Here is a 70360-nt window from a genome sequence, read left to right on the forward strand (position 1 = left end):
TAAGCATACACAAATGTTTCTCAAAAACATGAAAAAAGGTCCACAGTATCAAAGTCCAGGAATAGATTTATAAGGTTAAAATACAGGGCAAAATGATACTCAGCAGAGATAGGTTAGCCAACCAAGAACTGATGTCCAGCTACCAGTGCAAAGGTAAAATTCCCCTGTGCTACAGCATGTGATAGGGAACAATGGCAAGGTGTAAGTGGGCAAGATGATCTTCTACATTAGGTTGCTGCATGGCTTTCATCACTGCTGGTTTTACCATGGCAGGAGCTAACTTCCCCCAAGGTCTTCAGAAGGCTATTTAGATCAGCCAATTGTAACCTTGACCATACTAAACACTCTTGGATAGTCCTCACAAACTCTTGGTATTTGTTGTATTAATGTCCCCTTTTCAGGGTTGCTTCTTCACATATTTTTACTGATAAGCCTCCAGCAGGGCCCTCAACAGCTGAGCTACTGAGTTTTTATTAGTGAGAAAAGATGAGATAATGACATCCTGAAACAACTTTTTTATTTTCTTTTATTTTTTTATCAAAACAACTTTACTTATGAAAGCAAGTTTTATTTTGTCTTGCTAGTGGATCTAAAATCATATTAAACCAATACATAAATCCTGTGCTTCTGACCCACTGGCTATAGCTTGAAGGTCTGCAACAACCCCTTCCTTGGATTTGAGTAATTTCCTAGAGCAACTACAAAACTCAGTAAAACCCTTTACTTACCAAACTACTGATCCATTAAAAAGGTTGTAACTCAGGAATAGCCAAATGCAAGAGATGCATAGGACAAGGTATGGGGAAAGAGCATGAAGGCTTCATGGCAATCATGGCAATCTTCCCAGATCTTTACTTGTTCACCTACCTAGAAGCTACCAGAACTCTGCTTTTGGATTTTTATGAAAGCTTCATTACATAGGCATGATTGATTAAGTCATTGCTCTTTGGTGGTTGAACTCAAACTAGAGCCCCTCTCCCCTCCCAGGAAATTGGGGAGGGGGGGTTGAGACTGAAACTTCTAACCTTCTAATTCCATGTTTGACTCTACTGGCAACAAGTTCCCACTTTTAGGTGCTTTCCAAACCTCACCTTGTAACATGAGACACCTATATTGTTCTTATCACTTGGGAATTCCAAGAATTTTAGGAGCTCTGTGCCAGAAAAAAGACAAAGACCAAATATGTATTTATTATAAATTACCATATCAAAAACTTTAAAAAATTTACAGAGAGTTGGTGGTTCTGCCAAGTATAGAACCCCCATTAAGTGCCCTGAAGATACCTAGAGTTGAGGAATATCACCTGCAGCAAGTTGGAGGAATCAGAACCTTGGAACATTCATCACCAGGCCTAGGAGAAAGATACTTTTATGACACTGTGTGGTTTTTATAAATATTTTAATATCTTTTTGCAATATGCCCTTATTGTTTTTTTTAATGAGTGCAAAACAAGCAAAAATTTTGCTGAGACAAATGATAATACAATTGAGGCAGTTGGAAATCTTTACAGTTGCTGAATTCAGCGAAATATTAGTTACCCTCAAGCTTTGCTTGGGAAGGGAAGTCCCAAATTAAAAATTATGTATGAAATGTTAATTCATTCAAGATTGTGTCTAAAAGATGAGGTGTACTGTAGATGGAGGAAACGAAGATATCTTTACATTTTGTGTTAAGGAAAATAATCAAAAATCATTTTGTGGTTCTAAACACAAAGAGAAGTTCACAGATTCACAGAACTGATGGAGGGTGCTATTTGCTACGGACCCCTTAGCACAAGAGGAAGAAGGGTATTGTTCAACTTGTCCTTGACATTCTTTGCAGGAAGTAGGTAAGTCAGCCTCAAAGCCAGCAATCATAATATTTGGCCCCGTTCCCTGCATCAGTGCCCTTCCCAGCTTCTAATTAATTTTTTCTATTCATTAAATATCAGCTCAAGTAAGTTGAGCTAAAAACTTTTGTTTAGAAATGATTTTATAATGATAACATGTATTTGACATTTCCAGTATTTTAAATAACTGTCACATGTATACTTAAAATGATATGCCATAGGTAGGGCCATTAAATTTTGCCTGGGAAACTATTTCTACTTCAATTCTGAATGTTAACATTGCTGGATAAAATATTCTTGTTTGGTTTTCTCTTGCTGCTTTCAAGGTTCTCTCTTTATTTTTTGCCATTTTAATTATTATGTGTCTTTTTTTCTTTTTCTGTTTTTCTTTTTTCTTTTTTTTATTATGAAACTTATTGTCAAATTGGTTTCCATACAACACCCAGTGCTCACCCCAACAGGTGCCCTCAATACCCATCACCCACCCACCCCTCCCTCCCACCCCCCATAAACCCACAGTTTGTTCTCAGTTTTTAAGAGTCTCTTATATTTTGGCTCCCTCCCTCTCTAACCATGTTTTTCTTCCCCTCCCTCATGGTCTTCTGTTAAGTTTCTCAAGATCCACATAGGAGTGAAAACACATGGAATCTGTCCTTCTCTATATGACTTATTTCACTTAGCATAACACTAAGTTCCATCCATGTTACTACAAAAGGCCATATTTCATTCTTTCTCATTGCCACGTAGTATTCCATTGTCTATATAAACCACAATTTCTTTATCCATTCATCAGTTTGTGGACATTTAAGCTCTTTCCATAATTTGGCTATTGTTGAAAGTACTGCTATAAACATTGAGGTACAAGTGCCCCTATGCATCAACACTCCTGTATCCCTTGGGTAAATCCCTAGCAGTGCTATTGCTGGGTCATAGGGTAGATCTATTTTTAATTTTTTGAGGAACCTCCACACTGGTTTCCAGAGTGGCTGCACCAATTTGCATTCCCACCAACAGTGCAAGAAGGTTCCCGTTTGTCCACATCCTCTCCAGCATCTGTAGTCTCCTGTTTTGTTCATTTCAGCCACTCTGACTGGCATGAGGTGATATCTGAGTGTGGTTTTGATTTGTATTTCCCTGATGAGGAGCGACGTTGAGCATCTTCTCATGTGCCTGTTGGCCATCCGGATGTCTTCTTTAGAGAAGTGTCTTCTGCCCATTTCTTTACTGGGTTATTTGTTTTTCGGGTGTGGAGTTTGGTGAGCTCTTTACAGATTTCGATACTAACCCTTTGTCTGATATGTCATTTGCAAATATCTTTTCCCATTCCGTTGGTTGCCTTTTAGATTTGTTGATTGTTTCCATTGTAGTGCAGAAGCTTTTTATCTTCATGAAGTCCCAATAGTTCATTTTTGCTTTTAATTCCCTTGACTTTGGAGATGTTTCAAGTAAGAAATTGCTGCTGCTGAGGCCAGAGAGGTTTTTTTCCTGCTTTCTCCTCTAGGGTTTTGATGGTTTCCTGTCTCACATTCAGGTCCTTTGTCCATTTTGAGTTTATTTTTGTGAATGGTGTAAGAAAGTGGTCTAGTTTCATCCTTCTGTATGTTGCTGTCCAGTTCTCCCAGTACCATTTGTTAAAGAGACTGTCTTTTTTCCATTGGATATTCTTTCCTGCTTTGTCAAAGATTAGTTGGCCATACATTTGTGGGTCTAATTCTGGGGTTTCTATTGGATTCCATTGGTCTATGTGTCTGTTTTTGAGCCAATACCATGCTGTCTTGATGATTACAGATTTGTAGTAGAGGCTGAATTCTGGGATTGTGATGCCTGCCGCTTTGGTCTTCTTCAAAATTACTTTGGCTACTCGGGGTCTTTTGTAGTTCCATACAAATTTTAGGATTGCTTGTTTTAGCTTCGAGAAGAATGCTGGTGCAATTTTGATTGGGATTGCATTGAATGTGTAGATAGCTTTGGGTAGTATTGACATTTTAACAATATTTATTCTTGCAATCCATGAGCACGGAATCTTTTTCCATTCCTTTATATCTTCTTCAATTTCCTTCATAAGCTTTCTAAAGTTTTCAGCATACAGATCTTTTACATCTTTGGTTAAGTTTATTCCTAGGTATTTTATGGTTCTTGGTGCAGTTGTGAATGGGATCAGTTTCTTTATTTGTCTTTCTGTTGCTTCATTATTAGTGTATAAGGATGCAACTGATTTCTGTACATTGATTTTGTATCCTGCGACTTTGCTGAATTCATGTATCAGTTGTAGCAGACTTTTGGTTGCATCTATCAGGTTTTCCATGCATACTATCATGTCATCTGCAAAAAGTGAAAGCTTGACTTCATCATTGCCAATTTTGATGCCTTTGATTTCCTTTTGTTGTCTGATTGCTGATGCTAGCACTCCCAACACTATATTAAACAACAGCGGTGAGAGTGGACATCCCTGTCATGTTCCTGATCTCAGGGGGAAAGCTCTCAGTTTTTCCCCATTGAGGATGATATTAGCTGTGGGCTTTTCATAAATGGTTTTATGATGTTTAAGTATATTCCTTGTATCCTGACTTTCTAGAGGGTTTTTATTAAGAAAGGATGCAGAATTTTGTCAAATGCTTTGTCTGCATTGATTGACAGGATAATATGGTTCTTATCTTTTCTTTCATTAATGTGATGTATCACATTGATTGATTCGGGAATGTTGAACCAGCTCTGCAGCCCAGGAATGAATCCCACTTGATCATGGTGAATAATTCTTTTTATATGCTGTTGAATTCGATTTGCTAGTATCTTGATGAGAATTTTTGCATCCATATTCATCAGGGATATTGGCCTCTAGTTCTCTTTTTTTGCTGGGTCTCTGTCTGGTTTGGGAATCAAAGTAATGCTGGCTTCATAGAATGAGTCTGGAAGTTTTCCTTCCCTTTCTATTTTTTGGAACTGCTTGAGAAGGATAGGTATTATCTCTGCTTTAAACGTCTGGTAGAATTCCCCTGGGAAGCCATCTGGTCCTGGACTCTTATTTGTTGGGAGATTTTTGATAACTGATTCAGTGTCTTCACCGGTTATGGGTCTGTTCAAGTTTTCTATTTCTTCCTGTTTGAGTTTTGGAAGTGTGTGGGTGCTTAGGAATTTGTCCATTTCTTCCAGGTTGTCCAGTTTGTTGGCATATAATTTTTCATAGTATTCCCTGATAATTGCTTGTATTTCTGAGGGATTGGTTGTAATAATTCCATTTTCATTCGTGATTTTATCTATTTGGGTCGTCTCCCTTTTCTTTTTGAGAAGCCTGGCTAGAGGTTTGTAAATTTTGTTTATTTTTTCAAAAAACCAACTCTTGGTTTCGTTGATCTGCTCTACAGTTTTTTTTAGATTCTATACTGTTTATTTCTGCTCTGATCTTTGTTATTTCTCTTCTTCTGCTGGGTTTGGGGTGTCTTTGCTGTTCTGCTTCTATTTCTTTTAGGTGTGCTGTTAGATTTTGTATTTGGGATTTTTCTTGTTTCTTGAGATAGGCCTGGATTGCAATGCATTTTCCTCTCAGGACTGCCTTCGCTGCATCCCAAAACATTAGTATCGTTGTATTTTCATTTTCATTTGTTTCCATATATTTTTTAATTTCTTCTATAATTGCCTGGTTGACCCATTCCTTCTTTAGTAGGGTGTTCTTTAACCTCCATGCTTTTGGAGGTTTTCCAGACTTTTTCCTGTGGTTGATTTCAAGCTTCATAGCATTGTGGTCTGAAAGTATGCATGGTATGCTTTCAATTCTTGTATACTTATGAAGGGCTCTTTTGTGACCCAGTATGTGATCTCTCTTGGAGAATGTTCCATGTGCACTTGAAAAGAAAGTATATTGTGTTGCTTTGGGATGCAGAGTTCTAAATATATCTGTCAAGTCCATCTGATCCAATGTATCACTCAGGGTCCTTGTTTCTTTATTGACCGTGTGTCTAGATGATCTATCCTTTTCTGTAAGTGGGGTGTTAAAGTCCCCTGCAATTACCACATTATTATCAATAAGGTTGCTTATGTTTGTGATTAATTGTTTTATATATTTGGGGGTTCCCGTATTTGGTGCATAGACATTTATAATTGTTAGCTCTTCCTGATGGATAGACCCTGTAGTTATTGTATAATGCCCTTCTTCATCTCTTGTTACAGCCTTTAATTTAATTCTAGTTTGTCTGATATAAGTATGGCTACTCCAGCTTTCTTTTGACTTCCAGTAGCATGAATGGACCTGACCTCCTCAGGTCTAAAATGAGTCTCTTGTAGACAGCAAATAGATGGGTCTTGTTTTTTTATCCATTCTGATACCCTATGTCTTTTGGTTGGAGCATTTAGTCCATTTACATTCAGTGTTATTATTGAAACATATAGGTTCAGAGTCATTGTGATGTTTGTAGGTTTTATGCTTGTAGTAATTTTTCTGGTCTTTTGTGGTTCTTGCATCATTTCACTCACAGAATCCCCCTTAGGATCTCTTGTAAGGATGGTTTAGTGGTGATGAATTCCTTCAGTTTTTGTTTCTTTGGGAAAACCTTTATCTCTCCTTTTGTTCTGAATGACAGACTTGCTGGATAAAGGATTCTCAGCTGCATAATTTTTTTCTGTTCATCACATTGAAGATTTCCTGCCATTCTTTTCTGGCCTGCCAAATTTCAGTAGATAGGTCTGCTACTATTCTCTGCTACTGTCTACCTTTGTAAGTTAGAGCCTATTTAGCATTAGCTGCTTTCAGAATTTTCTCTTTATCCTTGTATTTTGCCAGTTTCACCATGATATGTCATGCAGAAGATCGATTTAAGTTATGTCTGAAGGGAGTTCTCTGTGCCTCTTAGATTTCAATGCCTTTTTCCTTCCCCAGATCAGGGAAGTTCCCAGCTATGATTTGTTCAAGTACACCTTCAGCCCCTTTCTCTCTCTCTTCTGGAATTCCTATTATAAGGGTATTGTTCCGTTTCATTGCATTTTCACCTCATAGTCGTGGATTTTTTAATTTCCCTTTTTCTCAGCTTCTTCTTTTCCCATAATTTTATCTTCTAATTCACCTATTCTCTCCTCTGCCTCTTCAATCCGAGCTGTGGTCGCCTCCATTTTATTTTGCACCTCATTTATAGCATTTTTTTTTTTTTTTAGCTCTCATGACTGTTTCTTAGTCCCTTGATCTCTGTAGCAATAGATTCTCTGTTGTCCTTTATACTTTTTTTCAAACCCAGCGATTAATTTTATGATGATTATTCTAAATTCTTGTTCTGTTATATTGCTTAAATCATTTTTGGTCAATTCATTAGATGTTGCTATTTCCTGGAGTTTCTTTTGAGGAGAATTCTTCCATTTCATCATTTTGGATAGTCCCTGGAGTGGCGCAGAACTGCAGGGCACTTCCCCTGTGCTGTCTGGAGTAACTTGAGTTGGTGGGTGGGGCCACAGTCAGACCTCATGTCTGTCCCCAGCCCACCGCTGGGGCCACAGTCAGACTGGTGTGTACTTTATGTCCTGCTCTCCCAGGGGCAGGACTCACTGTGGAGTGGTGTGGCCCCTGTCTGGGTTACTTGCACACTGCCAGGCTTGTGGTGCTGCTTTGATGGGATCTGGCATATTAGCTGGGGTGGATCCCCTAGGTGTACAGGGGTGGGAGGGGCAGGCTTAGCTCACTTTGCTATCAGTGTTCCCCTGCACAAGGGGCCCTGCAGCACTGGGAGGGAGGCAGGCAGACCCGTCGAAGGGATGGATCCACAGAGGCACAGCATTGGGTGTTTGCGTGGTGCAAGCAATTTCAGTGACAGGAAATGGTTCCCTTTGGAATTTCGGCTGGGGGATGGGAGGGAGAGATGGCGCTGGCCAGTGCCTTTGTTCCCTGCTGAGCTGAGCTCTGTCTTCCAGGGCTCAACACCTCTCCCTCCTGGTGTCCTCTCGCCCTCCTGCTCTCTGAGCCGAGCTGGTGACTTATAACATTCCAGATGTTAAGTCCCACTGGCTGTCAGAACTCACGCAGTCTGGCCCCTCCACTTTTTCAAGCCAGACTAGGGGATTCCACCTTGCCAGGCAGGCTGCCCCTCCACCGCCCTGGCTTCCTCCCACCAGTCCGTGTAGCACACACCGCCTCTCTACCCTTCCTACCCTCTTCCGTGGACCTCTTGTCTATGCTTGGCTCCGGGGAGTCCGTTCTGCTAGTCTTCTGGCGGTTTTCTGGGTTATTTAGGCAGATGTGGGTGGAATTTAAGTGACCAGCAGGTGCAGTGAGCCCAGCGTCCTCCTATGCCACCATCTTCTCCTCTGTAAATCTAGGACTTGATTCTTGAGTGAGCTCTCTATCCAGACCTGTTAATCCCCCAGCAGCTTTACAAGGTACATAAGCCAGGCATTAGCAAACCTATGTTAGAGATGAAATCTGGGGCATGGAGAAAATCAGTGGTTTGTCCAAGGTTTATTGTGGATTAGGAATGGTGATGAGGGAGGCTTCAATTTCCTGACTTCTAACCCAGTGCTGGCTCTCTTGGTGGCTCCCTGTTGCCAGTTTAGGTTGGGCTGCCTCTGTGTGCCTGTCTATTCACCCCTTCTCCTTTGATGCTTTATGACTATTTCCTCATGTCATTAGTAATCCTGCCAAATATCTGTCTAGGCAGGAGTACTTCATCCATGGGGCAGGTTCTCCTGAAAAGAGAGGGTTTCTTCTCATGGCAAAAGTTAAAGAAAGCCTCAATTAAAAAATAGGCAAAGGATTTGAATAGACATGTCTCCAAAGATGATATACAAAGGACCAATATGCACATGAAAAGATGTCAAACATCATTAGTCATCAGTCATCAGCAAATCAAAACCACTGTGAGATACCATTTCACAGCCACTGGCATGGCTAGAATAAAAAGATAGATCATAAGTAGTGTTGGTGAGAATGTTGAATGTTTGGTATCCGTAAACACTGCTGGTGTGAATGTAAAATGCTGCAGCTACTTTGGAACACATCTGGCAGTTCCTCAAAAGGTTGTACGTAGAGTTACTGTATGACTCAGCAATTCCACCCAAGAGAATTGAAACCTTATGTCCACACAAAAAGTTATACATCAATGTTCATAGGGGCATTATTCATAATATCCAAAATATGGAAATAATCCAAATATCCATTAACTGATGAGCAGATAAATTCTGTTGTAAATAAATACCTATATGATGGAATATTACTTGGCCATGAAAGGAATGAAATACTAGTATTTGCTACAACATGGATGAAGCTTGAAAACATAATGCTAAGTAAAAAGAAGCCAGAAACAAAAGGGCACATATTGTATGATTCCATTTATATGAAATGTCCAGAATAGGTAAATCCACAGAGATAGAAAGTAGATTGGGGGTTGTCAGGGACTGGCAATGGAGGAAAATGAGGAACATGGGTGTGGGTGATAAGGGGTATGGGTTTTCTTGGGGGGTGATCAAAATGTTCTAACATTGATTTGGTGATGGTAGCATAACTCTGAGAACATCCTAAAACCACTGACTTGTATGCTTTAAAAGAGTAAATTGTATGGTGTGTGAACTATATCTCAAAAAGTTGTTACAACAAAAATGTCAAAGAAGGTCTCTACAGTTCTGTTACTTCCCAGCTACATGGTCTTAGTCATTACAATCTCTCTGTGTTCAGTTTCCTCATCTGTAAAATGGTGATAATAAGAGAACCAACCTCACTTGGCTGCTTCTGTGAGGATTAAATGAGTTAGTACATATAGAGTACATACATAGTATAAATATACACATGTGCCTGGCATATAATTGGTGTTACAGTATTATAATCAACTATTGTTAATACAGTTTAACAATGGGAGGGGTTCTAAATAACTTGGAATTTTTTTTTAAGTTTACTTATTCATTTTGAGAGAGAGCAAGAGTGAGGGTGTGCTAGTAGTAGAGGGGCAGACAGAGAGAGGTAGAGAGATAATCCCAAGCAGGTTCTGCATTGCTACAAGCTAGCAGATCATGACTTGAGCTGAAATCAGGAGTCAGACGCTTAATCTACTGACCCACCCAGGCGCCACTAAAGAACTTGGAAGTTTAAGAAGAGGGTGAAAGGCTTTGTTGACAATAACACCAGATGTCAAGAAACTGCATTCATTCCACACCACCTGTTTAACTTCACGTTGCTACAGCTGCTTAGAAGCATATCTATGAAAAATCTCAATTGCAAATATCACTTGAGTTATACCCAAGAGGGTATAAGGACTCTAAGAGGAGACCTTTCCAGATTTGCTGGCCCACCATGATTTCCCTCCTTCCCACCATGATGTATCCCACAACATACTTGACTGGGAAGGACTTACCCTGTTCCCACTGGGCCCCACACAAACCTGAGGATATGGTGGTAAGATCAGTTTTCTTGAGCATGAAGCCATTTGACTGGGTTTGTATATCACTTCCTGCCTCTTCCTTTCTAGACACCCTTAGTAATTGGTAAATTACTCTTTATTTAATATGACTATGCTTAATGTCTTCCAGTCCCAGCAGTGTCCAGAGATTTTAAAGGACACATTCTTTAAGGGATTTGTCATTACAGGGGCAATGGAAATAAAAGAGAAGGAATGCACAGGGGAGGCAAGTTTCCAGGGCATTTTATTATGGGTACAGCCACTTCCCATCCCTTGTCCTCTGAAGAGATATGGTCGCCCTTGGGAGCAAAAAGGGGCCTTGGGCATGGTGTCAGAGGATCTGATTTCAGATATGGAGCTGATCTCTTAAAGGTCATGTGGCCTTGGCACTGTCTGAAAAGTAGGAGGTGGGGTCAGATGAGCTCTGAGGTCCCATTTAGCCCTAATACTCATCATAATCAGTAACTGACTAGTGACTTTTCCAGGTGCTGTTCAAAGAACTATATGCATTAATTCATTTACTACTCACAGCTAAACTCTGAGGTATTATTATCCCCATATGAAGCATGAGGAAACTGAGGCACAGTAAGATCAGATCCTGGCCCAAGGCCTCATGCTCATGAGTGGAGGCTCCATAATTGAACCTGAGACTAAGTAAATTAATGAATGAATGAGACCCAGGTCGCCAGGCCAGCCTTTCAATCACCATGTCTTCACTTATGTCTTAGGGATCTTTCCTTTTCTTTAGTCATCATTGCCCCACCCCACCTCCTCTTTTTAAGCACTTCTGGTGACATCTTTTCACTACTCACCTCTTCTTTCTGTCTCCCACATTCATACCTTCCTGTTCCTCTTGTTGCTAATTTCCAACTCGTTTCCCTCACCCTCAACTTGACTTGCCGTTCCCTTTCTCGCCAGCGGATCTCAGGCTCCCAGCTCTCCCCCAGCCTCCAGTATTTTGGGCAGTCACTGAGTGGGGGTCAGGACCTTACCCTGGATGAACTGGTGGACCTGGCTGTGGGGGCCCAGGGGCAGGTGGTGTTGCTAAGGTGAGAAAGCCTTTCTCAGACACTTCCAGATGGTATCCTAAGTCCACGTAGGACTCCAGCCTCCCAATCCCCATCCCACGTTGTCTTCCTGGGATCAAGGGCCTGCCATCAGCTCAGTTTTCCACTCATAGGACCAGACCTGTGCTCAGGGTGTGGATGAATATCCAATTCACATCTGCAGAGATTGCCAGGTCTGTGTTTGAATGTCGGGAAGAGACAGCCTCTGTCAAGGCACTGGGTGATGCCAACGTCTGCCTTCGTATTTATGAAAGTCCCAAGGATCGGCTGGGTGAGTCCTCTCCTCTTTGACCCAAGATACCCTGACACTTGGAATCCCTCAGCTCAGGACTCCTGTCTCCTACCTTGAACCTTGTCCACCTGAGGCATTTCTGGCTCTCTCATCTCTCCTTATCCCCTCCTTTCCCCTGCAGGTGACCTCCAAAGCTCTGTTACCTTTGACCTGACCCTCGACCCTGGCCGCCAGAATCCCCGTGCCATCTTTGAGGAGACAAAAGCCCGGAATCTGACTCATATCCGAGTCCTTGGGCTGAGACAGTACTGTGAGACCGTGAGGTTGCTCCTCCTGGTAAGGGGACTTTGAAGTCCTGGGGATGGCAGAGATTCTGAGGCTGGCAGTGGGCTGGGCAGGGAAAGAACAGAGTGTGTTCTGATTCTCACTGTGGTTCAGCCCCAGCACAGCACCTGGCATACAGGAGGTGCATAACATTGTTAGCTGAATGAGTGAGTGAGCAAACGAATAAATGGATGGGTCACCTGTAATTGCTAAGGCTACATAGCTGGATTTTAGGATAGAACCACTGGTTTAGAGAGCTATGGGTTGATGTACTGGGATTCTTTTAGGAACTGCTTCTCTGAGACAGGCCTTGTCTGAGACACTGTGGACACAGCATGATCATGGGAAACTCTAGGGGAAGGCCAAAAGCAATCAAGTTCCTAGATAATAGATGTCAGATAGTGATGAATGCTATGAAGAAAGATAAAGTCGGGGCACCTGGGTGGCTCAGTCGGTTGAGCATCTGACTTCAGCTCAGGTCATGATCTTGTGGTTCATAAGTTCGAGCCCTGTGTCAGGCTCTGTGCTGACAGCTCAGAGCCTAGAGCCTGCTTTGGATGCTGTGTCTCCCTCTCTCTGCCCCTCTCCCACTTGCTCTCTCTCTCTCTCTCTCTTTCAAAAAAAAAAAAAGAGAATAAACATTTAAAAATTAAAAAAAAGGATAAAGTCAGGGAGGAGAGCAGAGAAGGTATTGGGGAGACCTCTTGAGCAGGTAGAGTTTGGGAAGATCCTGAATAGAATGAATGAGCTGTGTAGGAGGCTGGGGGTAAGGAATTCAAGGCAGAAAATAGGCAAAGCAGAGGTTCTGCATGGTGGAATTATAGTCATTGCACACAAATTTTACATTTTACAGATGAGGGAACAGGACACAGCTAGTGACTGTGAGGATGCATTCCTTAGCCACTGCTGTTTTCAATGTCCATTCTCTAGGCCTGTGTGGAGGACTCAGTGACCCCCATCACCTTGCGTCTCAACTTCTCTCTGGTGGGCAAACCTATCCCTTCCTTTGGAAACCTCCAGCCTGTCTTGGCTGTGGATGCTCAGCGATACTTCGTGGCCTCTGTGAGTCCTGGTACTGGAATCTTCCAGAAAGGAGTGGAGGGTGTGGACTCCAGAACTTGGGGAAAACCTCATTTGCCTTCCCTTTCAGCTTCCCTTTGAGAAGAATTGTGGAACTGACCATGTCTGTCAGGATGACCTTGGCATCTCCTTTGACTTCTCAGGGTGAGCTACCACTCCTTAGACCTGCCCTGGTTCCCCAACCCCTCTTCTTGAACCTGGAGCTCCTGCTCTGGCTCTCCCTAACATTTCTACCCTGTGCTCAGAAACAGACAACCTGTACCCCATTTCTTCCCTACTTCCTCACTCTGTGTTTTATCCCCAGACCATTTCTAGCCCCAGTCCCAGAATTATCTCCTGCCCTCTACCCCAACAACTAGCTTGAAGACTCTGGTGGTGGGGAGTACCCTGGAGCTGAATATGAAAGTGACAGTGTGGAATGATGGTGAAGACTCCTATGGAACCACAATCACCTTCTTCTACCCTCCAGGGCTGTCTTATCGTCGTGTGGCAGGGAGCCAGGTATCTGGGGAAGAAAGCAGCTGATGGCTGGGGGTCAGCAGAGACTCCTGTGCTTGGTTTAGAGCTCAGGCAGGTGCCACCATTGCTTAGCAGCCTCTTGTAAGCCAAGAGGACTGGGGTGATCATAGTTGGATGAATATGGTTATATTGCTGGAGCTTGCCTTGGCTCATGCTGTGTTCAACTCTGGGTATTGTATTTTAGAGATACTATCAGAAATTAATTCCCACAAGGCTGCAAATGTGGAGAGAAAGGGGACCCTGCCTTAAATTTCTTTGTTTTCCACACCATATAAGTATTCCTCTTTAAATAAAACATCTTGGCCCTCAAATAGTTTAAAACACTGTTCTGTAGAAGAAAGAGTTGAATTTATTGGTTTCTATAGATCAGGGCTTTGGATACTTTGGTAATCAAACCTCAGTCTGTATGCCTAGTGCACAGCAAAGCCAGTCACTGAGACATTGAATACGCAGCATGGGAAGGGTTTATTCGAGAGGCAGCCCAACCAGGAGATGGGAAATCCAGCCTCAAATCCACCTTCTCTAAGGGGGAGAGTCAGAGATTTTTAAGGCAACAAACAAAAAAAGAGTCTGGCTATAGGGGAGAGGAGCTACATGACTTCAAAATCAGATAAAGGAAATTAATAAGTAGGGGAAGGTTGAAGTCATTTTGTCATCTGTGCCTGCGAGAAGCTTCTACATATGTTTTCATGCAATCCACAACCAGAGATTGGTGTCCATAATATGATCTGAGAGTAGGGTTTTAGGCCCTTCTATGTCAAAAGTTCATACATTGGACATATGTGCATTCTCAGAGACAGTCAGTGGTCATGACTGGTTCTGGTCAGTTTCTTTTTCTTTTTAAACCTTTTATTTATTAATTAAAAAAATTTAAATGTTTATTTATTTATTTTTATTATTTATTTTTTATTAAATATAATTTATTGTCAAATTGGTTTCCATACAACACCCAGTGCTCATCCCAACAGGTGCCCTCCTTAATGCCCATCACCCACTTTCCCCTCTCCCCCAACCCCCATCAACCCTCAGTTTGTTCTCAGTATTTAAGAGGCTCTTATGGTTTGCCTCCCTCCCTCTCTGTAACTTTTTTCCCCCTTCCCCTCCCCCATGGCCTTCTGTTAAGTTTCTCAGGATCCACATACGAGTGAAAACATATGGTATCTGTCTTTCTCTGACTGACTTATTTCACTTAGCATAATACCCTTCAGTTCCATCCACGTTGCTGCAAATGGCCAGATTTCATTCTTTTTCAATGCCAAGCAGCATTCCATTGTACATATAAACCACATCTTCTTTATCCATCCGTCACTTGATGGGCATTTAGGATCTTTCCATAATTTGGCTATTGTTTCCATAATTTGGCTATATAGCACCCATAAGAGCTGCTATACGGGTACATGTGCCCCTATGCATCAGCGCTCCTGTTTCCTTTGGATAAATTCCTAGTAGTTCTGTTCCTGGGTTGTAGGGCAGTTCTATTTTTAATTTTTTGAGGGACCTCCACACTGGTTTCCAGAGTGGCTGCACCAGTTTGCATTCCCACCAACAGTACAAGAGGGTTCCCGTTTCTCCACATCCTCGCCAGCATCTGTTGTTTCCTGAGTTGTTAATTTTAGCCACTCTGACCAGTGTGAGGTGGTATCTCAGTGTGGTTTTGATTTGTATTTCCCTGATGATGAGTGTGTTGAGCATCTTTTCATGTGTCTTTTTGCCATCTGGATGTCTTCTATGGAAAAGTCTCTATTCATGTCTTCTGCCCATTTCTTGATTGGATTATTTATTTTTTGGGTGTTGAATTTGGTAAGTTCTTTACAGATTTTGGATGCTAAGTCCTTATCTGGTATGTCATTTGCAAATACCTTTTCCCATTCTGTCAGTTGCCTTTTAGTTTGGTTGATTGTTTCCTTTGCAGTGCAGAGCTATTTATCTTGATGAGGTCCCAATACTTCACTTTTGCTTTTAATTCTCTTGCCTTTGGAGATGTGTCAAGCAAGAAATTACTGCGGCTGAGGTCAAAGAGGTTGTTGCCTGTTTTCTCCTCTAGAGTTTTGATAGTTTCCTGTCTCACATTTAGGTCTTTCATTCATTTTGAGTTTATTTTTGTGTATGGTGTAAGAAAGTGGTCCAGTTTCATTCTTCTGCATGTTGCTTGCTGTCCAGTTCTTCCAGCACCATTTGTTAAAGATACTATCTTTTTTCCATTGGATACTCTTTCCTGCTTTGTCAAAAATTAGTTGGCCATACATTTATGGGTCCAATTCTGGGGTCTCTATTTATTCCATTGGTCTATGTGTCTGTTTTTTGTGCCAGTACCATACTGTCTTGATGATTACAGCTTTGTAGTAGAGCCTAAGTCTGGGATTGTGATGCCCCCCGCTTTGGTTTTCTTTTTCAACATTTTTTGGCTATTTAGGGTCTTTTCTGATTCCATACAAATTTTGGGATTGTTTGTTCTAGCTTTGAGAAGAATGCTGGTGCAATTTTGATTGGGACTGCAGTGAATGTGTAGATAGCTTTGGTTGTATTGACAGTTTAACAATATTTATTCTTCCAATCCATGAGCACGGAATGTTTTTCCATTTCTTTGTGTCTTCTTCAATTTCCTTCATAAGTTTTCTATAGTTTTCAGCATACAGATCTTTTACATCTTTGGTTAGGTTTATTCCTAGGTATTTTATGGTTCTTGGTGCAATTGTAAGTGGGATCGAAGTCTTGATTTCTCTTTCTGTTGCTTCATTATTGGTGTATAGAAATGCAACAGACTTCTGTACATTGATTTTGTACCCTGTGACTTTGCTGAATTAATGTATCAGTTCTAGCAGCTTTTTGGTGGAGTCTTTCCGGTTTTCCATGTGGAATATCAAGTCATCTGCGAAAAGTGAAAGCTCAACTTCTTTGCCAATTTTGATGCTTTCTATTTCATTTTGTCATCTGATAGGTGATGCTAGGACTTCCAACACTATGTTAAACAACAGTGGTGAGAGTAGACATCCTTGTCCTGTTCCTGATCTCAGGGGGAAAGGTCTCAGTTTTTCCCCATTGAGGATGATATTAGCTGTGGGCTTTTCATATATGGCTTTTATGATGTTCCGGTATGTTCTTTCTATCCCGACTTTCTTGAGAGTTTTTTTATTAAGAAAGGATGCTGTAATTTGTCAAATGCTTTTTCTGCATCTGTTGACAGGATCATATGGTTCTTAGCCTTTCTTTAATTAATGTGATGTATCACATTGATTGCTTTGCAAATATTGAACCAGCCCTGCATCCCAGGAATGAATCCCACTTGATCATGGTGAATAATTGTTTTTATATGCTGTTGAATTCAATTTGCTAGTATCTTGTTGAGAATTTTTGCATCCATATTCATCAGGGATATTGGCCTGTAGTTCTCCTTTTTTGTGGGGTCTCTGGTTTGGGAATCAGTGCAATGCTGGCTTCATGGAATGAGTCCAGAACTTTTCCTTCCATTTCTATTTTTGGAACAGCTTGAGAAAGATAGGTATTAAGTCTGATTTAAATGTCTGGTAGAATTCCACTGGGAAGCCATCTGGCCCAGGACTCTTGTTTGTTGGGGCATTTTTGATAACTGATTCAATTTCTTCACTAGTTATCAATCTGTTCAAATTTTCTGTTTCTTCCCGTTTGAGTTTTGGTAGTGTGTGGGTGTATAGGAATTTGTCCATTTCTTCCAGGTTGTCCAGTTTATTGGCATATAATTTTTCATAGTATTCTCTGATAACTGCTTGTATTTCTGAGGGATTGGTTGTGATAAATCCATTTTCATTCGTGATTTTATCTATTTGGGTCCTCTCTCTTTTCTTTTTAAGAAGTCTGGCTAGGGGTTTATCAATTTTACTTATTTTTTCAAAAAATCAGCTCTTAGTTTCATTGATCTGTTCTACTGGTTTTGTTTTTTTTTTTAAATTCTATATTGTTTATTTCTGCTCTGATCTTTATTATTTCTCTTTTTCTCCTGGCCTTGGGGTTTCTTTGTTGTTCTGCTTCTAGTTCCTTTAAGTTTGCTGTTAGATTTTGTATTTGGGATTTTTCTTGTTTTTTGAGATAGGCCTGGATTGCAATGTGTTTTCCCCTTAAGACAACCTTTACTGCATCCCAAATGGTTTTGACTGTCGTGTTTTCATTTTCATTTGTTTCCATAAATTTTTAAATTTCTTCTTTAATTGCCTGGTTGACCCATTCATTCTTTAGTAGGATGTTCTTTAACCTCCACGCATTTGGAGGTTTTCCAAACTTTTTCCTGTGGTTGATTTCAAGTTTCATGGCATTGTGATCTGAAAATGTTCATGGTATGATCTAAATTCTTTTATATTTATTGATGGATGTTTTGTGACCCAGTATATGATCTATCTTGGAGAACATTCCATGTGCACTCGAGAAGAATGTGTATTCTGCTGCTTTTGGATGAAAAGTTCTGAAAATATCTGTCAAGTCCATCTGGTCCAGTATATCATTCAGGGCCATTGTTTCTTTATTGATCTTCTGCCTATATGATCTGTCCATTGTTGTAAGTGGAATATTAAAGTCACCTGCAATTACCATATTCTTATAACAAGATTGCTTATGTTTGTGATTGTTTTATATATTTGGGAGCTCTCAAATTGGGCGCATAAACATTTATAATTGTTAGCTCTTCTTGATGGATAGACCCTGTAATTATGACATAATGCCCTTCTTCATTTCTTGTTACAGCCTTTAGTTTAAAATCTAGTTTGTCTGATACAAGTATGGCTACTCCAGTTTTCTTTTGACTTACAGTAGCATGATAGATGGTTCTCCATCCCCTCACTTTCAATCTGAAGGTGTCCTCAGGTCTAAAGGTAGACAGAAAATTGATGGGTCTTTTTTTTTTTTTTAATCCATTCTGATACCCTGTGTCTTTTGATTGGAGCATTTAGTCCATTTACATTCAGTGTTATTATTGAAAGATGTGGATTTAATGTTAATTTGTTATCTGTAGGTTTCATCTTTTTGGTGATGTCTCTGGTCCTTTGTAGTCTTTGCAACATTCCTCACAGAGTCCCCTTTAAGATCTCTTGCTTTTAGAATTCTCTCTTTATCTTTTCATTTTGACAGTTTCACTATGATATGTTATGCAGAAGATCGATTCCTGTTGCATCTGAAGGGAGCTTTCTGTGCCTCCTGGATTTTAATGTTTGTTTCTTTCCCCAGATTGGGGAAGTTCTCAGCTATGATTTGTTCAAATTGCTCCTATCTCTCTCCCTTCTTATCCTGAAACTCCTATGATATGGATATTATTCCATTTCATTGAATCACTTAGTTCTCTAATTCTCCCCTTATGGTCGAGAATTTTTTTTTATCTCTCTTTTTCTCAGCTTCATCTTTTTCCATAATTGTATCCTCTATTTCACCTAATCTCCCCTCTGCCTCTTCAGTGTTCAGTGTCAGCACCTTTAGTTTATTTTGCACCTCATTTACAGCATTTTTAAATTCATCATGACTATTTTTTAGTTCCTTGATCTCTGCAGCAATAGATTCTCTGCTGTCTTCTATGTTTTTTTTTTCAAGCCCAGTGATTAATCTTATGACTATTATTCTAAATTCTTGTTCAGTTATATTGTTTATATCTGTTGTGATCAATTCTTTAGCTGTCATTTCTTCCTGGAATTTATTTTGAGGAGAATCCTTCTGTTTCATCATTTTGGCTAGTTTTCTGTCCCTTCTGTGTTTTAGAAACTTTTGTGTCCTGCACCTGCGAGCACTACTATACACTGTCCAGGACCTGGACCTTCAGGAGGTGTTTTTTGGAGTGTGTTATGTACTCTCTGTTGTTGTGACTCTAGCTTCTTTATTTCCCTCCTCGTAGTGATGTTTTGGACTCTGTACCAGGTGTGCTTTGATTTGTTCATTAAAGTAACCCTGGAAAAAAAATTTTTAAAAAAGGGGGTGGTGGGAGTGGTGGAACAGGCCTTATCCCATACAAAGAGAAAAATGACCGTGGAAGGGAAAAAGAAAAGAAAAGAAAATTGACCAGGCAGAGAACTATATGGCTTAATTCAGAGAGAGAGTGAGAGAGAGAGAGAGAAAGAGAGAGGGGAAAATAAAGAGGGAGATATAGAACAGGTATAAAGAAAATAGATTAAATATGTCTGCTTAAACAAACCAACAACCTGAATACCCAGACTAGGGAAGGGAAGAAATAAGGAGAAAAGGAAGAAAAAATATATAAACTAAGAATTGTCCAAGAATTAAATTTGGAAAGGCAAAACCTCTGGGTGCCTTGGAACCGGTGGCAGCGCTCATCTGGAAGAGGGGGTGCCTGGTTGGTCAATGTCAATCTCTGGTAGATATGTAGTTATCTGGTGTTGAAGGGTATGGTTTGGTGTAGGTGAGTCCCGCCTCCACTGTGGGCCTGCTGTCCCTTCTCTGAAGCCCCACCTTGTTGGTGATGGGGAGAAAAATGGTGACACCCCAGTCTCTCCTCCCCAGACCAGGTGTTCCAAACCACTCTGCTCAGGTAGTCCTCGCAGCACTGTGTGGGCATAAGCAGGCCTATTTTTTTTCTTTGCTCCACTGACTCGACTCCTATGCCTCCCTAGTGCTCAGCTGGGATTCAAACCCTGATGTCTTAAAGGGTCCCACTCTGTGCACCTCAGTTCCGGGAGAAGTGCCGCTCCACCCCACCGATAAATGGTTTCTGGCTGGTGGGCACAGGCAGGGTGCTTTTTCCTTTGAATGGCTGTATACATTCTTCCCACAGCACATGAGGGAGGGGATTGCTTTCTCCCACTGTGGACTGTGTCGCTGAACTAGTTACTGAGCCCTGGGTGGGCTCCCCTCCTTTCCAGGTGCGAGAACAGGGCAGCTGACTCCAGTCCAGAGAAAGCCTCGAAGTTAGAAATTGGATATTTCTTTTTTTTTTTTTTTTTGATCTCAGGTCTGTGGTTTCTCTCTTGTCCAAATATAGTCTTACACTTCCACAGCCTCTCTTTCTCTCCCCTTTGTCTCTCCACAGAAGGGGATCCCTCCCCTTCATGCCTATGCCACCCATTTTATCTCTCCCAGTTCACAATCATACACCTATGGCCCACCAGTTTGTCCTTGTGGGCCCCTGGAGATGTCTCTGTCACTCTGTGGCCCGGACTCTTGGAATTCAAAGTCCTTTGGCCTCAACACTGCTGTGTTTGAGGGACTAGGAAGCTTTGGGTCCCCCTACCTCTCTGCCATGTGTATTCCCTGGTTCTGGTCAGTTTCTTAGTGAAGGCTTGAGTCTCTGCAGGACAACTAAATCAACCTTCTGTTATCATGGCATCAGGCAAGACTGTTATCTACAGAGACATGGTGGCAGGCTGCATTCTGAGAACAAGCAGATTTGGGTAAAAAGTTGCAGTTGCACTTATTAGTCCTGTTAACTCTTTGGTTACTGGTTTCCATGCCCACTGTCTTTTGATTATTCCTCATTCTTGAGGGAACTGGGATGATGACTACTCTAGCTACTTCCTGCTGAAATAGTGTGTAGATCAGGGTTAGAGGAATGGAAACTTTTCGCACTTATTTGGAAATATCCTTTGTTCCATGTTGTAAGCTAACATTTTGCATTACCAAAATTTTTGTACTTTGGTTAATAATTTTTGTACATTTTATACCACATTTTATGATTAAGTAGCAAAGGAGAAGTAGGAATATGAATAATCCTAGGGAAATTGATCTAATTTCTTGGAGGATCCAAGAAAATAACCTGGAAAACGAGTCCAAATCTGAGTCTGGGACATTAGGGGAGACTTGTTGTAACCAAGTAGCTTGTTGTCTTATTTTGTAAATACAAGCTTCAATTTCTGAGGAAGTGCTAATATATATGCTGCATGATGAATTAGCTTTTACACAAACACCTCCTTGCTCTGCTAAAATATAATCTAAATTATGTTATATAAAACTATTATATATTATATTATATAAAATTATATATTTTACAAATTATATTAATATTAAATTATATTATATAAAACTATTCCTGCCCAAGGCCTTTTGTTGGGCCGCTATGGCTTGGGAAGTTTTATTTTATTTAATAATTCCTAAAGTTACTGAAGAATTTCTTATCATATGTTCATGTGATGTCATTTCAACACCTTGGCAATAATGGTCTCCCAAACATGTACCAAATTCCATCTTCCTGACTTCTGGGAAAATAATCAGAATATTTTGTGATTTCTCTCTTTAACCTGTAGAACAGTTGAGAGGACTTGTCAAACGGCTGCTTTTATTAGAATTATATATGAAAAAAGGGGTGACCAAATGTCCTAGGAGACAAGTACCTCCCATGTGCTAGCCACATAAACATTCATATTGCCAAGGGAAGTGTTGATATCCACAAACAAAAATGTAACCTGGGGTTCACATAGCACTTCTCTTAGTTTATTGGGGTCAATACTTTCATTTTGCAGAATCATTGTATTATTTGAAACCAAGAACAAGTATAGTTAAGTTTGGTGTAATTGGTAAGAGAGTAACACAGAAGGGTGTGGGGGTCCTATGTTGTCAAGTTCTTTTAGTTTTCAGTATTGTACAGAGAGGAGCAGGACAAGATGAGTAACTTTTTTTTTTTCAATTTTTAAAAGTTTATTTGTTTTTGTTTTAAGTACACATTTTATTTTATTATTGTTTTTTAAATATAATTTATCATCAAATTGGCTAACATACAGTGTGTACAGTGTGCTCTTGGTTTTGGGGGTAAATTCCAGTGGTTCCTCATTTACACACAACACTCAGTGCTCAAGATGAGTAACTTTTAAAACAGCATGTTTCTCAAAAATCTCTAAAAGGTGATGAAAGGAAAAAGGGTCAATTAATTTAACAAGAGGTGAAATTATTAACTGTTATGATTATATTGTAAACAAAAGGAGAAATACAAGCTTCTGGGGTGTATTCCAATCATTGAATGTGAGAGGCCCATATTTTGGGATAGTTGGGAGAAAAATAAAGGATAAGGAAAATGAGGGAGGCCAAGTTGATTAACCTGACTCTAAGCTAATGGAGTGCATTGATTTAGATGTATTGAAAAATTAGGGATCAGAGAAAAGTTGGTTACAGGCATTACTATTGGGTCATTGTGGTTGTACACTGAGTGTGGTTTAGGGTGACATATCCAATAGGTATATGACATTTGAGAAATCCTAATCATGGAGTTATCTTTCCAAACTCGAGAGATTGTAATAGGAAATTACTTAGGAAATGTAAATAGGAAATTTAAATAGGAAATGTAACAGGAAAATGCAAATAGAAAATGGAATAACATTCATAGTGTATAAACTATTAATAGGTCATTTGTTACTTATCTATTGGTTTCTTTAGACCAGTTCTCCCAAGTAGCAGTTTCAGGTCCATCTCAGGCTTTCTGGTCCAAGCAGAGTTTTTCCCTATGTTCTTGTTGACAGGACATAGGGAACCAATGGATTCTTGTGGAACCAGCTTGAGTGTGGTAAATCTATGGCTTAATTCCCTTCAGTTTCACTGAAGAATGGTGGTCAACAGCACTTCATAAGGTCCTGTCAACTGAGGTTGGAGTTGATCCTCCAGGTGCTTCTTATTCAAGGTGTTTAATAACACCAAGTCTCCAAGATTCAAGCGGTGTAAGAATACATCTGTGAAATGCATCAACCTGATAGAAGCAAATGTATGTATAGCACTTAGAATATTTCCCAAAGAATCAATGTACCCGATAGTATCCAAATCCCTAACACGAGCCCCACCTGGAACTCCTAAGTCATGAAAAGAATACAGAAAGTGTCTTTCATAAAACATTTCATAGGGGATTAAACCAAGCCTACTTCTAGAAGCCACTCTTACTGAAGCAGGGCAACTGACAAGACCTTTTTTCCCAGTTAAGTTGGTTTCTTGGCAGATTTTTACCAAAGTTTTTTAAGCATATGGTTCATTTTTTTTCCTGTTTTCCCAGAATATTGGTGTCTCTAGGAAGTATGTAGTCTCCATCAAGTGCCCAAGGCGTTAGATACTGCTTGTGTGACCTTAGCCACAAATGCTGCTTCATTGTCTCTCTGAATTGTTAGTGGCAATCCAAACCTAGGATTGGTTTTAAAGTGTTTTGAAAACTTCTGAAAACTTCTCTGAATGGCATGAAAAAAACTCAACCCAACTTGTAGAGGTGTCTGTAAATTCTAGCAAATATTGAAAGTTACCTGTTGTTTTCGGCATCATGGTAAAATCTTCCTACCAATTTTCTCCAGGTTTGGTGTCTCTAAGTTCTATATCTTTTAGGACTGGTGGGGGTTCGGTCCTAGGATTTTTTTTTTTAGCACAAATGTCACATTTTTCAACTATTTTTGAACAGTTTTCTAAATATTGGGATCCATAATATATGATTGGATCCATTAAAGAGCAGCATTATGTCCATAACAGGTGCTTTGTGAATATCACTAATTATCTCTTCCATAAGATGTTCTAGGTTAAGGTTTATTCCTTATTTATTATATTTCCAGCCAGTTTCAATGCCAGAAATATGTCCAAATATCCATTTCTTAGCTCTTCTTAGGTCTTCAGAGGAAGGTTAGAGTTGGTATTTAGTTAAGTCTATGTCTGGTACTAAAGCTGTTATAGAGGGTTTTTGAAGTCTTTGTATGATCATGCCTGATTGTTACCTTTGGCAAGAAAACAGTCCAATTTCTGGTGTCCTCAGCAGGGGACAATAGCTACCTCCTTGAGTTCCAAAACAGCTTCTAGTACTTGTAAAGTCTCTTTGTCATGTTCAATTTCCCTATTTCCTGAATTTAACAAACCTCTTTCCTTCAAAATGGCTCTGCATGTGCATGGACTGGTAAAAAGGTGTATTTAGAATAAGTAAAAATAGTCACTGTCTTGTCATACCTAAATGGAGGGCTCTTATGAGAGCTATGGCTTCAGCTTTCTGAGTGGAGGTACCTGGTGAGAGAGCTTCTACTGATGGGTCATCACTGCATATCCAGCTCTTTATTGTCCGTGATCCATGATATACTGCTCCAGTCCACAAACATCTCAAAGTCTGGATTTTCCAGTGTCAGATCCATAAAATCAGGATGGCTGGAATAAACTTGTTAATTATCTGTATACAGTCATGTATGTGTCCCTCAGTGTTGTTGGAGAGCAATGTGGCTGGGTTCAAGGTGGAGACCGCTTTCTAAGTAACATTGGGGTTGTACAATAGGACAACCTGATATTTGCCTAATCTTCTAGAGGTGAGCCAGTAGCCACCCTTTTGTTCCAGTAGGAAGAGTACGTAAATGTGGAGTATGCAGTGTGGTAGGATACCCCAAAGCAAATTTTTCTACTTGTAATAGATTACAAGTGGCTGTTATTGCTCTCACACACATTGGCCATCCCTTGGTTGTTAGATCTAATTATTTAGAAAAAATAGCGACAGATCTTTTTATGTTGCCCAAATTCTGAGTTAGCACTCCCAAGACTGATCCCCTGACTCTCATGGACAGACAAATCAAAAGGCTTCCTGATATATGGAAGGCTCAAAGCAGGAGCTGTGAGTAGCTTTTCTTTAACAACTTGGAATGCCTAATGACATTCTCCAGTCCAATCAAGAAGTTCATTATTTCTTCCTTTAAGAATTTCATAGAGAGGTTTAGTGATGAATCTTAAGGACTGAGAAAAAACTAAGGGTAGATGGCGGTGGGAGAAAGGGGAAAGTGGGTGATGGGCATGGAGGGGAGCACTTGTTGGGATGAGCACTGGGTGTTGTGTGGAAACCAATTTGACAATAAATTATATTTTAAAAAATCAGGAATCCAAATGTGGAAAAATCCAGTGATGCCTAGGAATCCATGCAACTGTCTTTTGGTAATGAGCACTGTGACCCTTTGCTAATGCTTCCCTTCGGTCTGGAGCAGATTCCTTTGTCCCTTTGACAGTTTGATATTTAACACATGTTTGAGAGATTTGGGACTTTTTCTTTGAGGCTTTATAGACTTGCTAATTCAGGAAGTTTAGGGTCAAAATCATATTTTGGTCTGAGGTTTCTCTAGTCTTGCTTGCAACCAAAATATCAACTACATATTGAAGGAAGGTTCCCCCTTATAATTGGAGGTCCCTTAAGTCTGTGGCTAAGACTTTCCTCAAAATGCAGAGAGAGTTCTTAAAACCTTAGGGAAGGACCATCCAGCAATATTGCTGCTTATTCTTAGTCTCAGGTTCTTTCCAAATGCAAACAGTTTTTGGGAGTCTGAACTGAGAGGGATGTAAGAGAATGCATCTTTTAAATCTAGAAAAGTAAACCATTGAAAGTCTCCGGCAAGGTTGTTAAGAGAGTATATGAATTAGTTACCACCAGGTGGATATCTTCTACAGTTTGGTTAATGGCTCTTAAATTTGTACAGGCAAAATAGGTGTATTGTAGGGGTGCCTGGGTGGCTCAGTTGGTTGAGCATCCAACTCTTGATTTCATCTAAGGTCATGATCTTATGATCGTGGGATAGAGCCCTGTGTTGAGCTCTGCACTGAGTGTGGAGCCTGCTTGGGATTTTCTCTCTTCCTCTCTCTATGCCACTCCTCCACACTCACATGTGCTTGCATGCTCTCTCTCTCTCAAAATGAATAAATAAACAGAAAAAAATAGGTGCATTGTATGTGGACTGGCAACAGTGGAGAAGGCCAAATTCTAAGAAGGCAGAGAGGACAGGCTGAATTCCCCCTTTTAGTTTGTTTCTTTAATGGGTACTATCTGAAGTTTGGAATTCCCATCACAAAACTTAATATGTACAAGTGTCCCTGCTTTTGCTTGTCCTGGCTTCCTATCCATCCAAACATCTGATCTTACTTTTCAGATGACTTCTTCAGGCAGCTCTAATAGAACTTCTCTACCTTGATGAAGCTTGTTCTGGTGGTACCTTTATATCTATGGATCCAATAGCAAAATTAACTTTAGCATTCAGTTTAGTTAATAGATCAAAGCCCAGTAAAGGGATGGGACATTCGGGCATATTCAGAAATCTGCGTTTAAGGTGAATTTGTCCCATTTGGCAGTTTAGTGGTTGTGGGAAGGTTTTAGTCAATACTTCTCCCAAAACTCTTGGTACAGCTATAGCAGAGAGAACCCAGAGTACTGAATATGTGGCCCTCACATCAGTAAAAAGTCCATGAGTCTATTTCCCATTGCCATTGTTATTTGGGGTTCCTTGTGGTATATGATGATAGGCTTTACAAGATTTAAAGGAACCCCTGATCCCCTTCATTCTTAGTCACTATCAGCCAGTTAAGGTATCTGGTGGGCATTTTGGGACTCTGTCCCCTTAAGAGAACTCATGAGCCTAGGGCATTCTCTTTTCCAATGGCCCTCTTCTTTACAATAGGCATATTGACAAGACCCAAATTGGGGCACCTGAATTTCTTATCTGTTGTCGATCTCACCCTCTAGGGGTCCCTGGCCTGGTCTTGGATTTCCTTGAGTTAAGGCGGAAGTTAACAAGGCAACATGCTGTTTCAGTTTCTGGTGCTCTTTTATTTCTTGTGCTTGGTCTCTGTTGATACTGTTAAAAACTTCAAAGACAGTTTCAAACAATTGTGAAGGGCATTACCAATGCAGCTTTTGGAGTTTTTTTTTTTTTTTTGAATTTCCAGATACGTTTTGTTTGATAAACATCATATTGATCATCTTAAAAATTTCTGGTGCCTCAGGATCAATATCAGTTTATTTCTGATGTGTCTCAAAAATTCTTTCAGGAAATTCTGAAGGGTTCTCATTCAGTTTTAACTTCTTGACTCTTATTTACACTCCTTTGCTTAGGGACTCCTTTTCTTAATCCAGCTAAAATGCAATCCTGATAGTGTTCAAGCTAACTGCAGTCTCCAACGTTGACACTCCAGTTGGGATCCACAGCAGCAATGGCCATCATGGAATCAGCTCTTAAGGGGTTACTGGGGTTTCAGCATGTAGCTGATTAGCTTCTTCTCTAGCCTTTTCCTGGCCACATGCAGCATTCCTTAGAAGTGAGGAAAGTATTTAACAGATTTTGTACCTCTACCTAAGTGGGTTGTGAGTGGCAAAAATAGATGAAAACAAATTTTCCATCCTCTTGGGGTCATCTCTATAAGTAAGCATATTGTTTTTTCAATTAAACAAATCTGAGGTAGAGAATGGAGAGTGGACCCAAATCATTCTTCCAGCGTCTGAACATCCAATTGGGACCTGTGTTAGCAGATATTGCCATCCTCAGGAATCAGTGATTCCCTGGATGAATTAAACACCCTGCTGCATATGAGAAGGGGAAATCTTTCCAAACTCTGCCCCCCCCCCCCCGAAGGTAAGGGGACCTGGTTCAGGGTCCCTTTGGTGCTCAAGTTGTTGGAATGGAGCTGCTGTGGAGGGGCAGCTGCTCTGGCACCCCCTTTGGGGGTTTAATTCAATAATCAGTAAATTATCCTCTTTTCTCCAGTTGGATTCAGGCAACACAGATTTTTTAGTGTCACTATGCTGTTGAAGTAAAATTTTACATCTTTTCTGAGCCAGCTTATTCTGATACAAAATCATAAAAGACTGAACAGAAGGTATTTCATCCCATTTACCTTCCCTTTTACAAATATCTAACTGTAAAATGGTATTATAATTTATGAATCCATTAATTAATGGCCATTTTTCTCCAGAATGTAACATATCTTGGCCAAGCAGTTTGCAAAAAAAGATAATTTTTTCATAGTTTCATAACTAAACACTGCCCAATTTTGGAGAGTATAGCCCAAAGGGCTACATGCAGAAATCAAATAGTCATTTCTCATTTTCTAATTAGAACATGGCTGGTATTATGCAAAGATGCCAAAAGCTGCAGCAACAAACATACCAGATGAAGCTCAGAGAGTACTACTGTGAGCATTTAGTTCCTCACTAAAAGTTGGGGCTTCACCTACTGAACCAAATGGCTTCCTAGTCTCTAGTTCCTCTCTGAAAGTTGGGTCTTCACTGACTGAACCAAAAAGTTTTCTAGTCAACCTTTTCTTTTTATGTTTATTTTATTTTTTTCTTCCAAGATTTTATTTAAATTCAAGTTACTTAATATAGAGCATATAGCGTAATATTGGTTTCAAGAGTAGAATTTAGTGATTCATCACTTACATATAGCACCCTGTGCTCATTCCAACAAGTGCCCTCCTTAATGCCCATTACCCATTTATCCCATCCCCCCCCCATCTACTTCCCCTCCAGCAACCCTCAGTTTGTTCTCTATTACTTAAGAGTCTCTTATGGTTTGCCTCCCCCTCTGTCTTTATCTTATTTTATTTTTCCTTCCCTTCCCTTCCCCTGTGTTCATCTGTTTTGTTCCTTAAGTACCACATATGAGTTAAATCATATGGTATTGTCTTTCTCTGACTGACTTATTTCACTTAGCACCCTAGGAAACTTTTCTTAGTTAAGCAAGAAAAGGAGGCTAAGAGAACCAAACCAAATGCCCCTACCTATTTTGAGGCAACTGAATGAGAATAAGAAATAAGCTCACATGCTATCATACCAAAATACTCTTGAAAAGATGTCTGTCCAAACCAAAAGATGTTTCCTTGCCACAGAGTTAAATTAAACATAGAAAGTCAGTGGTGCCAAGTTGGGGTGGTGCCCCTGGGATGGTCTCTAGAACAAAAGAGCCTAGGACACTCCTTGGACTTATCACCAACCTCCTGTTACTTTTACTGGCTGGAGAGTAGACAAATCATAGGCAGAGTTCCTGGCTGGTTTGCCAAATTTGTAACCAAATCCAAGTCCATACCCTCAATGTGCAGTAAAGCCAATCACTGAGACATTGCATAAGGAAAGGGAGAGTCAGGGATATTTAAAGGCAAATAAAACAAGGTCTGGTTATAGGGGAGAAGAGTGATATGACTTTAGAATCAGATAAAGGAAGTTAATAAGTAGGGGAGGATTGCGGTCATTTTGTTATCTGCACCGTGAGAAGCTTTTGCATAAGCTGTCATGCGTGTTACGTATTACCAGAAAATGGTTTTCTTAGCATGATTCAAGAGTGGAGTTTTAGGCCCTTCTATGCCAAAAGTTCACCCCTTGTGCATTTGTGCATGGTCAAAGAGGCAGTCAGTGGTCCTGATCAGTTCTGGCCAGTTTCTTGATGAGGCCTGAGTCTCTGCAAAACACCTAAATCAAGTGTTTTGTTATCATGGTTTTAGGCAAGACTGTTTCTACAGAAACGTGGTGGTAGGCCACATTCTGAGAACAAGCAAATTTGGGTAAAAAGTTGTAGTTGCACATATTAGTCTTGTTAACCATTTGGTTACTGATTTCACTTTTTCTATGAAGGACTAGATGATAAATATTTCAGCTTTGTGGGTCACACAGTGTCTGTCACATCTATTCACCTCTGCTGTTGTAGAATGAAAGTAGCCATTGACAATGAAAGTATGTATATGAATGAGCATAGCTGTTTTCCAATAAAAAATTATTTATAAAAATTGATGGTGAGCTGTCATTTGGCAATCTCTGTTCTAGAAGATAGAACTAGGACAACAGGGAGTCAAAGAGAAACAGGTTGTTTAATGAAAATTTTATTATGAAATGTTAAACATTTACAAAAATAAATTATCCTCCCCAATAAATTGTGGGGAGGTTCAACAAACCTCCCCACAATTTATCATCCAAATTCAACAATTATTAACATTTGACCACATTTATTTCATCTGGGTTTTTTCCCTTTGCTGATGTATTTTAAAACAAGTCCCAGACAACATGTCATTGCATTCCTCCCACACATCTTACATGACCCCAATCTCATGATCACATCCAACAAAATGAATGATTCCTTTGTATTTAGACCATAGTCTAATTTCCTTAATTGTCTCAAAAATATCTTTTTTACAGCTGGTTTATTTGAACAAACATCTAAACTAGGTCTATACTTTCCATTTGGTTGGTTGGTCTCCGATGTCTCTCTTAGGCTAGTGATATTCCCAATGGGAGCATATTTTGATTTATGTATGAAGGAATGCACTAGGAATGGCAAATTCTGGCTGTGTGAGGGTTGAGCACCCTATCATTGAATGTACTACTAGATGTGTCAACCAAATGCAATATGTGAACCTTCGTTGGATATTGATTTTAAAAATAGCTGTAAAAAATAAATAAAAATGAGCTGCAAAATAACATTATTGGAGAAAATGTGGAGACTGAACATGACCTGGATATTAGCTAGTATTAAGGAGTTATTTTATTGAGTGTGATTTCTTAAGTCTTGTGGTTATGTTAAAAAATACCCTTATCTGTTAGTGGCATACACTGAAGTGTTTCTGGATACAATGGTGTGATATCCAGAATGTGCTTTAAATTATTCAGAAAAAATTGTCAAGCAGCTGAATAAAACAAGAGTAGAAATTTAAATTGAGTGATGGAAACAAAGAGGGTTGACTTATCTAGTCTGTCTTTCTACTTTTGAGTATGTTTGAAAATTTCCATAATAAAAAGCTCTTTTAAAAGAACAAAAAATAAAGAGGGTAAACTCTAATAAATCTGGCATTTCTACATTAGGAAGAAATTTGACCAGACAGTGTCTGAAGATATTTTAAAAAACATAACGTTAAGATACATACCAGGAAACTCACTACTTCATGGAGTCTCTTTAGAATATTAAACAATGCTCACCTGCCTTTTCTTTACTTGCCCTTGCCTAGAACCAGCTGCAGGCACACTCCCCAAGCCTGACCTGTGATGGCACCCCAGCCCAGGGCCAGAGTACTCAGAGCACCCGTTGCAGCATCAACCACCTCATCTTCCGTGAGGGTGCTAAGGTCAGCCTTGCTTCTGCCCACCCACTGCTTACCTGCCCCTACCCTGTCTCATTTCTTGGTGACTCCCTCATTCTTGCCTCTTCCTCAGATGACCTTCATGGTCACCTTTGACGTCTCCCCCAAGGCCATACTGGGTGATAGGTTGCTTCTGACAGCTAATGTGAGCAGGTGAGCTGGGCCAGGCCGGGGGCAGTGCCTCCTTGCCCCTAGCCTCCTCCTCTGGGGTCCTTGCCAATTAGGCTCCTCCTCTTTCTCCAGTGAAAATACTACTCCCAGGACCAGCAAGACCACCTTTCAGATGGAGCTCATGGTGAAGTATGCCATCTACACTGTGATCAGCAGGTACCATACCACCAGCTCAAAAGCGTTCTTCTCTATCACTCTGATGGGGCTAGGAAAGGATTTTATCCCCTGCAGCATTTCAACATCTGGAACATTCAGGTTTTATCACCACCTTTTCAATTGGTAGATGATACTGCTAGCACTTACTAATTAAATATCGAGTGTTTATTGCGGGATAGCTATGATAATAATAATTGTAATATTATTATTGTTATACATTTAATAGAGGTTACAGTTCTCAGAAGGCTTTTTTAGAAACACCAAGATTTTCCTGGGTTTCCTGAGAAATATGAGACATTTCCATGTCTCAAGATTCCTACAGCTTTATTTGGAAGTGAGGTTACTCTGATCCAAGACAGAATCTCATCAAGGACCTCTCCATGGTTCTGTACTCTGAGGCTGAGTTTCCAAGAGCAGCTAGAGCCTTCTGTCAGGGGAGGCCTCTGCTAAATGTGAGAGTCCATGGCATTGGGATTAGCCAGCAGTGGTTCTCAAAGGAGTCATTGACATTTGGGTGAGACAATTCTTCATTGAAAGGAACAGATTTACACCTGCAGGGCGTTAGACCTGCTACTCCTCCTCTTCCCAGTCCCTTTTGGGAGGTATAGAGACAAATGACCTGCTTGCTGTAGAGGTCAAATTTCAGGGAGAAGTTAGATAAAAGAAAAAGAGCTTAAAATGCTGCTCCAGGAAGGGTAATAGATGAGGTGTTTAAAACTCAGGAGTCAAGTCATGTGTTGGAGCAGACACCTTCTTTCAGTAAATAGCTTCCTAGCATTTCCTGTGTTCTAAGCACAGTGCTCTGGCTGCTTTCCATAAATTCATTTGAAATTCAACAAAAATTTATTGAGTCTGTATTGTATAATCAAAACTAGACACAATCTCCTGCCCTTGTGGGATGTATACATCCATGATATGCAACAAGTCTGTGTGGCTTAGCCTGGGTACCTTTCCCTGTGCTAGTTCTGCCCTTGTGCCTCATTGGACACCCTCCTCCTGCCCAGTGTCACATTCTAATTCACATCTCCACATTGGGAGGTCTCAGCAGCCCAGCCAGGTGCATGCTCTGAGCTTGTTTGCTGGAGTGTGTACTGGAAACCCATGGGCAGGGCATATCTAGGCATATTTGGCCCTACAGTTCAGCTGTACTCAGCTGATTTGACTCTGTGGGTGGGAGCATTCAGAGAGGCCCACAGGATGAGGCTGGGGCATTTTGGGGAAGCTCCTCACAGAGGAGGGATGAGAGTTTAGAGTGGAAGTGGTCTAGAATTAGGACTGTGTGGGCAAAGGACAGGTACCCAAGAAGTGGAGCAAGAAGGGCCAGAGGTGAGCCCACCCACCTGTGTGAGGAGCCAGGCTGGCCACTGGGTCTCCACACATGGGCTTGGGTAGGGCTCAGGAGGAATTGTTACGCTGAGATCCAGTAAAGAGTACTGTTAGGCCTTCCCTCGCCTCTAAGTCCCAGGACCAAGAAAAGCCAAGGAAACAGGAGAGGAAGGAAGGTCTGTGGGAGGCCAGACAGTGGTAGTGTCCAGTAAACATTTACCAATAGTATAAGTCCAAGTCTCCCCAAAACTTTGCTGGGTCTCACATGCATATCCTGTATCCTCTGTGCCCATGAAGGCCTGAAAGGAAAACAGAGACACAAAGAGGGATGGTTTGGCCCCTGCTCTCTAGTGAGTCAATGGCATAGCTCTGGGTCCCTTTCACGGTGCTCTCTGCCAGCCTCCTTGGCAGTTTACTCCATTGACAGCTTCTGCAAGAAGCTTGCACCCAGCTTGAAGCCCAGCCCTGCTCCCTAAATCCTCCCATTACCTCAGATCAGTCACAGAATTCATTGAAGGCCACCCCAAGGCCCCACTGGCTACCTATCCTGTCATGATGCTAACTTGAGCCTCTTTAGGAGTCCCTCAAGGAACTTCAAATCCATCTGTGCCTCTTTTCTCCCCAGCCATGAACAGTCCACCAAGTACCTCAACTTCTCAGCCTTGGACTGGGAGGAAAGCAGCCAGGCTCAGCATAGATACCAGGCAAGTGATACTGACTCAAGAGCATGGGCTGTGGCAGGGGGCTAGCAGCCAGCAACTAGGGAGGGATATGGCATTTGGCATGGTCTTTGCTCTCACTGCCCTCTGTGCAGGTGAACAATCTGGGACAGAGGGACCTGCCTGTCAGCATCAACTTCTCTGTGCCTGTGGAGCTGAATGGGGTGCCTGTGTGGACAGAGTTAGAGGTTTTCCACCCCCAGGTACTCAAGGACTGTGTACAGCTCCCCAGCTAATGCCCTTTACTTGGATCTCTCTGTCCCTCATGAATTCCTGATGCCCAACCCCCTTAGATGCTTGTTCTCTGTGTTTTTTCCTAGAACCCCTCCATTCAGTGTTCTTCAGAGAGAATGGTGCCCATAGAGTCTGACTTCCTGACCCACATTCAGAAGAATCCCGTGCTGGTAAAAGGAGGGCTCTGGGCCATTTCCACTTCAAACCACACACCAGAAGAGTTTAATTCAAGAACCTGTATTACATTCAGATGGCTGTCTGCTGAACAGCCCTCTTGAATTCAATTGTGACTGCTCCTCTCACATCAATCAGTTTTATGCTGTCATCTGCCTTCAAAACCACCTTTCTCTGGCCTAATGCTACTTCTCTGTCCCTAGAACTGCTCAATTGCTGACTGCCTGAGGTTCCACTGTGACCTGCCTTCCTTTGGCGTCCAGGAGGAACTTGACTTCATCCTAAAGGGCAACCTCAGCTTTGGCTGGGTCAGCCAGGTGTGTAGGCCCAACAGCAGAGTCCACCCACCCCCCGCCGCCCCACCACAAGATTCAGGTGCCACCAGATGATGTCTGTGTCCATCCTCCAGCCAGGACATTTCTTGAACTCTGTGCCTTTCCCAGTGCTAGTTCCTCATCTGTGCCCCCTCTGTTTTGTAGACATTGCAGAAGAAGGTATTGATTGTGAGTGTGGCTGAAATCATGTTCAACACATCTGTGTATGCCCAGCTTCCAGGACAGGAGGCATTCTTGAGAGCTCAGGTAGTGACTGTGTGGTAGGCAGTGGCCAGGCTGGTAAGAGGGCTCCTAATGCAAAATCTGTGGTGCTGTGAGGCTCACAAGCCTGGAGGGAGGAAGGATGAAGGTCCCTCAGCAGGAGAGGTGTCCCCAAGCCTATGAATTTTTCTCTTTGTCACCCCTTGGAGTAAAGGAAGGAGGGGAGAGAGTTAAAGGTTGGGGAACCTGGGAAGAGTCTGGGACAGCAAGAGTTCTGATACTTTCTGATGAGGTCACCTCCACTCCAGATGGAGATGGTACTGGAGAAGTATGAGGTCTACAACCCTGTCCCCATTATTGTGGGCAGCTCTTTGGGAGGACTGCTGCTGCTGGCTCTCATCACAGTCATTCTGTATAAGGTGAGTATTTTCATCCTGCTCTTGACACTACCAGGTTTTTTTTTTTATTTTAACATTTTTATTTATTTTTGAGAGACAGAGACAGGGGAGGGGCAGAGAGAGAGGGAGACACAGAATCTGAAGTAGGCTCCAGGCTCTGAGCTGTTAGTACAGAGCCCTGCGCGGGCTATAACCCATGAACTGTGGGATCATGACTTAAGCCGAAGTCAGACGCTTAACTGACTGAGCCATCAGTTTTTGATCCCATTCTTTCTGCAGTGTAGGGAAGAACTCACCTTGGATATAGATACACATTCTTGCTAATGCACTGCATATGAGAGATCCCCTCCCACATATGACATCACCAGTCCCCAACACTCCCTCATGCCTTCCTGTCTGATTCTCAGGCCTCCTTATGTGTTTTTCTTCCAAATTTTTATTTAAATTCAGGTTAGTTGATGTATGGTGTAGTATCGGTTTCAGGAGTAGAATTTAGTAATTCACCACTTTCACATAATACCCAGCGCTCATCATAATTCCTCCCCTTAATGCCCATCACCATTTATCCCACCTCCCACTCACCTACCCTTCAACAACACTCAGTTTGTTCTCTATTGTTGAGTCTCTTATAGTTTTCTTCCCTCTCCTTTTTTTCCTTTCTCGTATGTTTATCTGTTTTGTTTCCTAAATCCACATATGAGTGAAATCATATGATATTTGTCTTTCTCTGACTGACTTATTTCTCTTAGATTAATATACTCTAGCTCCATCTTGTCATTGCAAATGGCAAGATTTCATTTCTTTTGATATCTACAATCTTCTTTATCCATTCATCAGCCTATGGACAGTTGGGCTCTTTCCATAGTTGACTATTAGTGATAATGCTGCTGTAAACATTGGGGTGCATGTATCCCTTTGTTTTTTGTCTTTTTGTTTTTTCTTTCAATTTTAATTTTTTAAAGTTTTTTATTTATTTTGAGAGAGAGAGAGAGAGAGAGAGAGCAGAAAGAGGCAGAGAGAGAGAGAGAGAGAAGGAAAGACAGACTCCCAAGCAGGCTCCACGCTGTCATCATGGAGCCCGATGTGGGGCTCAAATTCATGAACCGTGAGATCATGACCTGAGCCGAAGTCAAGAGTCAGATGCTTCACTGACTGAGCCACCCAGGCGCCCCTTGAATCTGTATTTTGTATCCTTGAGTACCTAGTAGCACAATTGCTGGATTAGAGGGTAGTTGTGTTTTTTTTTTTTAAATTTTGGGTAACCTCCATACTGTTTTCCAGAGTGGCTGAACCAGTTTGCACTCCCACCAACAGTTTAGGATGGCTTCCCTTTCTCTGCATTGTTGCTAACATCTGTTGTTTCTTGTGTTGTTAATTTTAGTCAGACTGCCTTTAATTGCTCTCCTTGTCTTTTCCACTCTCCTCTTTATCACTACATGTTTCTCTTCACAGCAAATTATAAAATAAAGCACAGCACTGGATTGGGTGCTGACACTGCCACTGATTCTTTCTGTGACTGTAGGCAGTGACTGGTCCATGCTGGGTCTTGACTTCTCATTCTGAAGGTGATTTCATCCAACTCACAGAATTTTGGTAAAGGCTAAATGACACAGTGTGTCTAATGTTTCTAGTGTAGTGCTGGAACATAGTAGGGGCTCCAGCAATGGTGATCCCTCTCCCTCCTCAATCATCTCTTTTCCTCTCTTCCACTGGATTTCCTAATTCTCTTTTCCTTCCTCTCCACAGGTTGGCTTCTTCAAACGTCAGTATAAGGAAATGATGGAGGAAGCAAATGGACAGACTATCCCAGAAAATGGGACACCAGACCCTCAAGCTTCCCAATAAGAAATTACCTCCTATTCTCCCTTGAACCTGTTCTCTTCTGAGAGGTTTCCTGGCCCTCTTACTCTCAGCTAAGTTAGGCCAGCAGGGAGAGAAATGCTCCATGTGAGGGAGGCCAGCTTTCTCCCTTTGGGAGGATGCATTGTGTTCACTGAAAGTTCTTGCCAGGGAAGGGCTATTTGTTTTGTCAAGTCTGCAACTGGAAACCCCAGAACAGGATTTTCACCATGCCCTTGATTTTTACCTAGAAGTACATGAACAATAGCCTCAGGCTCCAGTCTCTCTTCACTAGCTACCAATGATCTTTCTAAAATACAATACTAAACAAGCCACAATCCTCATCTATCTTTGGTGGCTCCCTATTAACATAGGATAACTCCTGAACTCTCCAACTTGAAGTTAGGAATCCAGTTGAATTTCCAGAAGGTGGGCTTTGATGTACACACCATGAGTTGCTTTGTGCCTTCCTATCATCCTCATTCCTAGTAAATACTGTCAAAGCAGCTTTTTGTCTCAGAAATTTCAGCCCGCATTTTGAAACTGAATTGGGAATAAAATGTCTACACATTGAAATTTGTAAACATGGCTTCCAGCCTTTGTCAGCATTGCTGGCTTGGAAGGAGAAGTAGAACCCCAGCAGGGGTATTGCCCCAATGTCACTCTGGCTCAACTAGCTCCAGCATCTCTCAAGAGATCAAGATGCCCAGGATACTTCCATTTTTTTGAGGTTCCAAATATAGCGAATGAAGAAACGCTAAAGCATTATTCTAAAAATTGTGTATTTTAAAGTTTGCATTAACAATTTAACACATTGCACAAAAACAATGCATGCACCTTCATTGGAAAATATGTCAAAGGTATAAAATTAAGGCCTTTTAGGGATGTGAGTCATGTATAGTGGTCAGTCCATGGTGTCCCCTAACCATGGTGGACACCTGCCAGCCCTGAAGCCTGAGGCCAGGACAAGTAAGTTAAATAGAGTGAGGATTATTAATGTTCTTGTGTTGGATAACCTGACTTCTTCATCTACTCACTCGATTCTCAAAGCTGTCACTGATGGGAGGCTGATGGGGCTGTGACAGGGGCATGAAGAAGGGGCTTACCTGGAAAGGTCATTAGAGTGGATCAACACACAGGTGTTTCTTACAAATCCTAGGATGTAGTGAAGGGGACATTGTTTGCATATGGTAAGTGATTGGAGAGCACTTTGAAGTCTTATATCAGAGACCTGCTGCCCCAAATAAGGCCATTCTTACTATTATGCCACCAATCTTAGCATAAAGCACAAAGTGGTGCATGGCACTGAGCTGGGGGTCAACACATAGCAGGCCATTCCTTGCCTGGAGAGATCCCACTGCTGCTGCCACCCCTTAGGTGTTTGGGCCATGTGTATGGTTGCATTAGAAACACAGAAGGGTGAAGCAGTTGATGAGTGATTTAGGAGAAGCTGGAAAATAACCCTTCATAGAAATCCTTTCCATGAATAGACTTTCATGGAAATCCTGCCATATACTTAAGTAATTATGTTTCTAAAGGTGTTCCTAGACTCTAAGGACTGCAGCAATCTCTTGTCTAAAATGAAGGCAACAGGGGCGCCAGGGTCGCTCAGTCAGTTGAGCTTCCGACTTCAGCTCAGGTCACGGTCTCACAGTTCGTGAGTTCGAGCCCTGTGTCGGGCTCTGTGCTAACAAACAGCTCAGAGCCTGGAGGCTGCTTAGGATTCTGTGTGTGTGTGTGTGTCTCTCTCTCTCCCCCTCCCCTGCTCATGCTCTGCCTCTCTCTGTCTCTCAAAAATAAATAAATGTTTAAAAAATTTAAAAAAATAAAATGAAGGCAACAGGTGTTATTTTCACATATTTTCTGTGCATATTATTGCTTACATTAATTTTATTAACATTTTTCAGGGTTGCCATTGTGTTGTGTTATATCCCCAAATCATAAAAATGGATCAATGGCTTAAAAATTTTTCTTTGAAGCATAAAAGTTGAGGTTCCAAAAAAAAAAAGTAAATTGCTTCAACTTAGAATAATATCATCAAAATCAATGAGGTTCCAGTGCACATTTAGTATCGGGATGTGTAAATGGTGGGATGAGTGGTTCTGAGCAAAATTTAAATATACCTAGAATATATTATACCATTGAAACTGTATTTTATTGGCTCACATATCTTTTTTCTCCTAGGGTGTTGTCCATTATGAAACTTTGTTAGATGGCTTGAAGCTATCAAAGCTTTTGTGTCATTTTCACACATGACATAATGACCTCACAGACAAGGCAACAGAGACTTCTTAGAATGATTGCAACATATTGCTTTCCCATCCCAAAGCAATAATTTTATCATTAAATACAGAGAAGACAGCAAAACTACAGTGGCATAAATCAAAGTTGCTCTTACAGCAAAAGTATGTACAAGTCACATAATTTCAAAGAAGCTTATAAAAGCAGCAATAAAGTTAATGTTTATGCTGGAAGGTTGCTCTTGGCTATAAGTAACAGGGGACAATCCAAAGTCTTCCCACATGAAGTTCAGATATAGTCATTGGTTAATTCAGTTCCTCGATAATGACATTAAGATGCAGCCATCTTGTGATGCTTTTGTCTTAGACCATGCCCCTCATTGTTGCAAGATGACTGCCATTGTTCCAGGCATTTTGTCCTTGGATAATAGCACCTAAAAGCAAGAGGAGCGGTTTGTTGGAGGAGGTCATCGAGAGGACATGACCATTGGTTGGCTCTGGGTATATAGAGGCTTCTCACTCCCTGCCCTGTCCTTGGAATGTATACTCTGCCTACCATTTCCAAAGTGGGAACCATTTTGAAAGACACAGCCCTGAGAGAACAATGCATTATTGAGTCTATCTGGATGGTACATGTACCTGAACCTAGTTAAAGCCTCTATATAAACTTAAGATTCTAGTGGGCCAGTGTAAAGATCTACTTTTCTTGAAGCTGCCCAAGTCAGGCCTCTTACTTCCCTCACTTATTAACCCTGCTAAAGCCTGCCTCTTTCTGTCTGCTTTCCATATGGGGGCTGGTTTCAAATTTCATTCTGGGAATACCTGAGGTTGCAAACCAACAACTTGCTAGCCAGCCAAGAGACTGAAAGATGGGTCTTGGGAGTTGTTCGTGACCTTTTTGTGGGGAGGGATGAGACATAGATCAGAGGCTTGTGGACCAGTGCATGAGTACAAGGATGTTCCCTAAATGGTGACTGGTCTGATACTTTTGTTTGAGGAACCGTGCAGAGTGCAGTGCAGCAGAGAAGAGAAATGCACAGCTGTGTAGTTGGCTGGCTTCTACTGTGGGCTGGCCATTAGTACCCAACTAGAGGCTGAAACTTGTGTTATAAAGTTGGAAGAAGAGCTGAGGTTAGAGAAAGATGGGCAGGTTTCCACTACTCTGCTGGCTTTGAGGGCTGGAAGACAGGATGCAAGAGCAGGATAATTAGTTGGAGATCCTAGCATTCTTCTTTACAAACTAGGAGATGACAAGCTGCAATGGAGTAAGGTCCAAGTGCTTATGACAAAGCCTGATTGGGACACAAAGAGGTGGAATACCTGGGAAAGTGAGGAAAATGAGGAGGACGATTTTATGGTGATTAGCAGTGAAATGAATGAAACACCTGGTGCTGTTTGATCCTTAATACACAGGAAAGCAAAAGCAGAGCAACAGCAATCCCAGGCAGTGGGGCAGCCCACAGTTCAGGAAACATTCATGATGAGAGAATATACTCCCCCTGAGCTTATTGGTGTAGCTGCTAAGTTTAGGAAAAGACCAGGGAAACTATCCTGGCATGGTTACTGCAGCTATGGGATATGGTGGGTGATGGCATTTCTCTGACCGGGTAGGAGACAGAGAAAATGAGCAACAACAACACACACACAGTCTTCCAGCAGTGCTGGCCTGGTGCTCAGGGGTTTAAAGTTACTCATTCCCTTATAGATTGGATTATTCTAGCCTGCAGGGAGGCTTGGCCCAATGAAAGGGAATCTCCCTAGGCATGTGGGATCCTGGTAATCTATAGATCTATGGAGGAGTTACAACAAATTCGTAAGGAGTTGGGAATGAGACAGGCTGTTTTTGACCAGTTTTTAAAAGCTCTGATTAGGTGACATTCACTGCAGGAACTAAAACCAGGATAACACAGTCCACCCTCAGTGCACCTGGTATGGGACACTGATATCCATGCAGAGTCCAGTCATAAGACAAGATATTTTGATGATGTTGGACAATCTATTGCTGATCTGGGGAAAACTGACAAATCCTGGGAACAGGTACAGTTTATGGGAAAGACCCAAGACAGAGAGGGAACTCAGAAAGCAAAAAGACTATCCCAATATAACCATAGTGACTCTGACAAAAAATAACCCAGAAACAAATGTGGTTTGATCTCACTGCTGCTAGGACCACACCTGAAAAGAGACTGGAAACCTCAGGAAACATCATACTGTGCCTTAAAACCTGGACACCAGTTAAGACCTGTCCCCTACCATCTTTGAAGCCCTGTCTACTCTAGTAGAGGCCTCAAGAATATTGTCATATTCAGGGTTGATGCATCCTATTCTCCAGGTATAGGAATCAGGACAAGACTGCCTCCAGGTCAGAGCCATTGGAGGCAATTGGAGACCTCATGTTGAGCTTACAATAGCTCCCCAGAAATAAACAAAAAGTGTTGGCTCTAGTTATAGTGGAGCTAAATGTATTTTGTTACATGGTAACCTTCAGGAGTTTTCTGCCCCACCTCAGCATCCTTGATGGATACAGAGGACAAATCATTATGGTCAAGAAGGTCTCCTGGACAGCAACATGCAGAAGGATGAAACTAGACCACTTTCTTACACCATTCACAAAAACAAACTCAAAATGGATAAAGGACCTGAATGTGACACAGGAAACCATCAAAACCCTAGAGGAGAAAGCAGGAAAAAAACCTCTCTGACCTCAACCGCAGCAATTTCTTACTTGACACATCCCCAAAGGCAAGGGAATTAAAAGCAAAAATGAACTATTGGGATTTCATGAAGATAAAAAGCTTCTGCACGACAAAGGAAACAATCAGCAAAACTAAAAGGCAACCAACGGAATGAGAAAAGATATTTGCAAATGACATATCGGACAAAGGGCTAGTATCCAAAATCTATAAAGAGCTCACCAAACTCCCCACCCGAAAAACAAATAATGCAGTGAAGAAATGGGCAGAAAACATGAATAGACACTTCTCTAAAGAAGACATCCAGATGGCCAAAAGGCACGTGAAAAGGTGCTCAACGTCGCTCCTCATCAGGGAAATACAAATCAAAACCACACTCAGATACCATCTCATGCCAGTCAAAGTGGCTAAAATGAACAAATCGGGAGAATACAGATACTGGCGAGGATGTGGACAAATGGGAACTGTTTCCACTCTTGAAAACAGTGTGGAGGTTCCTCAAAAAATTAAAAATAGATCTACCCTATGACCCAGCAATAGCACTGCTAGGAATTTACCCAAGGGATACAGGCTTGCTGATGCATAGGGGACACTTGTACCCCAATGTTTATAGCAGTACTTTCAACAATAGCCAAATTATGGAAAGAGCCTAAATGTCCATCAACTGATGAATGGATAAAGACATTGTGGTTTATATACACAATGGAATACTACGTGGCCATGAGAAAGAATGAAATATGGTCTTTTGCAGCAACGTTGATGGAACTGGAGAGTGTTATGCTAAGTGAAACAAGTCATACAGAGAAAGACAGATACCATATGTCTTCACTCTTATGTGGATCCTGAGAAACTTAACCGAAGACCATGGGAGAGGTGAATGAAAAAAAAAAAAAAAGAGAGAGAGAGAGGGAAGGAGCCAAACCATAAGAGACTCCTAAAAACTGAGAACAAACTGAGGGTTGATGGGGGTAGGAGGGAGGGGTGGGTGCGTGATGGGTATTGAGGAGGGCACCTGTTGGGATGAGCACTGGGTGTTGTATGGAAACCAATTTGACAATAAATTTCATATATTGAAAAAAAAAAAGAAAAAAAAGAAAAGAAAAGAATAAAATAAAATAAAGGAAATAAAATTTAAAAATTTAAAAATTTTTATAAAAATAAAAAAGAATTTGCTCTTTCCATATCCAAGAAAGAAAGAAGAGAAAGAAAAAAGAAAACAATTTAAGCAAAAACAGAAATAAAGAAAATGAACAAATAAATGAACCAGCAAACAGAATTTACAAACCATAAGAGACTCTTAAATACAGAAAACAAACTGAGGGTTGATGGGGGGGTGGGGGAGAGGGAAAGTGGGTGACGGGCATTGAGGAGGTCACTTGTTGGGATGAGCACTGGGTATTGTATGGAAACCAATTTCACAATAAATTTTATTAAAAAAAAAAAAAACAGAATGAGACCTGAATGAAGTTACATCCAATTTCCCCTAGGACTGAAACTTTGAAGCACACTATAGTCTTAGACTAAGCAGGTGGGAGGGATTTGTGCTGGTTTTCTGAGGATGTGCTCAGAGGGTGAAGTTGGGAAGGACTTGGTGTAACAGCTCCATCTTCCACTTGGTGGCACTGCTTAGCTACTGTGGTGCATCTGTGTGTGCTAGTACACATGTGGGTGCACATGTGCCCACATGTGCTCAGGGTGAAATTTGATTCACTCAGCCCCCTAGTCTCTGGTACAGGAACTTTGTGCTCTCACTGATCTGTGATCAAGCACCCCTCGCTTGTCTCAGACCGCCACCCACTCCCCGCATCTACCTTCTCCATGTCCAAGCTGTCTCCCTGCCAAGTGGCACCTCCCTCCAGAATTTTATCTCAGATGGGGCTGTGTTTCAAAACCCCACACTTTAGAGCCACCCGCATCTTAGACCCGTGCTGATTCTCTGGGGGAGGGTCTTGTGGAGCAGTGGCCAGGTGCCAGCTTGTCCCAGAAAATATTTGCATGATCGTGCAGTGGCAGAGGTTCAGAGTTCATGGCAAATCGCAACACACAGCTGGCACCAAGTTTTGCCACACTCTGACGTCTTTGTCCCAATATCAGCAAACGTGGTCCTTCTCAGGAGTCCACCAGGATTTTGCCCAAGGGGAGGATGTATGGCCTCTATCAAATGCACTCTAATCACTTCCCATGTGACACTTGGACCCCTCAGACTACACTGCCTGCTCCTGGGGATTCAACCTATTTCCTTACCAGAGCACTGCCAGGCACTAAGCTCTGAACCTGAAGACTCTGCACTCCACTGCTTATAGAACAATAATAATAGAACAAAACCTGGTGGTATTGAAACCCTCTCCTATATCCCCATCACTGGACCCTTCTTGTCCAGTCCCCTGCAAGTGCTTTCACTCTTACTTTCTCACTTTCTCTCCAGGCACTATTGGGTGGAGTGATTTTCTTGCACGATCCTGATACACTGCATTCCCCCTCTTTCTCTTTCTGTCTCGTCCTCTCTCTGGAAAAAACAGCTCCCTACCCTCCGCATCTTTGTGGCATTTCTCTCCCCCAACTCACCCTTCACACCACATACCTGTCAAGTTCTGTGACTCAAATTATGCAAGATTGTTGTGTTAATCCTTGGATAAGTTTCCTAAGTGTTCAAAATGGTTTGATGCTGATCCAGCCATGTTTCAGGGACAAGACAAACTCAGAGTCCCTGTACAACTCCTCCATCTTAACTCCCTCCTCTGTACACAAACTCTTAAATCATGGCAGGTGGGTGTGGAGATATACTTGTCCTGTGGCTGCCAAAACAATCTCTTGCTTATTAACCCTGCCACCTACCAGTCTGGAGCAGCCTACCTCTTTCTTCAGTCTCTCCTGACCCTCTGTGCACAGGGGCAATTTTCAGAGTTCATCCTGGCGATTCCCAAGTTTGAAAACCCATGCAGTTTCTCCTCTCATCTTTATTACTAGGGAAATAAATCTTTTCCGTAGATCCTCAGATTCCCCCTTAGGTCCTGTGGACCTTGATTCAAGTAAGTTCCATCCCTAGATTACATGAGTGCTGAGAGAGTAGTCACCTGCCTTTTAGAAGCCTAATAATAGAAGTAATTGTGCTAGCCAGGAAGAAATAGCAGGACTGATGGCTATTGGATAGGCTACCCTGAGCATTTGGCAAATGTTATGCCTGAAGAATAAGGTAAGGCCAAAATCCCTTTACCAAGGAACAGCTTGGACATTGTATAGTCTCAGAAGTATATGGTGGAATATCAATGACTAAATCATGTGTGGCAGAATAGACACACCACTTTATACTTGGATTAAATCAATGATGATGAAAGTCTGAATCAGCCCTAGGTTCTTTGCAGTGCATATATGAGGGAGACGTGCTTGATGAATTTTTGTTTATTGCTGAAAACCCAAGTAACAGAAAATGAGGTTTGGTTGTTTGTTTGCAATTAATGCTCACCCTGTGAGTGGCAGAAAACTGGGTGGGATCACTGCTGATGGAGCATTTCCCTAAAGAGGTTGGTCTACATATACTTTATTTGTTGCGGATGGTGCAGTTTGTAACAATATACCTTTTAACCTTGATTAAGTGCTGAAGGAGAGAGAGAAAATTTTAAATCTGATAAAATCATGGCCTCTTGGTGTTCATCTTTGCAGCGCTGTATGGAAATATACGTTAGTAGGAGACTCCTTTCACACTAAAGTAATGTTAGGGAGAAATACAGTCCTTTGAATTTTTTTTTTTATGTTTATTTATTTTTGAGACAGAGAGAGACAGAGCATGAATGGGGGAGGGGCAGAGAGAGAGGGAGACACAGAATGTGAAGCAGACTCCAGGCTCTGAGCTGTCAGCACAGAGCCCGACGCGGGGCTCGAACTCACGGACCATGAGATCATGACCTGAGCTGAAGTCGGACGCTCAACCTACGGAGCCACCCAGGCGCCCCCAGTCCCATGAATTTTTATTTTTATTTTAAATTGTGGTAAAGTACACATAAGATGGAATGTGTCATCTTAATCATTTTTACGTGTATAGTTCAGTAGTATCAAGCACATTCCCATTTTTGTGCAACCATTCCTCCCATCCTTCTCCAGAACTCTCTTTGTCTTGCAAAACTGAACCTCTATATCCATCAAACAATGACTCCCTATTCCCATCAACTCCCAGCTCTTAGTAACCACCATCTTACTTTGTGTCGCTATAAATTTGACTATTTTAGGTACCTCACCTAAGTGGAATCAAAGAGTGTTTGTCTTTCTGTGCCTGGCTTATTTCACTTAGCATAGCGTCCTCAAGTTTCATCCACATTATAGCATATGTCAGAATTTCTTTCTTTTTCAGGCTGAATAAGCACGATTTCATTAGGATTTTATTTATCCATTGATGGACATTTGGATTGCTTCTATCCTTTGGCTATTGTGAATAATATCTCTATGAACATGAGTGTACAAATATCTCTTCAAGATTCTGCTTTCAATACCTTCTGGGTACATAGCAGAAGTAGAATTCCTATGTCATATGGCAATTCTATTTTTAATTATTTGAGGAACCACCAAACCGCTTTCCATAGAAGCCACACCACTTTACATTTTCATTAATAGTGCCCATGGGCTGTAACTTTTCCATATCCTTCCCCAAACTTGTTATTTTCTATTTTAAAAAAGACAATGTTCATCCTAATGGTTGTGAGGTGGTTTTTCATTGTGGCTTTGATTTGCATTTCCCTAATGATTAGTGATGTTGAACATCTTTTCATGTGTTTGTTAGCCATCTGTATATCTTTGGAATATATATAATATAATATAATATAATATAATATAATATAATATATATATTATAGCCATCTGTATATCTTTGGAATATATATTATATTATATACAAATTATATACAAATTATATACAAATTATATAATATAATATAATATAATATAATATAATATAATATTTAATGTATTTAAATATATTTAAATTTATTAAATATATAATATATATTTATATATTATAAATTTTAAATATATTTATACTATATATTATATTAAATATATATATTATAAATATATTATATATGTATATTTATTTAATGTCTTTTGCCCATTAAAAAATTGTGGTTATTGCTGTTGAGCTGTAAGAGTTCTTTATATATTCTGGATATTAACCCCTTATCAGATATATGATTTGCAAATATTTTCTCCTATTCCATCTTTTCACTCTGTTGATGGTGTCCTTCAATGCACAGAATTAATTTTGATGAAGTTCAATTTATCTATTTTTTGTTGTTGTTGTCTGTTCTTTTGGTGTCATATCCATGAAACGATTGCCAAATCCAATGTAATGAATTTTTCAGGAATCCAGCTTCTCCTATTTTCAAAGGGTGTTGTAGGTTAACTAACTCACTTAGGTCTTTGAGCCATTTGAGTTATTTTTTGTACATGTTTGAGCCATTTTGAGCTAATTATAAAGATATACAATAATTGTCTCCTCGGCATTGCATCTGGGCACATGTTTGTTTATTAAATAAAATATATTTTTTCTTCTTAAGGCTAGCTGAAGAAATATTCTTGAGTAGGGTTAGTTTGTAAAGCAATAGACAGACAAAATTTGAGTATATAATACAATCAAAGGATGATAGTATGTCAGAAGGGGAAAAGACCTTGCACCATGGTCTTCATTTATTCCAGCCAATCTTTGGCTCTGAGAGCACACTCCCCATCAAGTTCACCCCTTTTAAGGCCACTTAGGCAATGGTAAGGGGCCAGCTTCAAGCTTTTAGATGTGGGTATCCAGTTTTGCAACCTTGTGCCTCTTTTTAATCCTCTCTCTTCCATCCTCAGGCAACCACTGATCTTATTTCTGTTACTATATGTTAGTTTGCATTTTAAAAAGACTTTCTATACATCATATCACATAGAATTTGTTATTTTTCATTAGGCTTCTTTCACTCAAGATAATTACCTTTATTTATTTATTTGTTTGTTTATTTATTTATATTGAAATTAGTTAACGTACAGTGTAGTATTGGTTTTAGGAGTAAAACCCAGTGATTCACCGCTCATATAACACCTAGTGCTCGTCCCAACAACCTCTCTCCTTAATGCTGTCACCCAGTTAGCAGATACCCCCCTCCCCACCTTCTCTCCAGCAACCCTGAGTTTGTTCCCTGTATTTAAGAGTCTCTTATGGTTTGCCTCCCTCTCTGTTTCATCTTGTTTTTTCTTCCTTCCCTTATGTTGATCTGTTTTGTTTCTTAAATTCCACATATGAGTGAAATCACATGGTATTTGTCTTTCTCTGACTGACTTACTTTGCTTAGCACAATACACTCTAGTTCCATCCACGTTGTTGCAAAAGGCAAGATTTTATTTTGAGATTCGTCCATATTGTTGTCGGTATCAATACTTCTTTCCTTTTTATTGCTGAGTAGTATTCCATTGTAATCATATGGGATTTAAAAATTAATGCGGCTTAAAGCATTTTATCAGAGTCAGAAGATAACTTGTAGGTCCAGTTTTAAAATTTCAAGTAGTTTTTTCAAGCTCCACATCTTAGCAATATATTGTTCCACATATTAAAGAGACTAAACCTGTCCCGCTAGGACCAAAACAGCACAATTTTAAATATTAAGGAAAAGCTTTGGGAATTTCTTAAGACCAAATTGTGTTACAAACTTTCCCCCTGACTTTAAGATGTTCTTTACTCATCAAAGAAAGACAAAGAAACAAGTGATGCATTGTTAGACATATTTTAACACACATCCAAATGGTGCAGCACAGCATAGAATCTTTGATCAAATGCAATCAAAGACAGGGCTAGGAATCCATTTGCTACTATCCTTGAATCTCAGCACCCAAACTTCTCTCTTTGGAATTCTCATTGACTTAAAGCCTAAGAAAATTCTGAAAGCGATCTGAGAGACTTCTCCATAACTTAGGGTTTACATTTTATCTGAAAATATAGAAATATACACAGCTGTCAACACATGCTACTATCCTGTTGACTTATAATTTTCATCAGGATTTTCTCGTTTAATCAAATAAAAAGTAGGGACCAACCCCCCCCCCCCCCCCCACATACACACACACACTAGATGTGGAAATTAAGTTGTGTGGACCTGCGGGCATGATTTCCATTACTGAGGCAGGCAGAAATCATTCTGGTGAAAGATGGGAAACACATCCTCCTTCACACTGATTTGAAAAAATTATTAAATGTGTTGCTTAATTATTTTTTAAGTGTAGCTATAATGGTTCTGAGCATCCCAATCCCAATGAAGTTTGTGTGTGATGTTTTCCCACAAATGAGCAATTCTTCAACACCAACTGTGTGCCCTACAATTCAACTCAATTTGACACTATCTACCTGGAGATTCCACAGATTAAGGATTCAGTCCTACAAGACTGCCCTCTACTGCCATTTCAGATGCCAACTGTAGGTCCGGTTTATCATTTGTGCTTCTGACCAACAGACTATAGACTGGAGGTTTCAGCAACCCGCCCCCATTGGGTTAATTTGCTAGAGCAGATCACAAAACTCATAAAAACATTTTACTTTCCAGGTAACCAATTTATTATAAAAGATATGAAGAAGAATAGTGAGACAGGAGAAATGCATGTGGTAAGGTTTGGGAAAAGGTGAGAGCTTCTATACCACCTCCAACTTCATCACTCTCCCTAAATTTCTGTGTGTTTACCAACTAAAAGCTCTCCAAACCCACCCCTTTGGGTTTTTCTGGAGGCATTGTTACATAGGCATGATCAAATCATTGGCTGTTGGTGATTGGTTTAACCCTAGCCCCTCTTCCTTCCCGGGATGTTGTTATTTCAGGGTGGACCTGAAAGTTCCGAACACATTGTTGTACCTACTGGCAACTAGCCCCTACCCTTAGGTGATTTTCAAAGTCACCTCAGCAACGTAACAGAAGATACCTTTATCACTGCACAGTGAAAGTGTTGTAAAACTGGCCAAACAGCACAAACTTGTCAAACCCCCTGACCGGTTAAATGGGTTCCCTGATCACCATGAAGTTTTAGAGGGGTTCCCCAGGTAGGGATAATTTCTTCTAACAGAATTTTAGCCACGGAAGAGATGCAAGCCTATCCACGAAGGAAAAGATTTGGTCCAGTGAGAAAACATACAAACTACGAGATGGAGAAGTTGTATGAAATCCATCCGTATGAACAGCTTTTCCTGGATTATACTTTGGACAAGTGGGACAAGTAAGGTAGGCCCTTCTTATGGTCTTATTAACTGTTCCCCAGCAATATGGGTCCACGAATGCTGTCATTTTGTCAGTACACCAATGGCTTAATGCATGTTACAATTACAAGTATTGAGAATTTTAGAATTACTGGAATGACCAGATTGTTATCTGGCTGAAACCAGAGTTCTCTCTCTCTCTCTCTCTCTCTCTCTCTCTCTCTTTCTCTTTTTATCAAACCAAAAAATAATAAATTTCCAATATTGCTTCTCCTTTTCTGTGGTCATGTTTCCCCAATTTTTTTCTGGTCAATTTTCCCAAAACTTATCATTTGGGAGAACATCCCTTTGGAACATGACAGAGATTTGGCTATTGGTCTCATTATAAGCAGCATTTTTGGTACATATATCAGTGAGGTGGCTTCTGTTGGCATCTATGGAGTTGAGTCTGGAATACCCCAGAACCTTAATAACAGCTAGAGCCACATGCGAAAGTATGACATCTAATAAATGTTGTACATAGGAGCCATTTTAAATCTTATCCCCATTGGGGGTGAAGAAACCTCATTGTTTCTATAATATTTGAAAATCATGAGCTACTCCAGAGGCATACTGACTATCAGTATAAATATTTGTGGTTTGCACACTTAATGGGTAAGATGACCAAATACATTTATCAAGTTATTTATTTTAAATACGTGTAGTTTATTAGTTGTCAATCCTCTTTCAATAAAGCTATTTTTTAAAAGTTTAAAAAAAATAAATATTTGTGGTTTTATCCTTGGCTAAAGTATAAGCTTGAGTAAGGGTGTATAATTCAGCTGTAATAGCCAAAGGTAAAAGTGCTGCAATGACTGCAATGACTTCAAAGAGAGTTGCAATAGCATACCCAGGACAATATTTACCATTTTTATCCTTTAAATAAGAACCATCAGGAAACTATGAACAACCTGTATTGGTTAGAGGAGTTATCTGTAAATTTTCATTGGGATTGAAAAGGTAACCTGTCAGTATTAAGCAGTTGTGAGGAGTTTCTTCTGGATCAAATGCAGTCCTTGTTTTGAGATCCAATTCCCTAAGTATCTAACCTGAGCCTGAGTAAACTGTAATCTTTCTTTGGAGACTTTGTGTCCTTTAAGGCCAAGAACTTTTCTTTTTTTTTTTTTTTAAATTTTTTTTTTCAACGTTTTTTATTTTTGGGACAGAGAGAGACAGAGCATGAACGGGGGAGGGTCAGAGAGAGGGAGACACAGAATCGGAAACAGGCTCCAGGCTCCGAGCCATCAGCCCAGAGCCTGACGCGGGGCTCGAACTCACGGACCGCGAGATCGTGACCTGGCTGAAGTCGGACGCTTAACCGACTGCGCCACCCAGGCGCCCCTAGGCCAAGAACTTTTCTGTGAAGAGGTTTGAGGAAGGGGAAGGGAGAAGCAAATCATCTGTATACCGTAATAAATTAGAGACTGTAGAAGACTTTATATCATCTAAATCAGCTTTTAAGATTTGTAAAGGTGGGAAGGACTCTCTGTGAATCCCCGGGGCATTATTGTCCAGGTGTATTCCTGTTCTTTCCTGTAAAAGACAAAAAATATATTGGTTATCTTTATCAACTGGAATACTAAAAATGCACTGCATAAAACAATTATAGTGAAGAGTTTGCTCTCAGTGGGAATGGATGTTAGCACACGGGAGTTATGAACTTTAGGGTACTGAGGGATAACTGTGGTTATTTGTATTTATTGCTCAGAGGTCTTGGAGAAACCTCCATCCGTGGCCATGGGGTTTTCTCACAGGTAAAACAGAGGTGTTGCAGGGACCATTGGAAGGGGTAATTAGACCCTGAGCTTTATAATCTTTTATAATGGGCCTGATGCCTTGAAGGACTTCTTTATAAGGTATTGATTATTATGGCAGGAGGCTTTAAAGGATCTATTTAAATCCTGATGGGAGATGCAGTGTAGATTCTGCCCATATAAGTTGAGGATTTTCTTGCATAAAGAGGATGGTATCAGATCTAATAAGAATAAATAATCAGTGTCCGCAGACTCAGCAATAGTGCTGTCAGAGACAGAACAAACAAAAGATGTCGAATGGTCATTTAATTCCCCTAGTTGGCTATTTTGGTTACAACTGTCAAGTTCTGGAATGATTTCCCCCTTTTGGGAGAGATTTTGCTATGATACTTTTCTAAGAAATCTTGGTCCGATAAATGAACAAGGGCATAAGAACAAAGGAGAAAAAAGGATGGGTGTCTCTCAAGGGGCCTAGATAAAAGAAAATATGCTCAGAGGCAGGAAACTATTGACGCTTATTAGACACCCCCAGTATTTGAGCTGTTTTAGTGCTCCAAGACAGGGACTGCTTTATATCAGGGGTGTTAAGCGCTGAGAGTGTAGGTCTGATGTCAATAAGGACAGGGAGAGATTAATTACCAATCTGAAAAGTGTTTTTTTCTGAGCTGATTAAGAAGAAGGATTGGGAAGAGCCCTTGTAGTTCCCTGGACCATGTCACCGGCAATTCAGAGGGCTTTGGAAAGACTGACCAGAGGGCTGAGGATGCATGGAACATTTAAATTTGGAACAATCTCTCTCTTTTTTTAAATTCAATAATAGCAGAAAGGCTATTTGGTTTTGTTCAAGGGTCTTCATTTTCTGGAGTTGAACATTGAGAATTTTAGCAATCTTTCTTCTAGTTGCCTCATGTAGGGCGTGAGTTGGTTTGCCATATTAAGTATATTTGGAGTGGGTTACTTCCCATTCCATTCTGCTCCTCTTTAACTAAAAGAGAAAAGCTTAACCCTCTGATAAACATAGAGTTAAATGCTACCTAGGTGGATTCAACATCTAAAAGAAGATCAGAATTTTACTTAAAGACAATTTGGAGTTGATTGTAGTAATCATTAACACATTCATCAAGCTTTGGTGTGCAAGCCTGAATTTTGTTCTGATCAACAGGCTTAGGAAAAGTTATTGTTTTTTTAATATGAAATTTATTGCCAAATTGGTTTCCATACAACACCCAGTGCTCATCCCAACAGGTGCCCTCCCCAACACCCACTACCCACCCTCCCCAACCTCCCACCCCCCATCAACCCTCAATTTGTTCCCAGTTTTTAAAAGTCTCTTATGTTTGGATCCTTCCCTCTCCAACCTTTCTTTTTTTGTTGTTCCTTCCCCTCCCTCATGGTCTTCTGGTAAGTTTCTCAGGATCCACATAAGAGTGAAAACATATGGTATCTGTCTTTCTCTGTAGGACTTATTTCACTTAGCATAACACTCTCCAGTTCCATCCACGTTGCTATAAAGGGCCATATTTCATTCTTTCTCATTGCCACGTAGTATTCCATTGTGTATATGAACCATAATTTCTTTATCCATTCATCGGTTGATGGACATTTAGGCTCTTTCCATAATTTGGCTATTGTTGAAAGTGCTGCTATAAACATTGAGGTACAAGTGCTCCTATGCATCAGCACTCCCGTATCCCTTGGGTAAATTCCTAGCAGTGCTATTGCTGGGTCATAGGGTAGGTCTATTTTTAATTTTTTGAGGAACCTCCACACTGTTTCCCAGAACGGCTGCACCAGTTTGCATTTCCACCAACAGTGCAAGAGGGTTCCCGTTTCTCCACATCCTCTCCAGCATCTATAGTCTCCTGATTTGTTCATTTTAGCCACTCTGACTGGCGTGAGATGGTATCTGAGTGTTGTTTGGATTTGTATTTCCCTGATGAGGAGCGACATTGAGCATCTTTTCATGTGCCTGTTGGTCATCTGGATATCTTCTTTAGAGAAGTGTCTATTCATCTTTTCTGCCCATTTCTTCACGGGATTATTTGTTTTTCAGGTGTGGAGTTTGGTGAGCTCTTTTTAGATTTTGGATACTAACCCTTTGTCCGATATGTCATTTGCAAATATCTTTTCCCATTCCGTTGGTTGCCTTTTAGTTTTGTTGATTGTTTCCTTTGCTGTGCAGAAGCTTTTTATCTTCATAAGGTCCCAGTAGTTCATTTTTGCTTTTAATTCCCTTGCCTTTGGGGATGTGTCAAGTAAGAGATTACTACGGCTGAGGTCAGAGAGGTCTTTTCCTGCTTTCTCCTCTAGGGTTTTGATGGTTTCCTGTGTCACATTCAGGTCCTTTATCCATTTTGAGTTTATTTTTGTGAATGGTGTGAGAAAGTGGTCTAGTTTCAACCTTCTGCATGTTGCTGTCCAGTTCTCCCAGCACCATTTGTTAAAGAGACTGTCTTTTTTCCATTGGATGTTCTTTCCTGCTTTGTTAAAGATTAGTTGGCCATACGTTTGTGGGTCTAGTTCTGGGGTTTCTATTCTATTTCATTGGTCTATGTGTCTGTTTTTGCGCCAATATCATGCTGTCTTGATGATTACAGCTTTGTAGTAGAGGCTAAAGTCTGGGATTGTGATGCCTCCTGCTTTGGTCTTCTTCAGAATTACCTTGGCTACTCGGGGTGTTTTGTGGTTCCATATAAATTTTAGGATTGCTTGTTCTAGCTTCGAGAAGAATGGTGGTGCAATTTTTATTGGGATTGCATTGAATGTGTAGATAGCTTTGGGTAGTATTGACATTTTAACAATATTTATTTTTCCAATCCATGAGCACGGAATGTTTTTCCATTTCTTTGTGTCTTCTTCAATTTCCTTCATAAGCTTTCTATAATTTTCAGCATATAGATCTTTTACATCTTTGGTTAAGTTTATTCCTAGGTATTTTATGCTTCTTGGTGCAGTTGTTAGTGGGATCAGTTTCTTTATTTGTCTTTCTGTTGCTTCATTATTAGTGTATAAGAATGTAACTGATTCTGTACATTGATTTTGTATCCTGCGACTTTGCTGAATGCATGTATCATTTCAAGTAGACTTTTGGTGGCATCTGTCGGGTTTTCCATGTATACTATCATGTCATCTGCAAAGAGTGAAAGCTTGACTTCATCTTTGCCAATTTTGATGCCTTTGATTTCCTTTTGTTGTCTGATTGCTGATGCTAGCACTCCCAACACTGTGTTAAACGACAGCGGTGAGAGTGGACATCCCTGTCGTGTTCCTGATCTCATGGGGAAAGCTGTCAGTTTTTCCCCATTGTGGATGATATTAGCTGTGGGCTTTTCCTAAATGGCTTTTATGATGGTTGCATATGTTCCTTCTATCCCGACTTTCTCAAGGGTTTTTATTAAAAAACGATGCTGAATTTTGTCAAAGGCCTTTTCTGCATCGATTGACAGGATCATATGGTTCTTATCAAAGTAATGCTGGCTTCATAGAATGAGTCTGGAAGTCTTCCTTCCCTTTCTATTTTTTTTAGAACAGCTTGAGAAGGATAGGTATTATCTCTGCTTTAAATGTGTGGTAGAATTCCCCAGGGAAGCCATCTGGTCCTGGACTCTTATTTGTTGGGAGATTTTTGATAACTGAGTCAATTTCTTCGCTGGTTATGGGTCTGTTCAAGTTTTCTATTTCTCCCTGTTTGAGTTTTGTAAGTGTGTGGGTGCTTAGGAATTTGTCCATTTCTTCCAGGTTTTCCAATTGTTGGCATATAATTTTTCTTTTTTTTTCATTCCTTAATTTTTTTCTTTTTTCTTTTTTTTTCAACATATGAAGTTTATTGTCAAATTGGTTTCCATACAACACCCAGTGCTCATCCCAACAGGTGCCCTCCTGAATACCCATCACCCACCCTCCCCTCCCTCCCACCCCCCATCAACCCTCAGTTTGTTCTCAGTTTTTAAGAGTCTCTTATGCTTTGGCTCTCTTCCACTCTAACCTCTTTTTTTTCCTTCCCCTCCCCCATGGGTTTCTGTTAAGTTTCTCAGGATCCACGTAAGAGTGAAACCGGCATATAATTTTTCATAGTATTCTCTGATAATTGCTTGTATCTCTGAGGGATTGGTTGTAATAATTCCATTTCCATTCGTTATTTTATCTATTTGGGACATCTCCCTTTTCTTTTTGAGAAGCCTGGCTAGAGATTTATCAATTTTGTTTATTTTTTCAAAAACCAACTCTTGGTTTCATTGATCTGCTCTATAGTTTTTTTAGATTCTGTATTGTTTATTTCTGCTCTGATCTTTATTATTTCTCTTCTCCTGGTTTTGGGGTGTCTTTGCTGCTCTGCTTCTAGTTCCTTTAGGTGTGCTGTTAGATTTTGTATTTGGGATTTTTCTTGTTTCTTGAGATAGGCCTTGATTGCAATGCATTTTCCTCTCCAGACTGCCTTCGCTGCATCCCAAAGCGTTTGGAATGTTGTGTTTTCATTTTCATTTGTTTCCATATATTTTTTAGTGTCTTCTCTAATTGTCTGGTTGACCCATTCCTTCTTTAGTACGGTGTTCTTTAACCTCCATGCTTTTGGAGGTTTTCCAGACTTTTTCCTGTGGTTGATTTCAAGTTTCATAGCCTTGTGGTCTGAAAGTGTGCATGGTATGATCTCAATTCTTGTATACTCATGAGGGGCTGTTTTGTGACCCAGTATGTGATCTCTCTTGGAGAATGTTCCATGTGCACTTGAGAAGAAAGTATATTGTGTTGTTTTGGGATGCAGAGTTCTAAATATATCTCTCAAGTCCATCTGATCCAATGTATCATTCAGGGCCCTTGTTTCCTTATTGATCCTGTTTCTAGATGATCTATCCATTGTTGTAAGTGGAGCACTAAAGTTCCCTGCAATTACCACATTATTATCAATAAGTTTACTTATGTTTGTGATTAATTGTTTTATATATTTGGGGGCTCCTGTATTTGGCGCATAGACATTTATAATTGTTAGCTCTTCCTGATGGATAGACCCTTTAATTATTATCTAATGCCTTTCTTCATCTCTTGTTAAAGCCTTTAATTTAATTCTAGTTTGTGTGATATAGGTATGGCTACTCTAGCTTTCTTTTGACTTCCAGTAGCATTATAGAAAGTTCTCCATCCCCTCACTTTCAATCTGAAGTTGTCCTCAGGTCTAAAATGAGTGTCTTATATACAGCAAATATATGGGTCTTGTTTTTTTATCCATTCTGATACACTATGTCTTTTGTTTGGAACATTTAGTCGATTTTCATTCAGTGTTATTTTTGAAAGATATGAGTTTAGAGTCATTGTGATGTCTGTAGATTTCATGCTTGTAGTGATATCTCTGGTACTTTGTGGTCCTTGCAACATTTCACTCAGAATCTCCCTTAGGATCTCTTGTAGGGCTGGTTTAGTGGTGAATTCGTTCAGTTTTTGTTTGGGAAGACCTCTATCTCTCCTTCTATCCTGAATGACAGACTTGCTGGATAAAGGATTCTTGGCTGCATAATTTTTTTCTGTTCATCACATTGAAGATTTCCTACCATTCCTTTCTGGCCTGCCACGTTTCAGCAGATAGGTCTGCTACTATTTTCATGTGTCTACCTTTGTAAGTTATAGCCTATTTAGCACTAGCTGCTTTCAGAATTTTCTCTTTATCCTTGTATTTTGCCAGTTTCACTATGATATATCATGCAGAAAATGGATTCAAGTTATTTCTGAAGGGAGTTCTCTGTGCCTCTTGGAATTCAATGTCTTTTTCCTTCCCCAGATCAGGGAAGTTCCCAGCTATGATTTGTTCAAGTACACCTTCAGCCTCTTTCTCTCTCTCTTCCTCTTCTGGAATTCCTATTATACAGATATTGTTCCATTTCAATGCATCACTTAGTTCTCTAATTTTGACCTCATAGTCCTGAATTTTTTTATCTCTCTTTTTCTCAGCTTCCTCTTTTTCCATAATTTTATCTTCTAATTCACTTATTCTCTCCTCTGCCTCTTTAATCCGAGCTGTGGTCGCCTCCGTTTTATTTTGCACCTCATTTATAGCATTTTTAAGCTCTCATGACTATTTCTTAGTCCCTTGATCTCTGTAGCAATAGATTCTCTGGAGTCTATACTTTTTTTCAAGCCCAGTGATTAATTTTATGACTATTATTCTAAATTCTTGTTTTGTTACATTGCTTAAATCATTTTTGATCAATTCGTTAGCTGTCACTACTTCCTGGAGTTACTTTTGAGGAGAATTCTTCCTTTTTGTCATTTTGGATAATCCTTGGGGTGGCATTGAACTGCACGCCATTTCCCCTGTGCTGTGTGGAGTTAACCTGTGTCGGTAGGTGGGGCCACAGTCAGACTCAACATCTGTCCCCAGCCCACCGCTGGGGCCACAGTCAGACTGTTGTGTACCTTATCTTCTACTCTCCCATCGGCCAGACTCACTGTGGAGTGGTGTGGCTACTTGCACACTGCCAGGCTTGTGGTGCTGCTTTGATGGGATCTGGCATATTAGCTTGGGTGGATCCACAAGGTGCACAGGGGCAGAAGGGGCAGGCTTAGCTCACTTTGCCATCTGTGGTCCCCTGCAGGATGGGTCCCACAGCACTGGGAGGGAGGCAGACTTGTCAGAGCGATGGATCCACAGAAGCACATTGTTGGGTGTTTGCGCAGTGGAAGCAAGTTCAGTGATGGGAACTGGTTCCCTTTGGGATTTTGGCTGGGGAATTGGAGAGGGAGATGGTGCCTGTCAGCACCTTTGTTCCCCACAGAGCTGAGCTGTCTTCCAGGGCTCCACAACTCTCCCTCTCGGTGTCCTCTTGCCTTCCTGCCCTCTGAACAGAGCTGACTTTTAACATTCTAGATGTTAAGTCCCACTGGCTGTCAGAACTCACAGAGGCCAGCCCCTCCCCTTTTGCAAGCCAGACTCCAGGGGCTCTGCCTTCCCAGGTGGGCTGCCCCTCCACCGCCCTAGCTCCCTCATGCCAGTCCATGTAGCACGCACTGCCTCTCCCCCCTTCCTCATCTCTTCCATGAGCCTCTCGTCTACCTTTGGCTCCAGAGAGTCCGTTATGCTAGTCTTCTGGTGGTTTTTTGAGTTATTTAGGCAGATGTGGGTGGAATCTAAGTTATCAGCTGGATGAGGTGAGCCCAGTGTCCTCCCATGCCACCATCTTCTGAACCTCCCTTATAGTTTTTTTATTCTCTGTTTGGTCTTCTTTTCTCCCTTTTTATTTTTCTCTTTTTATGGGACCACTGACCAGTGGGATGGAGCAACCAAAATGAAACAACAGAGTGCATGCAAGATACACCAAAAACGCTATCTGAAGTGCCAGACCCTGGACAATGTATGGCCCCTTTTTAAAATAGCAGTACTCTCAGTTGCAGGAAACATAACAAGATTTTAAAACATGCAAAAGACAGAAATTTAGTCAAAATGACAAAACAGAGAAATTCTCCCCAAAAGAAAATTCAGGAAGAAATCACAGCCAGAAAATTTCTCAAAGAGAAGTAAACAATATATATGAACAAGAATTTAGAATGACAGCCATAAGACTAATAGCTGGACTAGAAAAAATCATAGAAGAATCTCTTGCTGCAGAGATAAAAAAAAAAGAAGAATTAGTCACCATGAATTTTAAAATGCTATAATTGAGATGCAAAATAAAATAAATACAGTGATAACAAGGGTAGAACAAGCAGAGGAGAGAATAGTTGAAATAGAATATAAAGTAATGGAAAATAATGAAGCTGAAAAAAAAGGACAGGAAATTACTAGATCATGAGGGGAGAACTAGAGAATTAAGTCATTCCATGAAATGAAACAATATCCATATCATAGGAGTTCCAGAAGAAGAGCAATGGAAAGGGACAGGTTTATTTGAACAAATTATAGCTGAGAACTTCCCTAATCTAGGGAAGAAAACAGGCATCCAAGTCCAAGAGGCACAGAGAACTCCTTGTAAAAGCAACAAAAAACAGGTCAACACGATGACATATCATAGCAAAACTAGAAAAACACAAAGATAAAGAGAGAATTCTGAAAGTAGCTAGGGCCAAATGATTCTTAAACTACAAGGGTAGACATATATGGTTAGTAGCAGACCTGTCCACTGAAACTTGGCAAGCCATAAGAGAGTAGCAGGAAATATTCAATGTGAAGAATAGGAAAAATTTGCAGCCAAGAATCCTTTATCCAGCAAGGCTATCATTCAGAATAGAAGGAGAGATAAAGAGTTTTCCAGACAAACAAAAACTGAAGGAATTCATCACCAGTAAACCAGCCCTACAAGAGATCCTGAGGCGGACTCTGTGAGTGGAAAGGGGCAAAAACTACAAAGGACCAGAGACATCACAACAAACATGAAATCTACAAATAACACAATGCCACTAAATTCATACCTTTCAGTAATTATTCTGAATGTAAATGGACTAAATGCCCCAATCAAAAGACATAGGTATCACAATGGATTAAAAAAAACGTATCTATCTATATGATGCCTACAAAAGACTCACTTTAGACCAGAGGACACCTGCAGATTGACAGTGAGGGGATAGAGAAACATCTATCACACTAACAGACATCAAAAGAAAGCCGGAGTAGCCACGCTTATATCAGACAAACTAGATTTTAAAACAAAGACTGTACCAAGAGATGAAGAAGGGCATTGTATCATGGCATTATATCATAATTAATAAATATATCCATCAAGAAGAGCTAAAAATTGTAAATATTTATGCCTCCACATGAAACACCCAAATATATAAATCAATTAATCACATACATAAGCAAATTTTTGGATAATAATACCGTAATTGTAGGAGACTTTAATACTCCACTTACAACAATGGATAGATAATCCAGACAGAAAATCAATAAGGAAACAACAATGCTGAATGACACATTGGACCAGATCACATTTTGGATAGATCACATTTTGGGTCACAAAACAATCCTCAACAGGTACAAAAAGACCAAGATCATACCATGCACATTTTCAGATCACAACGCAATGAAACTTGAAATCAAGCACACAAAAATTTTGGAAATCCCCCAAATACATGGAGGTTAAAGAACATCCTACTAAAGAATTAATGAGTTAACCAGGAAATTAAAGAAGAAATTTAAAAATACATGGAAGCCAGTGAAAATGAAAACATGACAGTCCAAACCCTTTGGGATGCAGCAAAGGCAGTCCTAAGAAGAAAATACATTGCAATTCAGGCCTGTCTCAAGAAGCAAGAAAGGTCCCAAATACACAGCCTAACCTTACACCTAAAGGAGGTAGAAGAGCAACAGCAAATAAAGCCTAAAGCCAGTAGAAGTAGGGAAATAATAAAGATTAGAGCAGAAATAAATGATATAGAAACAAACAAAAACAGTAGAACAGATCAATGAAACTAAGAGCTGGTTCTCTGGAAGAATTAATAAAATTGATAACCCCCTAAAAAGAGTTATTAAGAAAAAAAGAGAAAGGATTCAAATGGATAAAATCACAAATGAAAAAGAGAGATCACAACCAACACCACAGAAATACAATACAAATTGGGCCATCTGGGAGAAATGAAAAAATTCCTAGGAACTCACAGACTACAAACACTTAAACATAAAGAGATAGAAAATTTAAAGAGATCTATAACCAACAAAGAAATTGAATCAGTTATCAAGAATCTCCCAACAAACAAGAGTTCTAGGCAAATGGCTTCCCAGGGGATTTCTGCCAGACATTTAAAGAAGAGTTAATACCTATTCTTCTCAAACTCTTTAAAAAAAAAAAAAGAAAGAAATGGAAAGAAAGCTTGCAAACTCATTCTACAAAGCCAGCATTACCTTGATTCCAAAACCAGACAAAGACTGCACTAAAAAGGAGAATTACAGGCCAATATCCCTGAAGAAACTGAATGCAAAAATTCTCAACAAGATACTAGCGAATTGAGGACATTAAAAGAATTATCCACCATGACCAAGTGGGATTTATTCCTGGGCTGCAGGGCTGGTTCAATATTAGCATATCAATCAGTGTGATACACCATATTTATAAAAGAAAGGACAAGAACCATAAGACTCTGTCAATAGATGCAGAAAAAGCATTTGACAAATTACAGTATCCTTTCTTGATAAAAATGCTCAAGAAAGTAGTGATGGAAGAAACATACCTCAACATCATAAAAGTCATATATAAAAGGTCCACAGCTAATATCATCCCCAATGGGGTAAAACTGAGATCTTTTTCCCTAAGATCAGAAATGCAACAGGGCCGCCCATTCTTGCCACTGTTGTTCAACATAGTATTGGAAGTCCTAGCCTCAGCAGACAACAAAAAGAAATAAAAGGCATCCAAATTAGCAAAGAAGTAAAACTTCCACTCTGTGTAGGTGACATTATACTCTACATGGAAAACTTGAAAGACTCCACCAAAAAACTGCTAGATTTGATACATGAATTCAGCAAAGTCCTAGGATATAAAATCAATGTAGAAAAATCAGTCGCATTTCTATAAACCAAAAATTAAGCAACAGAAAATGATATCAAGGAATCGATCTCATTCACAATTGCTCCCAAACTCATAATACCTAGGAATACACCTAACTAAAGAGGTAAAAGATCTGTATGCTGAAAACTTTAGAAAGCTTATGAGAAAAATTGAAGAAGCCACAAAGAAATGGAAAAAAACGTTCCATGCTCATGGATTGGAAAAACAAATATTGTTAAAATGTTGATACTACCCAAAGCAATATACATATTCAATAAATCCCTATCAAAATAACACCAGCATTCTTCACAGAGTTAGAACAAACAATCCTAAAATTTATATGGAAGCATAAATAGCCAAAGTAATGTTAAAAAAAAAAAACAACAAACACAAAGCTGGAGGCATCACAATCCCAGACTTTAACCTGTATTACAAAGTTATAATCATCAAGACAGTATGGTATTGGCCCCCAAACAGACACACATATCAATGGAGCAGAATCAAGAACCCAAAAGTGGACCCACTAATACATGGCCAACTAATCTTCGATAAAGCATGAAAGAATATCCAATGGAAAAAAGACAGTCTCTTTAGTAAATGGTGCTGGAAGAACTGGAAAGCAACATGCAGAAGAATTAAATTGGACCACTTTCCTATACCATACACAAAAATAAATTCAAAATGATGAAAGACCTAAATGTGAGACAGGAAACCATCAAAATCCTACAGGGGAAAACAGACAACAACCTCTTTGACCTAGGCTGCAGCAACTTCATATTTGACATGTCTCCAGAGGCAAGGGAAATAAAAGCAAAAATGAACTATTGGGAACTTATAAAGATAAAAATCTGCACAGCAAAGGAAACAATCAACAAAACTAAAAGGTAACCAATGGAATGGGAGCAGATATTTGCTAATGACATATTGGATAAAGGGTTAATATCAAAAATCTATAAAGAAATTACCAAACCCAACATCCCCCCAAAAAAACAAATAACCAGTGAAGAAATGGGCAGAGCACATGAATAGACACTTTTCCTAAGAAGACTTCCAGATGGGAAACAGACACATGAAAAGATGCTCAACATCACTCATCACCAGGGAAATACAAATCAAAATCACAATGAGATACCACCTCACACTGGTCAGAATGGCTAAAATTAACAACTCAGGAAACAATAGATGTTGGCGAGGATGTGGAGAAAGAGGAACATTTTTTGCACTGTGGTGGGAATGCAAACTTGTGTAATCACTCTGTAAAATTATGTAGGTTCCTCGAAAAATTAAAAATAGAACTACCCTATGACCCAGCAATAGCACTACTAGGAACTTAAAGGACTTTAAACAATGCTGATTCAAAGGGGCAGATGTATGCCAATATTTATAGCAGCACTATCCTATCAACAATAATTAAATTATGGAAAGAGCCCAAATGTCCATCAACTGATGAATGGATGAAGAAGATGTGGTATATATATGATGAAAAATAATTAATTCTTGACATTTGCAACAACATGATGGAACTGGAGGGTCTTATGCTAAGTGAAATAAGTCAGTCAGAGAAAGACAGCTATCATATGATTTCAGTCATACTTGGAATTTGAGAAATTCAATGGATGAGCATAGGGGAAGGGAAGGAAAATTAAGATAAAAAAAGAAAGGGAGGCAAACCATAAGAGACTGTTAAATACAGAGAACAAACTGAAGGTTGCTGGCTTGGGGGTGGATAGGGGGTGGGTTAAATGGGTGATGGGCATTAAAGAGGACACTTTTTAGGATGAGCACTAGGTGTCATATATAAGAGATGAATCACTGGGTTCTACTCCTGAAGCCAAGACTACACTGTATGTTAACTAACTTGAATTAAAAAAAATATCCCAAGAGTGCCATGTATTAATGAATATTCTACCTGCTAATAAGCCTCACACAAAATGGTGAGATACAGGGAACTCTATACTTTCTGAGTGTTTTGTGAGTTTATGAAAGTTATTTTTCAAAATATTTATTTGAGTTCCAAAATAAAATTCACTCTGAGGAAAGCAGGCTTTTCTATGGACTCATCTGATTAACAAGGCGTGAGATCCTAGAGGACATGAGGTCTGTCTGAGACCTATTAGAAAACCGAATGGAAGTCATCCAGCAGTCATTAATGAAATGGAGTCAACGTGTGCAGAAGCCCTTATAATCAAAGGCCTGTTTCCCTGCAGCAGCTCCTCATTACCAAGGAAGGAGGAAAGTACCCCAGATCCTTTCAGGACTCTTGGTCTTTGGGGCACAATACAAAATGTGTGAGAGAAGTGGGAGGAAAATCCCCTGGATCCCCGAAGGATTAGTTTATTTAAAAAAAAATAACAGAAAAATACTCAACATGCCAAAGCCTTGTAATGAAAATGAAGGAAAACCACAGAACATGCCAAAGCCTGTGACTGATCACTCTTCAGAAGATGTACCACAGGAGGTGGAAGGAAATCCTCACATTTCCAAAGAAGGTTCAAGCCAGGAAGCCTAAGGAAATATTAGAGGAGGGCTGACCCACCTGACTAGGGTTTTTTGTTTGTTTGTTTTGGTTTTTCAATTTTGCATTATTTGTTCAAATTTTTATTTAAATTTTGCTTAGTTCACACATAGTCTTTGTTTGCAGGAGTAGAATTTAGTGATTCATTACTTACATATAACACCCAGTACTCAACATGACAAGTGCCCTCCTTAATATGCTTCATGCATTTAGCCCTACCCAAGTCACCTCCCTCCACCAACCCTCAGTTTGTTCTCTGCTAGAGTCTCTTATGATTTGTTTCCCTCTCTCTTTTTTCTTTCCCCTTATGTCCATCTGTTTTGTTTCTTAAATTCCACATATGAGTGAAATCATTATGGTATTTTCTTTCTCTAATTGATTTATTGTGCTTAGCATAATACACTTTAGCTCCATCTATGTTGTTGTAAATGGCAAGATTTTATTCCTTTTGATGACTAATATTCCATTATACACCTTCTTTACTATTTATCAGTCTATGGGCATTTGGGCTCTTTCTATAGTTTGGCTATTGTTGATAATGATGCTATAAACATCAGGGTGCATGTAACCCTTCATCTTTATTTTTGCAGCCCTTAGGTAACTTTCTAGTAGTGCAATTGATGGGTCACAGGGTAGTTCTATTTTTAGCTTATTGAGGAATCTCCATACTGTTTTCCAGAGTGGCCTCATCAGTTTGCATTCCCACCAACAGCACAAGAGGGTTCCCTTTCTCCAAATCCTCACCAATATCTATTTGTTCCTGAGTTGTTAATTTTAGCCATTCTGACAGGTGTGAGGTGGTGTCTCATCATGGTTCTGATTTGTATTTCCCTGATGTTGAGTGATGTTGAGCATCTTCTCATGTTTCTGTTAGCCATCTGGATGTCTCCTATTCATGTCTTCTGCCCATTTATTAACTGGGTTATTTGCTTTTAGGTGTTGAGTTTAATAAGTTCTTTATAGATTTTGGATACTAACACTTTTCAGATATGTTGTTTGAAAGTATCTTCTCCCATTCCATAGGCTGCTATAGTTTGTTGATTGTTTCCTTCACTGTGCAAAAGCATTTTATCTTGATGAAATCCCAAAAATTTTTGCTTTTGTTTCCCTTGCCTTCGATGACGTGTATAGTAAGAAGTTGCTATGGCTGAGGTCAGAGAAGTTGGCCTGGCCATGGGTTTAAACATTTTTTTTAATGTTTATTCATTTTTGAGAGACAGAGAGAGACAGAACACGAGCAGGGAAGGGGCAGAGAGAGGGAGACACAGAATCTGAAACAGACTCCAGGCTCCGAGCCATCAGCACAGAGCCCAACGCGGGGCTCGAACTCATGGACTATGAGATCATGACCCGAGCTGAAGCCGGACGCTCAACCGACTGAGCCACCCAGGCGCCCCTGGCCATGGGTTTAAAGAGGACATGCCTGTGAAGCATTTGGAGCCTGAAGAAATGATAAGAGGAGTAGATGAGGTGGAAATTCTTATGGAAGAGATAGGAAGAGAAGAACAAGAAACAAGTTTGTGGTGATGCATTGGAGAAGCAAAGGCATTCATATAGCCTTTTCATACATATGAATTCATACATATTCTGTATGCTTTAGGCTTGAATTCTGTTCTTGACTGATATTAAATTCTGGCCTCTGCTTTCTTACTGCCAGCATTTTCTGATGTATCTTTGACTCCCTTGTACTTTTAATCATCTGATGGAATTTTGTAAAAGAACAAAGTTTCCTTGTTACCAACATCTCACTGGACTTTGTATTTTGACCCATTCTCCAGGTCTGTTTTTCAATTGGAAAGCTTCACATATATGCATGAAAATATATTCATTCTATTTTGTGAAGTAAAACATAACAGGTTACAAAGCAGTATGTTTAGTATCAGCTCACATTTGCAGGATTAAATGCTAAATTGTGTGTGAATGCATATGTATATACATACATACATATATCCAAAAAATTTTTAAGTTATATACAATATTAACCATGCTGTCATCTATACCATCAAGATAGTCTCAACAACACATTGCTCTTTTGAGGTTTCTACTGTGGAAATGGTGGGTTGTGTACATGCCAAGTACAGGGGAGAGAGTAAGGAGCGTCCCATTGCCCAGGTCCAGCTCAAGAGTCAATTGGTGGCCACATCCTGTCAGTGACCTCCTCCAACATTCTACCCCTTGTGACTGGCTATTAGAATGTTACACACACCTCTCTGCTGCAATGTGCCCTGAATGGTCAGCAATGAGTTTCACTAGGATAGCGGCGACTCCTTTAGCAGCTATTTGCATGCACTGCAGGCAGATACCACAGTAGCAGTAGAGGCACGTGCAAGAGAAAACACAGATGAAGATAATGATTCCTAAAATAAGTAACCTTTTTTCCCACCAAGAGCCCCATAATCCAAACCATTTATTTATTAAGTCCCCTAGTTTTGGGGTCAGATCATTCAGGGCATTCACTTGTGTCCTCATGGGATTTAATAAAGATGATACATTAACAGACTCATCAGATATGAACACACAACACTCTTTTTGGGTTATAGCACACGTTGTCTTCTTGTGAGATAGCAATAATATACAAAGTGATCCTACTTTGGAGGACATGTTTTCTCATTAGAGATATTTCAGTATTCAGTAAATACAGGCTTTGTCAGCTATAATTTAAGTCTTGGTGGATGAATTTAGTAAGGGCTTCTGTGTGTGCTATTATGTCCTCCAGACCAATTAAGAGAACAAAGACAGCAGCCAAATGATCTTATCAGTGCAAAACAGCTTTCCCATCTGGCCTTGAGGAGAGGGGGGATAGCAATTTTTGTTACTGTGGGATAAACTCTCCAACTCTCCCATGCCCAAGGAAAACCCAGGATGCAGTGTCCCAATCACCCAGGTGGAAGCCATGGCCAAAGATTTGTCCACACAACCACTGGGTCCCATTCAGGGTTACCCAACAAATATCTGGGCAACTCAACCAATCAGTCCCAAACCAGTCACTATCCTTTAAAGTGACAGAATGACTACACAGTTCCAGTGATATCTATCCCATGGCCAACTCCCAAGACCCATTTTTCAGTCTCCTGGCTAGCTAGAAAGTTGTTGGTTTGCACTTCAGGAATTCCCAGGATGAAATTTGAAACCAGTCCCAATATTGAAGGCAGACAGAGCCTGAATGAAGAGTCAGGCCACTCCAGATTGGTAGGTAGCAGAGTTAATAAGCAAGGGAAATATGAGGCTTTTCTTGGGCAGCTGCAAGAATAGTAGATCTTTGCACATGCCCACCAGAATCTTAAGTTTATACAGAGGACTTAACTAGATTGAGGCACATGTACCACCCAGATAGACTCAGTACATATTGCTTTCTAAGGATGTGTCCTTGAAAGTGGCTCCCACAGTGGGAATGGTGGGCAGAGTATATATTCCAAGGACAGGGCAGGGGATTAGAAGACTCGAATTACCTGGGTCAACCAATGGTCACCTCCTTTCAATGACCTTCTCCACCAAAGTGCTCTTCTTGCCTTTGGGCACTATTATCCAAGGACAAAATGCCTGTAGCTATGGCAGCCATCTTGCAATGATGAGGGGGATGGTCTAAGACAAAAGCATCACAAGATAGCCACATCTTAATGTCATTATTGAGTGACTGAATTAATGACTATATCTGGACCCCTTGTGAGAAGGCTTTTTATATACCTTATGTATTTTGATGTTCCCTGTTACTTGCAGCCAAAACCAACTTTCCAGTATAGATATTAACCTCGTTGCTGCTTTTATAGGCTTCTTGGAAATTATGTGACTATTACATACTTTTGCTATAAGAGCAACTTTAATTTATGCTACTGTAGTTTTGTTGTCTTCTCTGTATTTAATGATAAAATTGTTGCTTTGGGATGTTCTAAGAAACATGCTTCAGTTGTTCTGAGAAACCTTTGTTGCCTTATCTGAGAGGTCAATTTTATCATGTGTGAAAATGACACAAAAGCTTTGATAACTTCATGCCATCATTTGACAAAGTTTCATAATGGATAATGGCCTAGGAGAAAATAGATATGTAACCCAATAAAATCCAATTTCAATGGTATAATATTTTCTAGATATATTTTAATTTTGGGTTCAGAATAACTCATCCCACCATTCATATCCCTATACTAAATGTTCACTGGAATCTCATTCAATATTGATTTTGATGATATTATCCTAAGCAATTTACTTTTTTTAAATTGCAACTTTTATGTTTCAATGAAAAAATTTTGAGCCATTGATCCGTTTTTGTGATTTGGAGATATAGCATAACACAAGAGCACCTGTGAAAAATGCAAATAAAATTAATATAAGTAATAATATGCAAATATGCAAACAGGTGAAAATAACACCTGTTGCCTTCATTTTAGGCAAGAGCCCACTGCAGTCCTTAGAGCCCATGGACAACCTTTAGGAACACAATTATTAAGGATATAGCAGTATCTCTATGAAAGTCACCAGTTTCAAATGTGTGAAATGTATGGGTTCAAAACTGTTCCTTGCTGGTTTTTTTTTCCCTAAAACTTAGCACTTAGGAGACCACCAGACACCACTGTGATTCATGGAACACATTTTGAGAAACAACATTCTCAAGCTTGATTCTCATATACTCTAATCTTAAGGCCCACTCATAGCTATTGCATAGTATTTTGTCCTTTTGGAAACTCCAAAGGGATTTTGGGCCCTATAATGGTGAATGCAGGAGATATTTTTGGTTGGCAGTAAAGGGTCATTTTCCAGCTTCCCCTAAAATCACTCATCAACTGTCTCACCCTTCTGTAGTTTTAATTCAAACATCCAAATTGCCCAAACTCCTGGGAGGTGGCAGCAGCAGTGGGATCCCTCTAGGGCATGGAATGGCCTGCTATGTGTTGACTCACAAGTCAATACTGGGCACTGGTTTGGCCTTTATGCTAAGATGGGTGGTATAAGAGTAAGAATGTTTATTTGGGGCGGCAGGTCTCTGATATAGGGCTTCAAAGTGCCTTCTAATCACTAGCCATATGCAAATAATGACCCCTTCATTACATCCTAGGATTTGTAAGAAATATCTGTGTATTAGTCCACTCTAATGACCTTTCCAACTGAGCCCCTTCTCCTTGCCCCCACCACAGCCCCATCAGCTTCCTATCAGTGACAGACTGGAGAATAGAGTGAGTAGATTAAGAAGTCAGGTTACCCTAACATAGGGACATTAATAACCTCCATTGTATTTAACTTTCTTGTCCTGGCCCCAGGCTTCACAGAAGGCCAGCATCCACCATGGTTAGTGGACACTATAGGCATCAATATACAGGACTCCCATCCCTACAGTTTTAGACCTTTGACATAGTAACCAAAAAATGCACATGCATTGTTTTGTGCAATGTGTTAAATTGTTAATGCAAACATTTAAAATACACAATTTTTAGGATAATGCTTTAGCATTTCTTCATTCACTATATTTGGAACCTCAAAAAATGGAAGTATCCTGGGCATATTGATCTCTTGAGAGATGCTGGAGCTAGCTGAGCCAAAGTGACATTGGGGCAATACCCCTGCTGGGGTACTACTTCTCCCTCCCAGCCAGCAATGCTGACAAAGGCTGGAAGCCATGTTTACAAATTCCAATGTGTAGACATTTTATTCCCAATTCAGTTTCAAAATCTGGACTGAGATTCCTGAGACAAAGAGCTGATACTGATAGTATTTTACTAGGAATTAGGACAATAT

The 70360-nt window shown here is 40.2% G+C and overlaps 1 protein-coding gene across 1 annotated transcript; it reads left to right on the top strand.

Moving 5' to 3' along the window:
- Positions 1 to 10629: 10629 nt before the first annotated feature.
- LOC109261006 (integrin alpha-X-like) lies at positions 10630 to 37316 on the top strand. The gene is made up of 16 exons (XM_019439512.2): positions 10630 to 11240; positions 11372 to 11529; positions 11672 to 11826; positions 12745 to 12876; positions 12965 to 13038; positions 13254 to 13395; positions 31048 to 31164; positions 31253 to 31332; positions 31423 to 31506; positions 33458 to 33536; positions 33647 to 33754; positions 33872 to 33955; positions 34163 to 34276; positions 34439 to 34540; positions 34804 to 34914; positions 36640 to 37316. The coding sequence occupies exons 1-16, from the start codon at positions 10858 to 10860 to the stop codon at positions 36736 to 36738; spliced, it is 2022 nt and encodes a 673-aa protein (XP_019295057.2). The 5' UTR covers positions 10630 to 10857; the 3' UTR covers positions 36739 to 37316.
- Positions 37317 to 70360: the final 33044 nt, after the last annotated feature.

This window comes from Panthera pardus, unplaced genomic scaffold, assembly GCF_024362965.1.
Source record: "Panthera pardus isolate Hobbes unplaced genomic scaffold, ASM2436296v1 HiC_scaffold_5, whole genome shotgun sequence".
Lineage (NCBI taxonomy): Eukaryota > Metazoa > Chordata > Mammalia > Carnivora > Felidae > Panthera > Panthera pardus.

Coding starts and splice junctions, on each gene's coding strand:
- LOC109261006 (XM_019439512.2), top strand. CDS start 10,858: ATGAATGAGACCCAGGTCGCCAGGCCAGCCTTTCAATCACCATGTCTT. Junction 13,039..13,253: donor ATCTCCTTTGACTTCTCAGG/GTGAGCTACCAC, acceptor CCCAACAACTAG/CTTGAAGACTCTGGTGGTGG. Junction 31,333..31,422: donor CTGACAGCTAATGTGAGCAG/GTGAGCTGGGCC, acceptor CTCTTTCTCCAG/TGAAAATACTACTCCCAGGA.